Genomic DNA, 60948 nt, shown 5'->3' with positions numbered 1-60948 from the left:
CATAGAGAAAGCCTGTGAGTCCTGCTTTTCCGATCTAATCATAGAGAAAGCCTGTGAGTCCTGCTTTTCCGATCTAATCATAGAGAAAGCCTGTGAGTCCTGCTTTTCCCAGCTAGTCATAGTGTAAGCCTATGAGTCTTGCTTTTCCCTGCTAGTCATAGAGAAAGCCTGTAAGTCTTGTTTTTTTTCCAGCTAGTCATAAAGTCTGTGAGTCCTGCTATTCCGAGCTAGTCATAGAGAAAGTCTGTGAGTCCTGCTTCCCACACTCACTCATAGAGAAAGCATGTGAGTCCTGCTTTTCCCAGCTAGTCATACTGTAAGCCTGTGAGTGTTTTTTTTTTCCAGCTAGTCATAAAGCCTGTGAGCTATTCCCGGCTAATCATAGAGAAAGCATGTGAGTCCTGCTTTTCCCAGCTAGTCATACTGTAAGCCTGTGAGTGTTGTTTTTTCCAGCTAGTCATAAAGCCTGTGAGTCCTGCTATTCCCGGCTAATCATAGAGAAAGCTTGTGAGTCCTTCTTTTTCCACGCACTCATAGAGATTGCTTTAATGTGCCTAGTAGGGTTGAGCGAAGCACGCTTCGGATCATAGATCCGAAGTCGCTTTATTTGAAATTTGTTAAGCTGCTGTTTTAAAATGGTTTTCAAGTTGAATATTTAAAGATCGAAGTTCTTCACCGAAGTCTTGTGAGACTTCAGACTTAACAGCTTTCATTTCCGTACTGCAGTCAAATGAAGTTCTGAACGAAGTGACTTCGGATCTATGAACCGAAGCGCGCTTTGCTTAACCCTAGTGGCTAGTATTTAATCGCAGTCTGGATTATGGTGTATTTGCTCTGAGTTTCTTGAAATACAATTTGCCCTCTAAAGACCATGCGGGAGATTTATCGAAATTGGTGAAAAGGACAACTGGTTTAGTTGTCCATAGCAACCAATCTGATTCAATTTTTCACAGCTCCTTTGGGAAACTAAAGATGGAATCTGATTGACTGCTATGGGCAACAAAGTCAGTTTTTCTTTACACCAGTTACCTACGGTATTACCAGGATCTATCCATCGCCCAACTCTTCTGAACCCTACAATATGTTTGTAAAGTTGTGCCCGTTGAGACGGATGTACGGAACTTAACGCCACTTTTCCCCCACACAGTTTATTAGCTGTGCTGTCTTATGGAATACTGTGAATGATACATTGTAACTACATATGGAATATGTATAGAATACGTCACCATATACAGTGGCGCAGCAAACCGTGCGATTACATACAGCAGAATAAATCGTACTGCAGGGTATGACAGTCCGGTGGAGGCCTGTAGGGCACGCTTTAGATGTCCGTTAGGTTAATCGGATTATATATACATTAGAAGTACAGGATGCGCCAGAAGCTTTCCCAATAGCTGTGGTGAACTGAAGTGTGAATGGCGTATTGGGTCTGATTATAAAGTTTATTACCAGGGTCTTAGGTTGTGGGGTCTCAGAGGTCTATTATTGGGGTACTGGGTGTGTCAAGTACATTTGATTGCATTCTCTATGTGAATTTTCTAGCAATTGCACATATCTCATTGTGTCTAGTGAGGCCACCGCGGACGGATCCTGTAAGAATAATATCTGTGTACGGAGCTCCGAGAGTGTGCGTCTGCTGGGAGAGAGATCCCCTATAGTGCTATATAGCAGGGAGACTGTGATGAGAGGGAAAGAGACATAGCAGCCACAAAGAGAGCGACTGAGGGAGAGGGTGGGAGGAGGAGGAGACAGGAGGGGAGCAGAGGAGAAATAAAAGCAGATGAAAGGTGCAGGGAGAAGTGAGAGAGACAGGAGCAAAGTGCTGAACCAGCTCCAGCTGCAAACTAGTGTCTGACTGCACTCCGGGGGGATACAGGCGGAGGGGCAGCAGGGTGCAGGCGGAGGGGCAGCAGAGTGCAGGCAGGGGGGCAACAGGGTGCAGGCAGGGGGGCAACAGAGTGCAGGCGGAGGGGCAGCAGGGTGCAGGCAGGGGGGCAACAGGGTGCAGGCAGGGGGGCAACAGGGTGCAGGCAGAGGGGCAACAGAGTGCAGGCAGGGGGGCAACAGAGTGCAGGCAGGGGAAGCAAAGTGCAGGCAGAGGGGCAACAGAGTGCAGGCAGGGGAAGCAAAGTGCAGGCAGAGGGGCAAGGGTGCAGGCAGAGGGGCAAGGGTGCAGGCAGAGGGGCAAGGGTGCAGGCAGGGGTAACAGTGCAGAAAGTGCTACAGAGCACAGGTATAGACTGGACAGAAGCTGCAACCATAGACAGGGCAATACAGTGCGAGGGGGACTAGACTGCAGACAGGGGGTAAACTGCAGAATCAGGGAGGTCCAGGGGTAGGGGAAAGACTTCCGAGAAGAGCAGAGGGGTCTAGGCAGAACCCAGTACCAGGCAGGAGGAGGACCAGGTAACTTACCCAAGTGTCAGGGCAACCTCAGACCCAGCTGTGTGCCTGTCTCTCCGGTGACCCCGCTTCAGGATGCATCACCCCGGGCACCTGCTACTGCTGCTGGTTTCTGTGTGCGCCCCATCCGCCGCAGAGGTCCTTTTCCGCTGCCCACAGTGCACCCCGGAGCGCCTGGCCGCCTGCCCCGCAGCCTCCGCCCGCACCCCGTGTGCAGAGCTGGTGCGGGCCCCGGGCTGCGGCTGCTGCTCGGTGTGTGCCCGGCCGGAGGGGGAGTCGTGCGGGGTGTACACCGCCCGCTGCGCCGCCGGACTGCGCTGCTACCCCAGCCCCGGGGCAGAGCTCCCCCTGCAGGCGCTGGTGCAGGGGCAGGGCACGTGCGCCAAGAGGAGGGACGCCGACTACGGGGGCAGCCAGGAGCGACTGACAGGTACCCGGCTCTTGTGGGGGTCTCTGAGGGGAGGGAAGGGGCATTGCTTTTTATTGGGGTATCTGTCAAGGTGCTCTGAATAAATGTGGGGTTCAGGGCTCCAGGCTGCACACAGGACCCTCTGAGGTGGGGTGCGGGGGATATTGCATGGACGCCCCCCACTCCCCAACTGCATTATGTGTAGGATTATTATGGTTCTTATTGATGCGCATTTCCCCGGATATAGGACATTAGGTGCTTTCAGTTTTTGGGGGTCACTTGTTGCTCTGAAACATAATGGGGGCATAGCTTGTGGTGTGGAGCCTCACCTGCATCTATAGGGACATGGGGGCTGGACATTGCAGGGTCTCATTCCACTGGGGGATCTGCCATTAATATTCTCTATAGGCCATAATCAGGGCAAACTGGGCTCCTGCATAGGGCTGCACAGTTCGGGGGGCAGCAATGGATTAGATGTATTATTTGCTCCCGTATTAGAGCTCTGTTATCGGGCTCTTGGAGAGAGTGGGTCCCTAAGGTCGAGGGGTATTTTGATCTCCACCATGGGACCCCCTCTCATCTGTGTATGATTTTTTTTTTATAGCTGTATTATCAGAGACAAGGGAGAAGAAATCTGGGGGTTCTTCCCTAAGTAAACTTCTATATGTCTCCAAATATACCTGTCCATACCCCGCTTACTACACATTGATGATAAGGGGGTGAGGACTCCTCTATAGTCGGGGGTCTCTATGTAAGAGCAGCCTCTGCTCCGGTGACCCCCAGGGTCCATGTTTGGCTAGCGAGCTTCCCCTGCTGGAGGCCTGGGCATGAGGCAAAATGAGGCATCCCTCACCCCTGACTATAGGGGGCAGTGTTCTGGCAGATGCACAATCTTTCTCTGTACTTTCCACTCTTTAATTAGGGAAGGAGAAGAAGCAATGTCAGCTATCACCTAAGGCACCCCTGTGCATACATAACCCTATGCATAGGTGGTGCATTGCTCAGCGATGGTGCCTATAAAAGGACTTGTTGACAGTGCAAAGGTCGGAAACCAGAGCGTGACCCCCTCACCATGTGCAATGACCTGACTACTCTGCAGATCAGTATATGCCTGTAATCTGCCCATTGCAGCAGTGGATGGTCTGCCTGGAAGATGCTGCAGTCCAAGTCCCGACTTCCTTTGTTTTACTCCTTAGACTGTCTGGCTTTCTTTATAGTGTCTGGAGCAGCTTGAGGTGACTTATAAGGTGTCTGCTGTACAGAACGGTGCCAGGTGCGCGCTCTGAACGCACCTGCATGCGGCCGATGCAGGCGGGGGTTGTGCATTTATTACATTTGCACTGAGTTTCTTTGTTCTGGATTATACAGTGTTATTCTTTTTATTTATAAATGTAACAAAACGATGAAACATCAAAATGATGGACAATCCCATAGAAATAAGAGACACGTGACATACAAGGAAAGTTATGGTGGATTTCGTATCATAGAAGTCTCATGGGGGAAGGGAACAGGAGTGGGGATGTTAGATGCTCTCAGCTCAAAAAGGGTGCAAGTCCCTTATGGAAAGGAATAAAGAAATTGGAGATGACTTTTCTCCTTTGCTGTACCCTAGAATGTTACCCCAGCCCCAGAATCCTGTGGTTTAGAGCTCAAGTTGCTGGTGTCCAGTTGTTTTATACCCTAGTACCTGGTTTCCAGTGATTTAGCACCATAGTCCTGGTATCCAGTGGGTTAATGACCCAATTCCTTGTGACCTGTGGTTTAAAAGGGTTCTCCAACTCTTTGCAACTGATGGGTCTTGAGCTTTAAATGGGTTTTCCAAAACTTTTTAACTGATGACCTATCCTCTGGATAGGTCATCATCAGTATCTGATCGGTGGGGGTCCGACACCCAGGACCCCAATGATCACCCTTTTGAGAAGGCACCAGCAGTCACAGGAGCGCCACGGCCTTCTCTGTACATAGTATAGTGGCTGTGCTTGGTATCACGCTCAGTCCTATTCACTTCAATGTTGTCACCGGCCTAGGGAAAGCAGAGAGAAGGCCGTGGCGCTCACAGAAGTGCTGATCAGTGGAGGTCTCGGTCTATCCTCTGGATAGGTCATCACTTAAAAAGTTTTGCAAAACCCCCTTAAAGCTCAAGACCTTTGTGTCCATTGAATAAAGTTCATGTTTTCAGTATTCATTGGTTTAGGACCTCATTCATTAGTCAGTATTATGATGACTCAGATTATGGTATCCAGTGGTTTAGTGCCCCAGTACCTCGTAGCCAGTGGTTTAGTGCCCCAGTCCCTGGTTGCCAGTGGTTTATTACCCTAGTCTCATTGCTGCCAGTGGTACCATCGTTTCTGGTGTCCAGTAGTATGGTGCATCAGTCCCAGCTATCCAGTGGTTTAGTGCCACAGTCCCTGGTATCCATTGTGGTTTTGTACCACTGTATTTGGTATCCATTGGTTTAGTACACTGTTTAGTTTACTATCTATATATCAATAAACTGCAGTCATTGAGCATGGACTCCCATATTGTTGAGTGGATTAGGCAGTGGCTGAGTGACAGACAACAGAGGGTTGTAGTCAATGGAGAACATTCAAAACAAGGTCATGTTTCCAGTGGGGTTCCACAGGGATCTGTACTGGGACCGATTTTGTTTAATATCTTCATAAGTGATATTGCAAAAGGCCTCGAAGGTTTGTCTTTTTGCTGATGACACAAAGATATGTAACAGGGTTGATGTTCCTGGAGGGAAACGCCAAATGGAAAAGGATTTAGGAAAACTAGAAGAATGGTCAGAACTCTGGAAACTGAAATTTAATGTGGATAAGTGCAAGATAATGCACCTGGGGCGTAAAAACCCAAGGGCAGAATATAGAATATTTGACACAGTCCTGAGCTCAGTATCTGAGGAAAGGGATTTAGGAGTAATTATTTCAGAAGACTTAAAGGTGGGAAGACAATGTAATAGAGCAGCACGAAATGCCAGCAGAATGCTTGGATGTATAGGGAGAGGTATAAGCAGTAGAAAGAGTGAAGTGCTTATGCCGGTGTACAGAACACTGGTGAGACCTCACTTGGAGTAATGTGCGCAGTACTGGAGGCCATATCTCCAGAAGGATATAGATACTCTAGAGCAGGGATCAGCAACCTTCGGCACTCCAGCTGTTGTAAAACTACAATTCCCAGCATGCTCCATCCATTTTTATAAGAGTTTTTAGAAGAGCAGAGCAAGTATGCATGCTGGGAGTTGTAGTTTCACAACAGCTGGAGTGCCGGAGGTTGCCTACCCCTGCTCTAGAGAGAGTTCAGAGAAGAGCTACTAAACTAGTACATGGATTGCAGGATAAAACTTACCAGGAAAGGTTAAAGGACCTTAACATGTACAGCTTGGAAGAAAGACGAGACAGAGGGGATATGATAGAAACTTTTAAATACATAAAGGGAATCAACTCGGTAAAGAAGGAGAGCATATTTAAAAGAAGAAAAACTGCTACAAGAGGACACAGTTTTAAATTAGAGGGGCAAAGGTTTAAAAGTAATATAAGGAAGTATTACTTTACTGAGAGAGTAGTGGATGCATGGAATAGCCTTCCTGCAGAAGTGGTAGCTGCAAATACAGTGAAGGGGTTTAAGCATGCATGGGATAGGCATAAGGCCATCCTTTATATAAGATAAAGCCAGGGGCTATCCATAGTATTCAGTATATTGGGCAGACTAGATGGGCCAAATGGTTCTTATCTGCCGACACATTCTATGTTTCTATGTTTCTATGTTTCTATATTGTTCAGTGTTATTAATTTCTTTGTCCCTGGTCTCTAGTGGTCAATCCTTTTGATCACATGGTAAGAACCTTTTTATGTGTCCTAGCCAGCTGCCTCCCCTTGTTCACCTTTCCCTTACATCTGTATAGGCTGTATATTACCATAGTTTTAGTTAAAATTACTATTCATGGAACAACAATGTTGTGTGATGATGCTAAAGGAGGATAGCCTTTAAAGGCAAATAAATGAACTGGATGCAGAAAAGACCACTGAGAAACTAACCACAGTTCAAAACTCAGTGGGTGTTCCCTGCATGTAGAGCTGCAGGTTCAGTGCTCAGTAGGTGTTCCCTACTTGTGCTATTGCAGGTTCAGAGCTCAGTGGGTGTTTTCTGCTTGTAGAGCTGCAGGTTTCGGGGCTCAGTGGGTGCTCCCTGATCTGAGAGCTGCAGATTCAGAGTTCAATAGGTGTTCCCTACTTGTAGAGCTACAGGTTCAGAGGTCAGTGGGTGTTCCTTACTTGTGAAGATGCAGGTTCAGGGCTAAGTGGGTGTTCCCTGCTTGTAGAGCTACAGGTTCAGAGTTCAATAGGTGTTCCCTGCTTGTAGAGCCAGACCTCCCAAGTGTCCCTCTTTTTGATGTAAGTCCCTCTGTCCCTCTTTGCTCCATAAATGTCTTTCTTTTTGATCTGAGGTATAGATTTTCATTATTGCATTTATAATATTGATCCAGAAAGTGTTTGTCTGGCTCCTATAGGTATATTAGAGCCCACCTTGTATATTATTTCATTGCTTGATGCAATTTGAAGTTTAATCATTTCTATAGTCAGATAAATTGTGCACTACTTCGTAAGTGAAAACGATTGAAGTGTATAAATATGCAAGAAAAATTGATCTTTCACGCATTGAACCATAAGTGTCCCTCTTTGAACATCCAGAAAGTTGGGAGGTATGGTAGAGCTGCAGGTTCAGAGGTCAGTGGTAGTTCCCTACTTGTGGAGATGCAGGTTCAGAGTTCGATAGGTGTTCCTTGCTTGTAGAGCTGCAGATTTAGAGGTCAGTGGGTGTTCCTTACTTGTTAAGATGCCGGTTCAGGGCTCAGTGGGTATTCCTTGCTTATAGAGCTTCAGGTTCAGAGGTCAGTGGGTGATCCCTACTTGTGGAGATGCAGGTTCAGAGGTCAGTGGGTGTTCCTTATATATGTACAGCTGCAGGTTCAGGGCTCAGTGGGTGTTGTCTGCTTGTGGAGATGCAGGTTCAGGGCTCAGTAGGTGTTGTCTGCTTGTGGAGATGCAGGTTCAGAGGTCAGTGAGTGTTCCTTACTTGTAGAGCTTCAGGTTCAGATGTCAGTGGGTGTTCCCTACTTGTGTAGATGCAGATTCAGAGGTCAGTGGGTGTGTCTGCTTGTGGAGATGCAGGTTCAGAGGTCAGTGGGTGTTTCTTATATGTACAGCTGCAGGTTCAGGGCTCAGTGGGTGTTGTCTGCTTGTGGAGATGCAGGTTCAGGGCTCAGTAGGTGTTGTCTGCTTGTGGAGATGCAGGTTCAGAGCTCAGTAGGTGTTGTCTGCTTGTGGAGAGGCAGAGTTAATAACATGGAGCTACTCTGCCACAGATGCCTCTACAGGAAGAGATTTTAAAAAAGAGATGTTCTACTACATGACTGCAGGATCAGAATATAGAGAATTTGTTTGTAGTATGTAACCATGGAGACGAAAGTCTGCATAGGAGGAACTGTATACACAAAACGGTAGGAGATTTGTAATAAGGACTATTAGAAAAGTTGACTTACTTGCAATCGCATTCAGTCATGCAGGGACTTCGATCTCCCCTCATTAAACGCATGTACATTATGAATGATATATTATACACAAGGATGTCATCAGTCATCCTCGCAGGGTCTCTGCACATATAACGACATAGGCCTAGAGGCCAAATGCATTTTCTACAGCTCATAAAGTGAGAGGTGAATTTTATTAACTTTAATACCCTCAGGCCCTGGATTGCGTAATCGCTTATAATAGACTGCGATGCCTGAGCGCACAGGTCAGAAACAGAACGCTCTGCAGATACAGCGGATATCAGGAGTGTATTATATACAATTATATACATTGTTATAATGTTATTAGATATTGTATACATTATAATGATATATCTGCCATATGTGTTCCTGACTGCCGCCGCTGCTATCTCCCCCTGCCCCAGCCTTGTTGAAGAGGGGCTTCATGTCAGTGAGATACAGTTAAGTCCTGATTCTTCTTTCACAAGATGCTTGAGGTTCTGCAGAAGCTGAGGAGTATATTATGCACACAACTTACCTGCTGGAACTCATAAATCCCACCTCAGCTGCTGCAGAACCCCATAGCTCGCACCTTGGCTGCCGCAGAGCTTAATATCACACTCCTCGGCCATAGCTGAAAATCGTAATACACACCTCAGCTGCTGCAGAACCTCATAATACACACATCATCTGCAGCTGTGCCTTATAATACACACCTCAGCTGCTGCAGAACCTCATAATACACACATCATCTGCAGCTGTGCCTTATAATACACACCTCAGCTGCTGCAGAACCTCATAATACACACATCATGTGCATCTGTGCCTTATAATACACACCTCAGCTGCTGCAGAACCTCTTAATACATGTTAATACATGTCTCATAGTACACACACCTGAAATACTGCAGAGCATCATAACACACCTCAGCTGCTGCAGAACAACATTATACACACTTCAGCTACTGCAGAACAGCTTTGAAATGGATAAGCATTATATATGAGTGAAGGACCCCCGTCCTCTCCTGCTGCAGCTGGTATCTGTATTATAACGGGTAATGTGCTCCTTACTGTGCATTATAAGAATATTAGAAGTGACCTTGGGATCTACATTTGGTCCTTGTACTTTATTTACAGGGGGGGGGGGGGGGGGGGGGGGTCATGCTCCTGCATATTTGCCCTATTACCTCCTGAGCAGCTTGTATATATTGTGATTGGATGTTGCAGGACAGGTGATCATCTCACAGTCGCACCTGTAATTAAAGGCGCACATAATCTGGGAATCGTATGGGAAGGTCTGCGTTCTGTTAGCAGTTTTTATAATTGCTCGTCTGGTGCCAGACAGAAATACCATGTGGAGTTCCTGATGAAATGATGTTGGAGTGACACATTGTAATATACTTTGTAGCTCAACTCCTCATCATTCCCCAGATCTCTGCTTCCTTTCCGCTAATAAGAATATTCCCCTTTAGCTCCAGAGAATGAAAACCCATCCTGACCTGATACTTCTCATTGCTACAGTTGTATCCGGTCAACAAAACTACCACCAGCTAAACGGCCTGCTGATATCTTTTACTTGCACTGATACATTGTAGCAAACTACCAGACCAACATGATATGCTGAGTTTATAGTGCATGAATTAAACTGGATACCAAAGTATCAAGTCTGTACAGGTTTTCAGTTTTTAGCTGTAAGCAAGACTAATTTCATTACCGGACAGCAAGCAGAGTTCTTAAAAGTGGTAATTAGCATCTAAAGTATATAGGAAAGTTGTGGAACTTTTTATTATAGAAGAATTAAGGTTAATTTATAAAAAATAAATAAACACCAACAATTTGATAAATTAAAGACTGCTGCGCTCTGTCTGTCCACCAGGTGGTGATGTAGAGTGACCTGCAACTGTCACATGCTCTTCTGGGCTGTCCAGTTTTTTTGTTTTATTTTATGCATATTATGATTATAGGAATATTGGAGGTCACCTGATGATGTAAATGTGTGTTTAAGCTTTGGGCACTAGAGGCCGAAGCAAAATAATGGCGTCGGTGTGTGTCCACGAACATACAGCAACCTATATGGATGGGATAAGCAGACTTTATGACAGTTCATACAATATTTTTTTGATCACTGATTCTTACATTGTCACTGGAAAGTGTAATTTACAGGACAGAGTAAAGCCAGACAAAGACTCCTCTAAAAACATTTTATAGTTTTTAGAATGGATCTACATGAAAAGTTATGTTACTTATCTTAAGTTCATGTATTATACTTGTATTATACTCCAGAGCTGCACTCAATATTCTGCTGGTGCAGTAACTGTGTACATACATTACATTACTTATCCTGTACTGATCCTGAGTTACATCCTGTATTATACTGCAGAGCTGCACTCACTATTCTGCTGGTGGAGTCACTGTGTACATACATTACTTATCCTGTACTGATCCTGAGTTACATCCTGTATTATACTACAGAGCTGCACTCACTATTCTGCTGGTGCAGTCACTGTGTACATACATTACTTATCCTGTGCTTATCCTGAGTTACATCCTGTATTATACTCCAGAGCTGCACTCACTATTCTGCTGGTGCAATCACTGTATACATACATTACTTATCGTGAACTGGTCCTGAGTTACATTCTGTATTATTCTCCAGAGCTGCTCTCACTATTCTGCTGGTGCAGTCACTGTGTACATACATTACTTATCCAGAGTTACATCCTGTATTATAGTCCAGAGCTGCCCTCACTATTCTGCTGGTGAAGTCACTGTGTACATACATTATATTACTTATCCTGTACTGATCCTGAGTTACATTCTGTATTATTCTCCAGAGCTGCACTCACTATTCTGCTGGTGGAGTCACTGTGTACATACATTACATTACTTATCCTGTACTGATCCGGAGTTACATCCTGTATTATAGTCCAGAGCTGCACTCACTATTCTGCTGGTGCAGTCACTGTGTACATACATTACTTATCCTGTACTGATCCTGAGTTACATCCTGTATTATACTCCAGAGCTGCACTCACTATTCTTCTGGTGCAGTCACTGTGTACATACATTACATTACTTATCCTGTACTGATCCGGAGTTACATCCTGTATTATACTCCAGAGCTGCACTCACTATTCTGCTGGTGCAGTCACTGTGTACATACATTACATTACTTATCCTGTACTGATCCGGAGTTACATCCTGTATTATACTCCAGAGCTGCACTCACTATTCTGCTGGTGCAGTCACTGTGTACATACATTACATTACTTATCCTGTACTGATCCTGAGTTACATCCTGTATTATACACCAGAGCTGCACTCACTATTCTGCTGGTGCAGTCACTGTGTACATACATTACTTATCCTGTACTGATCCTGAGTTACATCCTGTATTATACTCCAGAGCTGCACTCACTATTCTGCTGGTGCAGTCACTGTGTACATACATTACTTATCCTGTACTGATCCTGAGTTATATCCTGTATTATACTCCAGAGCTGCACTCACTATTCTGCTGGTGCAGTCACTGTGTACATACATTACTTATCCTGTACTGATCCTGAGTTACATCCTGTATTATACTCCAGAGCTGCACTCACTATTCTGCTGGTGCAGTCACTGTGTACATACATTACTTATCCTGTACTGATCCTGAGTTACATCCTGTATTATACTCCAGAGCTGCACTCACTATTCTGCTGGTGCAGTCACTGTGTACATACATTACTTATCCTGTACTGATCCTGAATTACATCCTGTATTATACCCCAGAGCTGCACTCACTATTCTGCTGGGGCAGTCACTGTGTACATGCATTACTGAAGGGTTTCTGTCACCAGAATTAACCCTACTAAACTAGCTGACATTAGCGATGTGCTAATGTCAGCTGAACCTAACTAGTCTACTCCTACTTGTATCTATGCCCCCGTTACTCCAGAAACATAACTTTTAAAATATGCTAATTAGCCTCTAGGTGCAGGGGGGGCGTTGCCCATGCTCCTAGAGGCTCCCTTCTCCCGCCTCTGGCCACGCCCTGCTACACTAGATTGACAGGGCCAGGCAGCCTTCACCTCCAACTGGGCCCTGCGCGCGTCCAGCCATAAATATTGATGACATCCTCAGAATAGGTCATCAATATCTGATGGGCGGGCGTCCGACACTCGGCATCTCCGCCGATCCGCTGTTTGACGAGGAGGTGATGATCCATGTGATCATCGCTTCCTCCTTTTTTACACTACGTAATCTTCGTTTCCGCTAATCTACCCGAGTAAATCCACCTTTCGTTTTCCGAGAATGCAAATGCAGCCTATTGTTTGCCGCTGGTGCAATCCCACTAAGGGTATTTTTTCTCATGGAATCCAGTAAATAGTAAATAAATATAATTTTATCTAATAAATTTGGGGAGAAAATATATCCCGATAGATTGTAACAGCGGCATCCAATCTACATCACTGAATCTGGAAGATACTGATGGAGGAGGCCGACCGCCTACGAAACGCGTTATACATCCCAGCAGTAGGACCCCTACTTGTAGATAGCGGATAACTTGTTATAACGAGAATACCCCTTTAAGTGACATGAGCAGAAGTGAAGGTACGCAGCTCCAGTGCAGAGTTTATTGCTGGTCTCTAGGGAGAGGCGATTATTTATGGACAATTAAGTCCCAAACACAAAATATTCTGTAAAAGGTTTCAGCGCGGCCCCTTGTGTGGCTGCAGTAATCGCAGAGGACGCAGTGATGTCAGCGAGTGCTCCGCTCATCATTGCTCTCACACCGTCACCACAGCCATCAGCACTCTCATCATCCCGCACCAGACACATCTCTCTACTAGCTGCTCTGGGTAACGTTGCAAAACTACAACTTCCAGCATCCCCTGACTGTATTTGTATGGCCACACACACTGAGAGTAGTTGTTTTCAATCAGATTAGCAGGATTTTACACACTGTCTATGATATAGGTATTGTCTCTGCTGTGCCCTATAGGCTTGTGTTCAAAAGAAGCGCAAGGTATCCATATAACAGTAATATAGTAGCTCATGTCATATATATATAGAAGCATATTATTGTAGTTATATCCTTGTACATAGGAGGCAGTATTATAGTAGTTATAATCTTGTACATAGGAGCAGTATTATAGGAGTTATATTCCTGTACATAGGAGGCAGTATTATAGTAGTTATATTCTTGTACATGGGAGCAGTATTATAGTAGTTATATTCTTGTACATAGCAGCAGTATTATAGTAGTTATATTCTTGTACATAGGAGCAGTATTATAGTAGTTATATTCTTGTACATAGGAGGCAGTATTATAGTAGTTATATTCTTGTACATAGGAGCAGTATTATAGTAGTTATATTCTTGTACATAGGTGCAGTATTATAGTAGTTATAATCTTGTATATAGGAGCAGTATTATAGTAGTTATATTCCTGTACATAGGAGCAGTATTAAAGTAGTTATATTCTTGTACATAGCAGCAGTATTATAGTAGTTATATTCTTGTACATAGGAGGCAGTATTATAGTAGTTATATTCTTGTACATAGGAGCAGTATTATAGTAGTTATATTCTTGTACATAGGTGCAGTATTATAGTAGTTATAATCTTGTATATAGGAGCAGTATTATAGTAGTTATATTCTTGTACATATGAGGCAGTATTATAGTAGTTATATTCTTGTACATAGGAGCAGTATTATAGTAGTTATATTCTTGTACATAGGAGACAGTATTATAGTAGTTATATTCTTGTACATAGGAGCAGTATTATAGTAGTTATATTCTTGTACATAGGAGCAGTATTATAGTAGTTATATTCTTGTACATAGGAGCAGTATTATAGTAGTTATATTCTTGTACATAGAAGCAGTATTATAGTAGTTATATTCTTGTACATAGGAGCAGTATTATAGTAGTTATGTTCTTGTACATAGGAAGCAGTATTATAGCAGTTATATTCTTGTACCTAGGAGCAGTATTATAGTAGTTATATTCCTGTACATAGGAGACAGTATTATAGTAGGTATATTCTTGTACATAGGAGCAGTATTATAGTAGTTATGTTCTTGTACATAGGAGCAGTATTATAGTAGTTATATTCTTGTACATAGGAGCAGTATTATAGTAGTTATATTCTTGTACATAGGAGACAGTATTATAGTAGTTATATTCTTGTACATAGAAGCAGTATTATAGTAGTTATATTCTTGTACATAGGAGGCAGTATTATAGTAGTTATATTCTAGTACATAGGAGCAATATTATAGTAGGTATATTCTCGTACATAGGAGCAGTATTATAGTAGTTATATTCTTGTACATAGGAGCAGTATTATAGTAGTTATATTCTAGTACATAGGAGCAGTATTATAGTAGGTATATTCTCGTACATAGGAGCAGTATTATAGTAGTTATATTCTTGTACATAGGAGCAGTATTATAGTAGTTATATTCTTGTACATAGGAGCAGTATTATAGTAGTTATATCCTTGTACATAGGAGCAGTATTACAGTAGTTATATTCTTGTACATAGGAGCAGTATTATAGTAGTTATATTCTTGTACATAGGAGGCAGTATTATAGTAGTTATATTCTTGTACATAGGAGGCAGTATTATAGTAGTTATATTCTTGTACATAGGAGCAGTATTATAGTAGTTATATTCTTGTACATAGGAGCAGTGTTATAGTAGTTATATTCTTGTACATAGGAGCAGTATTATAGTAGTTATATTCTTGTACATAGGAGCAGTATTATAGTAGTTATATTCTTGTACATAGGAGCAGTATTATAGTAGTTATATTCTTGTACATAGGAGCAGTATTACAGTAGTTATATACTTGTACATAGGAGGCAGTATTATAGTAGTTATATTCTTGTACATAGGAGCAGTATTATAGTAGTTATATTCTTGTACATAGGAGCAGTATTATAGTAGTTATATTCTTGTACATAGGAGCAGTATTATAGTAGTTATATTCTCGTACATAGTAGCAGTATTATAGTAGTTATATTCTTGTACATAGGAGCAGTATTATAGTAGTTATATTCTTGTACATAGGAGCAGTATTATAGTAGTTATATTCTTGTACATAGGAGCAGTATTACAGTAGTTATATACTTGTACATAGGAGGCAGTATTATAGTAGTTATATTCTTGTACATAGGAGCAGTATTATAGTAGTTATATTCTTGTACATAGGAGCAGTATTATAGTAGTTATATTCTTGCACATAGGAGCAGTATTATAGTAGTTATATTCTTGTACATATGAGGCAGTATTATAGTAGTTATATTCTTGTACATAGGAGACAGTATTATAGTAGTTATATTCTTGTACATAGGAGACAGTATTATAGTAGTTATATTCTTGTACATAGGAGCAGTATTATAGTAGTTATATTCCTGTACATACAAGCAGTATTATAGTAATTCTATTCTTGTACATAGGAGCAGTATTATAGTAGTTATATTCTTGTACATAGGAGCAGTATTATAGTAGTTATATTCTTGTACATAGGAGCAGTATTATAGTAGTTATATTCTTGTACATAGGAGCAGTATTATAGTAGTTATATTCTTGTACATAGGGGCAGTATTATAGTAGTTATATTCTTGTACATAGGAGACAGTATTATAGTAGTTATATTCTTGTACATAGGAGACAGTATTATAGTAGTTATATTCTTGGACATAGGAGGCAGTATTATAGTAGTTATATTCTTGTACATAGGAGGCAGTAGCATTTGTAATAATGCAATATTTGCAAATTACCATAAACCTATTTACATAGTTAATACGGTTAAAAAAAGACATAAGTCCATCAAGTTCAACCAAGGGATATGTGGGGATGCAAAGTATTTAGCAATAGAAGGTTACAATATTCCCAGAAGTAATTAGATATTAACATCTTGTATTGAAACTTAAGTTTGTCCTCCAGTTCTCCTTTTTTGGGTAACAATTGTCTGCCGTTATCATAGTCCTCTCTCCCGAGTAGCATTCATTTCTGCTGCAGCCAAGAATCCATCATATCTAATGGAAGCTCAGCCAGTGACCGGCTGTTTTGTTGAAGGCCATTTATATAATTTTGTTTCCTATCAGTTCCCATTTGGTGCCGTTTAGAGCTGTGATTTTCTGACCTCTTGGTGAGTTCTTTGTGTTTTCCTCTTTCAGTCCCAACCATGAGAAAACAGCATGAAGCAAACAATCACTAAGTTATTACGACAGGACAGATACTGTAAGCTTTGGCCTCACCTTTTTTGACCTCGTGTTTTTAGCTGCCGAGGACTTGCCTGGCTGAGCAGTGGACATTGGACATCGCCTGTAGTCAGGGTTCCTGCTCCGAAAAGCGCTGCACTTGCAGGCAAATATACTGTAGCTAGAAATCATATTGTAAAACGACACCTTCCATTGTGGTCTTAAACTAGCCACAGTGACTTAATTTTAACAAATGTTGTACCTCAATCAAACCTGTGCCTACAGCTGCAGCACGGCACATTGCATGGTATTGCCATATGATTAGAAGGTATTGGAACATATCTGAATCCTTTGTCCCTCCACTATCAGTCAACTGCATAACAATAACCACCACTAGAGGGTGCTTCGGAGCTTAATATATACAATTCATTATATTCAGGTCTGTGTGTAAATCAGTATGCAATGAGCTCCCCCTAGTGGTGGCTGGAAGCCGTATTATTATTATTATTATTATTTTGTTTGACCTTGAATATTTGGTAATACTTTTTTAGATTTCCTTTTCCTTTCCTTTCCGTCTTTTAGTGTTATTTTCTGATAAACCCATTACTAGTAAGTTCTTAACCAGCAGAGTCACATTTTCCTTACTGAGCTGTACCAAAAACATCTCATGCTGCTCACTGCTATGGACAATGCCTATAGACCCTTTTCTATATAAACTTCCTAGTTAATAATTATAATTCTAGAAGTAGATTAAGGTGAGGGCTACACTGCGACATGTGCCGCGCGATAAGAAAGTCGTGACATTTCATATAATGTATATCAATGGCATTCCTGTGAGACACGCGACATGCTGCACCTGAGATGCGAACAGTCACATAAAATCCAACTCTGCTGTCACAGGTCACATGTCGCGTGACTTTTACTCCATTGACTTTAATGTAAGTCGCTCTACACATGACTCACCCGCCACATGGCTGCGACTCTGCGTGTTTTCACAGCCAAATCCCAGCTCTAAAATAGTCGCGCGACAGCAAGTTGTAGGCAGGTTGTGTCCTTTCAGCGACTTGTAGCCCTAGCCTAAAGATTTACATTAAAGCCTGACCCTCCAGCAGAGAAAAAGGAGAGAGGGATTGGATCTAATAGTGAAGTACTGTAGGTACCGAGGCGGCCAAACAGGGTGTGCAGAAACATGGCTGACCACTTTGATGAGCATTGAAATATTTGATCGTTATTAAAAGAAAACTCTTGCCTGGCATTGCTGGTATAAATACAGAAAAGACTGGCGCGTTTCGAGCTACACTAGCCTTTTCTCAAAGCTTTCGACATAGACATTTGCAACATTAAATAATAAAATCAAGGGGAATGAGATCAGAGAATCAATAAAAATTGACACAAATAATTTGAGAAAGTTTCTGTAATTATTTTTATCCATTTTTATTAATTCTCTGATTTGATTGGTTGCTCATCCCCTTGATTTTATTATTTAATGTTGTAACTGTCAATGTCAAGAAGCTTTGAGATAAGGGTACTTTCACACTAGCGTGTTTCTTTTCCGGCGCTGAGTTCCGTCCTAGGGGCTCAATACCGGAAAAGAACTGATCGGTTTTATCCCCATGCATTCTGAATGGAGAGCGATCCGTTCAGGATGCATCAGGACGTCTTCAGTTCAGTCTTTTTGACTTTTCAGGACGGAGATAAAACAGCAGCATGCTCCGGTTTTATCTCCGGCCAAAAAAAACGGAACACTTACCTGAATGCCGGATCCGGCATTCTTTTCCATAGGAATGTATTAGTTCCGGATCCGTCCTTCCGGTCTGCGCATGCGCAGACCTTTAAAATTGTGGGGGAAAAAATTGAAACTAATCCGTTTGTCCGTATGACAGACGGATCTGTCCTTGCAATGCATTTGTGAGACGGATCCACATCCGGATCCGTCTGCAAAGGCTGTCCGTTTGCATGCAGATTCCGGCGACGGAACTGCTTGCCGGATCACTCTTCCGCAAGTGTGAAAGTAGCCTTAGGGCTAGTGTAGCCCAAAATGCGTCAGTGATTTCTGTATTCATTCCATACAGTAACGATACAGCAGTGCCGGACTTGGTTTTTCGGTTGGCCCTTTCTCCAGGTGGATTGTGATCCCTGGTCACCCTGGTGCTTGTGTTTGCCATGTGATCATTAGTGGTTGTCAGACCAAGGTATCTCAGAGGCAGGGGTTTCTGTTTCCAGGTCGTCGCCCCCCCCCCCTCACCTTCCTTGGACTGATTGATGCAGGAAGAATTGTAGAACCTTTTGCATTTGGGATTTGACAGGGATGCAGTTTCGGTTCACTTGCTTTGTATCTTTGAGCCTGGGAACCTCCCCTGTAATAGTCATCACTCTGTCAGCCCCCTGGGTGCCCGCCGGGCGTACTTACCTGGGTGACACACACACAAAAAATATTTTGCTTAACTTGCCAAAGGGATTCCAGCCCTAGAGACGACCAACATGTCCTAACAGCGTGAGGCGGGAAAACGGTTACGCCTCAAATTAGTGTGCTACTTTCAACTTTCTCCACATTGATAGACGCGTCCTGAATGAACTTGTACAGCGGGATTGGGGATCCTAGAAGAGGGGCCGAATCACCTGTCTGTAATAACCGTCACAGATACCAACCTGGAGTCATAGACGTCTCTGACCTTTAAAGCATTTCTTCAAGATCTCACTAAAAATGATTTCACTTCTACATTTGTACTCCAGTCACATCCAGAGCTGCATTCAAAATTCTGCTGGCTGGATGACATCTTAGCTCCACCCAGACACGGGACCTGATAGTTAAAGGAGCATTCTACCCTGAAGTATTTCTCACCTATGTATGGCTTATCCATTGAATGCTAGAGTTGTAAAGCTTTAGACATGAGTGGAGAAGAAAATATAATTAAAAGGTCACTGAACAAAGACTGTTCAGAGTGAACCTCCCCTTTAAGTCAAGCTATTCTAATAATTCACTGATAACCCCTGGAGGAGACCAGTTAAGGGGCCTATACATTTTAGGATGGGAATGCACATGTAGCAGGGAGGAGTCTGACAACTGTTGGCTTGAATGGGAAAAAAGGTGTCATGGAAATACTCCCCACAGGCTGATGGAATATAGAGCCCACGCTGTAATGTACACAGACTATACATTGTATCAGGCCGGAGCTCACTGTTTACTAACATGCACATGTTCAATTCTGAATGGATCTTTAAATGGATACATTGTGTCAGGGAGCATTGCCATAGCAACCAGTAAGATTCTGATTGGCATTTTCCGAGTGCAGGTAAGGCTCTATTCACACTGACATCAGTCTCTGCAGTTTTGAATGGAAGTCAGTGGAGTTTTGGTACGATAAACAGAAGCTGCAATGTTGGTGTGAACAGAGGCTGAATCTGCAGTACGTGGCTGAAGTCTGTGTGTGGGGAAAGGGAAGTGACAACCATCTAAGCACATATCAGATTTAGAATTGTGGTTGTCACCTTCCTAGAGCTTCTATCCCTTATCCCACTCAGTGAAGGGGATGCCATCTTTTCTGTAGCAGTACAAAGCACAAGCCTCTTCTCGGACGGCGGCTCCTGTCCGTTTTGTGCGGAGTTGTGCTGATTACACGACTCTCTTCCATCCGGCTCCTATCATGAAATTCTTCTATTGTTATTGTTTAACCAGAACGTCTCTGCGCCAACTCACATAGAGACCATGACATCCCTGACACTGTCCCCTGCCTGATACTTCTGACCACCCCACCTCTGGAGCCTGTCGAAGGGAGGAGAGATATCTGAGGAATGGTGAATCAGCAAGTTATTATACACACACCGAACAACCAGACCGCGGACTGGAGTATAAGAGACATTGTTATTAATATGATCAATGAGATAAAGCCTCATTACACTAATTATATAATTACACAAAAGATGGAGTCACTGTGTACATACATTACATTACTGATCCTGAGTTACATCCTGTATTATACTCCAGAGCTGTACTCACTATTCTGCTGGTGCAGTCATTGTGTACATACATTACTTATCCTGTACTGATCCGGAGTTACATCCTGTATTATACTCCAGAGCTGCACTCACTATTCTGCTGGTGGAGTCACTGTGCACATACATTACTTATCCTGTACTGATCCTGAGTTACATCCTGTATTATACTCCAGAGCTGCACTCACTATTCTGCTGGTGCAGTCACTGTGTACATACATTACATTACTTATCCTGTACTGATCCTGAGTTACATCTTGTATTATACTCCAGAGCTGCACTCACTATTCTGCTGGCGCAGTCACTGTGTACATACATTACTTATCCTGTACTGATGCTGAGTTACATCCTGTATTATACTCCAGAGCTGCACTCACTATTCTGCTGGTGCAGTCACTGTGTACATACATTACTTATCCTGTACTGATCCTGAGTTACATCCTGTATTATACTCCAGAGCTGCACTCACTATTCTGCTGGTGCAGTCTCTGTGTACATACATTACTTATCCTGTACTGATCCTGAGTTACATTCTGTATTATACTCCAGAGCTGCACTCACTATTCTGCTGGTGCAGTCACTGTGTACATACATTACTTATCCTGTACTGATCCTGAGTTACATCCTGTATTATACTCTAGAGCTGCACTCACTATTCTGTTGGTGCAGTCACTGTGTACATACATTACATTACTTATCCTGTACTGATCCTGAGTTACATCTTGTATTATACTCCAGAGCTGCACTCACTATTCTGCTGGTGCAGTCACTGTGTACATACATTACTTATCCTGTACTGATCCTGAGTTACATCCTGTATTATACTCCAGAGCTGCACTCACTATTCTGCTGGTGCAGTCTCTGTGTACATACATTACTTATCCTGTACTGATCCTGAGTTACATCCTGTATTATACTCCAGAGCTGCACTCACTATTCTGCTGGTGCAGTCACTGTGTACATACATTACTTATCCTGTACTGATCCTGAGTTACATCCTGTGTTATACTCCAGAGCTGCACTCACTATTCTGCTGATGCAGTCACTGTGTACATACATTACTTATCCTGTACTGATCCTGAGTTACATCCTGTATTATACTCCAGAGCTGCACTCACTATTCTGCTGGTGCAGTCTCTGTGTACATACATTACTTATCCTGTACTGATCCTGAGTTACATCCTGTATTATACTCCAGAGCTGCACTCACTATTCTGCTGGTGCAGTCACTGTGTACATACATTACATTACTTATTCTGTACTGATCCTGAGTTACATCCTGTATTATACTCCAGAGCTGCACTCACTATTCTGCTGGTGCTGTCACTGTGTACATACATTACTTATCCTGTACTGATCCTGAGTTACATCCTGTGTTATACTCCAGAGCTGCACTCACTATTCTGCTGATGCAGTCACTGTGTACATACATTACTTATCCTGTACTGATCCTGAGTTACATCCTGTATTATACTCCAGAGCTGCACTCACTATTCTGCTGGTGCAGTCTCTGTGTACATACATTACTTATCCTGTACTGATCCTGAGTTACATCCTGTATTATACTCCAGAGCTGCACTCACTATTCTGCTGGTGCAGTCACTGTGTACATACATTACATTACTTATTCTGTACTGATCCTGAGTTACATCCTGTATTATACTCCAGAGCTGCACTCACTATTCTGCTGGTGCTGTCACTGTGTACATACATAACTTATTCTGTACTGATCCTGAGTTACATCCTGTATTATACTCCAGAGCTGCACTCACTATTCAGCTGTCATGATGGTAAGTACAGGGACACATGTGACAGCTGTACTATTCTGACTGGAGGAGAATGATGGAGACAAGTGGGAGGTCGCAGACATAATGTCAGGTGCACAGTCCCCAGCAGCACAGAGTATTTCAGGAGAGGATTGTCTTGATGTTGTGGGTAGTCACAGATTGAGAATTACGTAGAGAAAGTAGCAGGGCTCCCCCAACAGCACAGAGTATTTCAGGATACCTGTACATTGTGTCTTTGAGGTCAGCACTTTGCGGGGTCATTTCTTGGGAACATCATTTCGTAAACCACTAGGGATGCCAGGACCTCGAGTTCTAGAGGGGGCGCATACTTTTAATACCGCCATTGTAAACAAGAAGTCACATGTCTGGTGTCTTAGTGGGACACTGGGGGACGGTTAGTGTGTCAGCGCTGCGCAGGAATGTTCTCAATGTGCCGCTGGCGATGGAGCGCTGCCATATTCTGTAATGGCTGTGTACACACGGGATAATCCGAGGATTGTGCTGGTGCTGAGCGCTGATTAGCTGTTCTTTCAGATACTGACGAGATGCCGTGCGGGCTCCACTCCTAAAGAATGCCCGCGGCGCAGGCCCTGCGTCCCCAACACCAGGGAACTGGCCATTTACTGGTGTCCGCTCCTATGGGAAACAGGGGCAGCGTTGTGAGATGAGCCTGAGTGGATATTATATATTGAATTTGTACCCCAGCAGCACAGAGTATTTCAGGAGATATGAGTGATTTTATGAGCATTCACATGTCAGTGATTTACGGACAGTACGCGTACCCATTCACTTTAATCATCCATGTTTTTGCACGGAAGCATGACCTATATTGTCCGTGTTTATAGATCCTTCACGCCCATTATAGTCAATGTGTCCATGAAAAACATGGAGGCAACATGTATGCCATCCGTGTTTCACCCATGTTTCACTGACCATTAAGAGGAGGTGCTCTTAAAATACATTTTCAGCTGTGCAATGTCCGTGGAGCACGGATGACACACAGCGAGCAAAAACGGACACACGGGCCAAACACGGATTCTTCACAGAAATCGTCATGGATTTCATCACGGACCTGTGAATGAGGACTGAGCGTTACAGACTGTAAGTTGAAGACTGACCTCCCACACGAGGGAGGGACTTCCAGCAGCACAGAGTATTTCAGAAGAGGAGCAGGCAGATTTTTTTTTATTATGTTTTTTTTTTTTTGTCTTTGAGAGACTTTGACTTAAATAATAATTTTTCTGCAGCACAGAGTATTTCAGGACATAAGTAATAATTTAATTTTATAAGAGGTCAAACATGGAGTGTTACTTAATGGAAGAAGCAGGATCCCGTATCCCCAGCGGCACAGAGTACTTCTGAAGAGAGCATGCTGACCTTGTGCGAGGTGAGCGTGTAAAATGGAGAGCAGGATCCACAGCAGCACAGAGGATTTCAGGAGAGGAGTTTGCTGATCTTGTGAGAGGTCGCATAACAGTAGAATCAGGGTTTTCTAACAGCGCAGCGTATTTTTAGAAGAGCAGCATGCTGATCTTGGGGGAGGTGTGTTATTTAGGGGCTTTCAGCAGCACAGAGTATTTTAGGAGACAATTATGCTGGATAAGACCTGTGTGCTCCAACTCCACAAGCACCTGAGATATTGGCCTTGTAGATGCAGGTACAACGGTTTTTATTAGGGTGCAAACCTGACCTAGGAAGAGTAGGGGGGGCATCAGCTATAGAGAGGGGGGTTTGCATATTTTGTCCTTGAGTGCATTGACGATATTTATGACATAGGGGGTTAATATTCTTACCTGTACTCTCTGAGATGCAGTGGGGCTCCTTATCTCCAGCCATGCTCCCTTACAGCCTCCTATTGGAGTGTTTTGTCCCTTATTATAGTCTATGGAGATCTTCATGGCAAATATTCCCCCCAGGGGCTGCACACAGGGTGGGTCTCGTCCTCATATGCCAGTCTATATGGGCAGCTTCTCACTCAGTTTTCATTGGCTATATTGGAAATACAAAACACTGCATATCCATACACTATGAAAAATGTATTTCTTTACTCCATTTCTATTCTATTCAATGAAAAATTAAAATTGATGCTGGAAACCATCAGCAAGCAGGTATACAAATATAAATATTTTTATTGGTATTAATGAACCAGGTGTGACCATTATGATCAGCAGAATGAGCGTGCACTCAGAGCCATGCAAACAGCTGAGCGCGCTCACTAGTCCTGGCTATTGGAGGGAACCAATCAGACCCGCAGCAGGGCTCAAAGTACTAAAGAGAGGCAGATATCAGCAATCACATATCCATCGACAGCAGCATGCTGACAGTTTCCATGTATCTATCTTTTTCAGTATGCTGCGTTTTGCCGATACTGACTATATTATGCATGTTTACTATTGGACCTTTACTGGTGCCCCTCAGTTATACCACACAGCACCCCCCGAATGCTATGGACCCTCAAGTCACCAGCTGTGTACCCTATGGGAAGGCAAAGCATATTATAGGGTTACTTATGTGATATGACCCGATAGAACCCCCTGTACCATGTCATTTATTTATAATCCTGACTATTCGGCATGGTTTAGCGGAATCTGGTCGGAAGGTTATAACGGAAATGCCGCGTCTTGGGGAAATTGTAGCCGCTCAGACATTGTGAAAGAGTTTATTTAACCTAATGTGACTGGGACAATAGTGCCCTCCAGATATACGATCCCCCCTGCGAGTCGTGGACACAGGGGGACATGTCCGAATCTGCTCTTCTGTTGCTAAATGCTTATTACATGGACACGTTATTACATAGACAATGATACCTTGGTTATTAATATAGTCGTTGACACATTGTTATCTGAGTCAGCATGTTCTTCCTCCCAGTATGGCAGAGGGAGAATAAAAGCCGTGCTCTAGATCAGTTATATTCCAGTGACATGCAAAAGTTTGGGCACCCCCTGGTCACAATTAACTGCTAAGGCTCATGTGTGGCCTGTGGCCATATTGCGCACCACAAACAGTGGATCTGCAATATACGGGCACCAGCCCGCGTAGCTCTCCGTATCATAGAATGCGGACCCATTCTTGAAGTCCAGAGAAGCATAAGGAGAGCTTAAGCACATCCATGAACAGCGGGCACACGGGCTGGTGCCCGGGCATTGCGGACCCTCTATTTGCGGTCCACAGCATGGGCACATGTGCATGAGCCCTTATTGTGAATAGTAACATAGTTTATAAGGCCGAAAAAAGCCCTCCGTCTATCCAGTTCGGCCTGTCATCCTGCAAGTTGATTCAGAGGAAGGCAAAAAAAAACAAACCCTGTGAGGTAGAAGCCAATTTTCTCCACTTTAGGGGAAAGAATTCCTTCCCGACTCCAATCAGGCATCATAATAACTCCCTGGATCAGCGACCCCTCTGTAGTAGCTATAACCTGTAATATTATTACACTCCAGAAATACATCCAGGCCCCTCTTGAATTCCTTTATTGTACTCACCATCACCACCTCCTCAGGCAGAGAGCTCCATAGTCTCACTGCTCTTACCGTAAAGAGTCCTCTTCTATGTTTGTGTACAAACCTTCTTTCCTCCAGACGCAGAGGATGTCCCCTCGTCACAGTCACAGTCCTGGGGATAAATAGATGATGGGAGAGATCTCTGTACTGACCCCTGATATATTTATACATAGTAATTAGATCTCCCCTCAGTCGTCTTTTTTCTAACGTGAATAACCCTAATGTTGATAATCTTTCAGGGTACTGTAGTTGCCCCATTCCAGTTATTACAGTAGTTGCCCTCCTCTGACCCTCTCCAGCTCTGCTATGTCTTCCGTGTTCACAGGAGCCCAGAACTGTACACAGTCCTCCATGTGTGGTCTGACTAGTGATATGTAAAGTGGTAGGACTATGTTCTCACAAGGGCATCTATGCCCCTTCTGATGCAAACCATTATCTTATTGGCCTTGGCAGCAGCTGCCTGACACTGGTTTCTGCAGCTTAGTTTGCTGTTCACTAAAATTCCTAGATCCTTTTCCATGTCAGTGTTACCGAGTGTGTTACCATTTAGTATGTACGGGTGACTTGCATTATTCCTTCCCATGTGCATAACCTTACATTTGTCAGTGTTAAACCTCATCTGCACTTCTCTGCCCAAGCCTCTAATCTATCCAGAACCCTCTGTAGTGTATCAATAGTTAAAGGGGTTGTCAGCTTTTTTACTATTTATGAACCTATCCTCAGGATAGGTCATCATATTCAGATCGGCGGGGGTCTGACACCCGCACCTCCTAAGATCAGTGGTTGAAGAGAGGGCCGCACTCCGTGCCAGCGCTGCCTTCTCTTCATTGTTTATCTGCTCTCCATTGTAACCACAGCAGCGATCAGCGTCATTACAAGAAGCCGCTCCATTCACTTCCATGGGACTGCTGGTTCCTATTCAAATGTATACTACAGAGCCGTCCATGGAAGTGAATGGAGCGGCTTCTTGTAATGACGCTGATCGCTGCTGCTGTTACAATGGAGAGCAGATAAACAATGAAGAGAAGGCAGCGCTGGCACGGAGCGCTGCCCTCTCTTCAACCAGCTGATCGGCGGCGGTGCCAGGTGTCGGACCCCCGCCGATCTAATATTGATGACCTATCCTGAGAATAGGTCATCATCAATAAAAATAACTTGGACAGCCGCTATTACGCAAATTGAAGATGAAATGATTAGTGTTGAGGTGAACTTCTGTTGTCAAGGTTTGGTGTACAAGGTTTGGGATATCTAAGAATTCCGTTATGGATTCGTCTACCATAAGTTATGGTCCGTGGTGGCGGAATCCATAGCGGAATTCTTAAATAACACGAACACGAACCTTGTACGCTGAAACAGAAGTTCGCGCATCCCTAGAAATGATCTTTAAAAGGCATAAAGTTAAAGAGTGACACATGACCATTGTATTTTAAGAAAAAAACATTTTATTTTTTTATTTTCATCTTTTACATTTTCAAAATAACAAAAAATGATTTTGCGGGATTTTCCTCCATTCTTCCTTGCAGACGTCTTCCAGTTCTGTGAGATTCCTGGGCCGTCTTGCACGCACTGCTCTTTTGAGGTCTCTCCACAGATGGGGGGTCTATAAAGACCATGGTAAAACCTTCAGGTGATAATATGAGGAACTAAAGAAGATTACCGGGACACTGCTGTATACATAGACGGAGGGGACGAGCCTGAATGAGGGGGAGCAGCCAATAGCAGGCCGCGAAGGTGACCTGCCTCCCTTGCATCGCAGGTGACGCCAGGGAGGCTTGTCCCTATCGCGGCCTGCTATTGGCTGCTCTTCCCCCCCCCATCGCCAGATGTTTTGATCCACACGATGGGGAGAGGCAGCAGTGGCCGTGCAGGGATCCAGAGGGACGTGGGTGCCGGGGACAGGGCAAGTATCATCTTTAGGAGGGGCCCAGGCATTGTGGGGGGTATTTTGTACTTTTGGATAACCCCTTTAAAACATCTCCTATATTTTACATTGACTTAGCTTGAAAGCTCACCTACATGGAGCTGTCACGGCTGAGGATGGGGGAAATCCTCAGCCGTGTGCAGCCCGGTGATGTATCGGCTGCTTGGCCATGTAGACAGGATTAGGGAGCAGGTCACCTCCTAAGGCATCCCTAACCTGACCCTAGCTCCTAGTTACATGGGCCAACCTTGATGGTAGGAGGGCCCATGCTCCGGAACCTAAAAGTCCCTGCTGGCCCTCAAGAGACCCTCACCTAGGAGCTGCGTAAGACAAGCCCACTCCTCCTAGACACGGAGGAGCAGGAGTCTCAACGGCCAAGCTGCAGGAAAAGGGGAGACATAACAGCTCTATGGATGATGGCAGGTGAACAAAGAGTTCCACCTACCTGCCACAGCCTTGCTGACTGGATCCCTGTGTTAGCAGGGTGCAGATCACAAACGCATCCCCACACAGGGACCCAGATCCATAGCGCTGTTTATGTCTCCCCTTTTCTTGCAGCTTGGCCGTTGAGACTCCTGCTCCTCCGTGTCTAGAGGAGTGGGCTTGTCTTACTCAGCTCCTAGGTGAGGGTCATCTTGAGGGCCAGCAGGGACTTTAGGTTCCGGAGCATGGGCCCTCCTACCATCAAGGTTGGCCCATGTAACTAGGAGCTAGGGTCAGGTTAGGGATGCCTTAGGAGGTGACCTGCTCCCTAATCCTGGTCTACATGGCCAAGCAGCCGATACATCACCGGGCTGCACACGGCTGAGGATTTCCCCCATCCTCAGCCGTGACAGTATGACCACAGTCGCTCTTTACGTGGCGCTCCCTCGAAAGAGGGTAAAGCATGCACCGCTATCTGTGGATGGGGTGCATGCGCGTTCTCCGGAGGGAGAGCGTTTTGGGGCTCACCATCTACGCGCGGTGTGAGTGCATTCCCCGCCATTCCTCGGTCACCGTGTTCCGTGTTGGTGTCCCCTTTTTGTTTGTCTTCCCCTCCCCCCCTCCACTGTTTTTTATGCCTCACCAACTTTCCCCTTTTGTTGTTGGGAGGGGCTTTGAGGGGTGGGAGTATGCATTCCCTCGAAAGAGGGTGTAGCATGTACCGCCGTCTGCGGAAGGGGTACATGCGCGCTCTTCGGAGGGAGAGCGTTCTGGGGGTTTCGCCTCTGACGGCGCGGTGAGTGGCGTTTCCCCGCCATCCCTTCACCGTTGCCTTGTGTGGCGTCCCCCTGATTTTACTACACGTGGTGTGTGTCTGGTATGCGGTATGCATACCTTCGAAAGAGGGTGCAGCATGCAGTGCCATACCATTGTGGCCTGCATGCGCGTTCTCCGGAGGGAGAGCGTTCCTGGGGGTTCTCCGTTAACGGCACGGTTGGTGGCTTATTCCCCGCCACCTTACTTTCCGTGCCGTGTTGGGGATCCCTCGTCCCTCTCCATGTTCCCATCTCTGGTCGTCTGCTGGCAGCACTCCGTAAGTGGTCCGGCTGCGTGCTGGTTAGGAGTGTCTGCTGGCAGCGACTGGAGTGGGGACGTGAGTGGAGAGTCCCCTCGTCCATCTCTCAGTGGTTCTTTTCTCTTTGTTGCTGGTGCGGGCTGCAGTCCTCGTCGGACTGGCTAGTGTGAGCCGGGAGAGGATGCAGCTGACAGCGACCCCTTTTTAGAACCGGCAACTGAGAGTGGACGTTCTCCTTCTCCTATCCCCTTGTCTGAGTCCCTCACGTGTCTTTTTTTGGTGGGGGGGGGCTTTGAGGGTGGGAGTGTCACGGCATGGCTATGACCGTGACTCCTGAAACGCATGCGGTTGTCAGCGGTTGTCATTGGTCTTCATCACAGGGAGGGCTGTGGTATTGGCCTCACCTGTGGTTGGCCGCTGGCAACAGTATGTATGTGGCAGCGTAGCAGGCTGAGCTGTGCCATGCAGCTCGCTACGCTGCGCATGCGGTTTGGTGTGTGATGTGTGGATGTGTGCACTGTGTTTTATGTTATTGTGTGCACGTTCCCTTTAAGTGGTGTTTTCCGTCCCTGGTGTTGGAAGGGTTAATCCCTTCCTAGTGTGTGTGATCACTGGGTGTGTCCGACTGTGGGGTGTGGCTTCTTGGCCTATAAAGCCTCACTGCTTTTGCAGGCCTTCAGGTTGCTTCAGCCATGCTTAGCTGAGAGCAGCTCATGTATTTATTACCTGCCAGTAAGAGCCACCCCTGTGGTCATAAAACCTTTATGTCAAACTTTATTGTGGCTTAAGTTATTTCTAGTTATGTGTGATGTCCGTGTGATGTTTTATATGTGATTTTGTGCAGCTATGGATCTGGGTCCCTGTGTAGGGATGCGCTTGTGAACTGCACCCTGCTAACACAGGGATCCAGTCAGCAAGGCTGTGGCAGGTAGGTGGAACTCTTTGTTCACCTGCCATATCCATAGAGCTGTTTATGTCTCCCCTTTTCCTGCAGCTTGGCCGTTGAGACTCCTGCTCCTCCGTGTCTAGGGAGGAGTGGCCTGTCTTACTCAGCTCCTAGGTGAGGGTCATCTTGAGGGCTAGCAGGGACTTTTAGGTTCCGGAGCATGGGCCCTCCTACCATCAAGGTTGGCCCATGTAACTAGGAGCTAGGGTCAGGTTAGGGATGCCTTAGGAGGTGACCTGCTCCCTAATCCTGTCTACATGGCCAAGCAGCCGATACATCACCGGGCTGCACACGGCTGAGGATTTCCCCCATCCTCAGCCGTGACAGGAGCTTATGGGATATGGTGACTAGAATGGAATGAAAGTATACAACTGATCCCCATGTGGGAGTCCAGTCTATACCCCCGATCCTGGCCTTTGGTTCACCAGGTGGTGGGTTCTAGAAAAGTTACCAATTAGGGTGGGTTCGCATTGGCGCTATTGAATTCCGATATAGGTTCTGTTATAATAGAGTTATAACAGAATATAATGGACTTCTAGGTAGGATTGTTGAGGGTATCGAAATTTCGATACCCAATCGATACTTTTGTCCCGGTATCGATAGGAATAATGGTAAGTGCTGGGACATCTCTGGGCGCCGCTCTGTGTAGCCTAATACTTAAAGTCTGGACCCATATAAGGTAGTCTTTAATACATAATACAGGAGGCGGTGCCGGCAGCAGAATCGCATAGTCGGCAGTGGCACCCTGACTCTGACAGGGAGCTGCGATCAGCGGCAGTTAACCCCTCAGGTGCGGCACCTGAGGGGTTAACTGCCGCTGATCTGCTGCCAGTACCCGCCTCCTGTATTAAGGGGTAATTATCATTGGTGGCACAGTGCGCCCCCCCCCCCCAACACCCCCAGTATTAAAATCATTGGTGGCAGTTTCCCTCCCCTCGTCCTCATTGGTGGCAGTTTCAGTTCCCATTGGAGCCCCAGCAGTGTAAGCCTGGGGCTCCGATCGGTTCCCATGGCAGCCAGGACGCTACTGAAGCCCTGGCTGCCATGGTAACCTCCCTGCTGCTGTGTGTACTATGCACAGGGCAGCAGGGAGAGTGTGAAGTCCTATTCACCCTAATAGAGATCTATCAGGGTGAAGAGGACAAGGGATGAAAGATCCCAGGCTCTAGCCCCTAAGGGGGGAAATGGTCATTAAATAAAAAATGTAAAAAAATAAATAAAGTTAAATGTATGTAGTATGAATCACCCCCTTTCCCAATTTCACATATAAAATATATAAACAATAAATAAACATATCGCCACGACAGAAAAGTCCAAACTAATAAAATATAAAAAAAATCTATGCGGTGAACTCCGGAACATAAAAAAGAAATAAAAACTGCGCGATTCGCCATTTTTAAAAATGCGGAATGCACGTGGCTTTTTTTGGTTTATTTTTTCGTGTGGTATCGAGTATCGCAATACTTTTTTATGGTATCGAAATCGAATCAAAAATTTGGTATCGCAACAACTCTACTTCTAGGACAGAAGGCAAAATCGATACCTTTAAGAGACATTCCGCTTTGCTCTGTCCTAATACATGTCGACAGGAATACTTTTTCCATCATGTATAACGGAAACAAACGGAACCGTTATTTGGCCCCATAGACATGTATTAAGATTGAGCAAAGCGGAATGTCTCTTAAAGGTTTCCGTTTTGCCTTCCGTCCTATAATTCCGTTATATTCTGTTATAATGGAACCTATAACAGAATCCAATAACGCCAATGCGAATATCCAGAGGCGGTCGGAATCGGCAGGAAGTCGGGCTATACTATCGCCCGATGGGAGGTGTTAAGAGTCGGGGATACTTTTATTTCCTGGGTTCAACTACTATATTGCGGTCCCACAGCTAGGGTTAGAGCTAACGGTGGTACATCGGAAGCCTTTGAGTTGGGGAGGGGTACCCGTCAGGGATGCCCGCTATCCCCTCTTTTATTCGCCATTGCAATTGAGCCACTTGCATACCTGCTTCGATCATCTAATAGAATTGCGGGGTTCCCAATGGAAGTCAGAGAGGAACGCGTCTCCCTGTATGCGGATGACATGCTCATATATGTGGGGGATATGGAGGGGTCGTTAGGCCCATTTATGTCTCTTAGGCCTCCTGCACACGACCGTTGTGTGCACCCGTGGCCGTTGTGCCGTTTTCCGTTTTTTTTCTCGGACCCATTGACTTTCAATGGGTCCGTGGAAAAATCGGAAAATGCACCGTTTTGCAGCCGCATCCGTGCTCCGTGTTTCCTGGCCGTGAAAAAAATATGACCTGTCCTATTTTTTTCACGGCCAACGGTTCACGGACCCATTCAAGTCAATGGGTCCGTGAAAGAACACGGATGCACACAAGATTGGCATCCGTGTCCGTGATCCGTGGCCATAGGTTAGTTTTTATACAGACGGATCCGAAGATCCGTCTGTATAAAAGCTTTTTCAAAGCTGAGTATTCACTTTGTGAAAACTCAGAACCGACAGTATATTCTAACACAGAAGCGTTCCCATGGTGATGGGGACGCTTCTAGTTAGAATACACTACAAACTGTGTACAAGACTGCCCCCTGCTGCCTGGCAGCACCCGATCTCTTACAGGGGGCCATGATCAGCACAATTAACCCCTTCAGGTGCGGCACCTGAAGGGGTTAATTGTGCTGATCACGGCCCCCTGTAAGAGATCAGGGCTGCCAGGCAGCAGGGGGCAGACCCTCCCCCCCCTCCCCAGTTTGAATATCATTGGTGGCCAGTGCGGCCCCTCCCTCTATTGTAATAATAGGTTGGTGGCCAGTGCGGCCCCCCCCCTCCCTCTATTGTAATAATTCGTTGGTGGCACAGTGTGCGCCCCCATCGGCCCCCCCTCCCTCTATAGCATTAACAACATTGGTGGCCAGTGTGCGGCCTCCCATCTCTCCCCCCCCATCATTGGTGGCAGCGGAGTTCCGATCGGAGTCCCAGTTTAATCGCTGGGGCTCCGATCGGTAACCATGGCAACCAGGACGCTACTACAGTCCTGGTTGCCATGGTTACTTAACAATAGTACAATAGTAGAAGATTCATACTTACCGGCTGCTGCGATGTTCGTGTCCGGCCGGGAGCTCCACCTACTGGTAAGTGTCATTGCTAAATGAACTGTCACTTACCAGTAGGAGGAGCTCCCGGCCGGAAGCAGACATCGCAGCTCCCAGGTAAGTATGAATCTTTTACTATTGTACTATTGCTAGTAACCCGCTGCCACCAATGATCGGGGGGGGGGGGGGGTAGATGGGAGGCCGCACACTGGCCACCAATGTTGCTAATGCTATAGAGGGAGGGGGACCAATGGGGGGCGCACACTGTGCCACCAACGATTACAATAGAGGGAGGAAGGGGGGGGGGCGCACACTGTGCCACCAACGAATTATTACAATAGAGGGAGGAAGGGGGGGGGGGGGGGGCGCACACTGTGCACCAACGATTTATTACAATAGAGGGAGGAAGGGGGGGGGGGGAGCGGGGGGGCGCACACTGTGCCACCAACGAATTATTACAATAGGAGGGAGGAAGGGGGGGGGGGGGGCCGCACTGGCCACCAATGATATTCAAACTGGGGAGGGGGGAGGGGGGGGGGGGGGGGTCTGCCCCCTGCTGCCTGGCAGCCCTGATCTCTTACAGGGGGGATATGATAGCACAATTAACCCCTTCAGGTGCGGCACCTGAAGGGTTAATTGTGCTGATCACAGCCCCCTGTAAGAGATCGGATGCTGCTAGGCAGCAGGGGGCAGTCATGTACACAGTTTGTAGTATATTCTAACTAGAAGCGTCCCCATCACCATGGGAACGCCTCTGTGTTAGAATATACTGTCGGAAATGAGGTTTCACGATCTAACTCATATCCGACAGTATATTCTAACATAGAGGCGTTCCCATGGTGATGGGGACGCTTCAAGTTAAAATATACCATCGGATTGGAGAAAACTACGATCCGATGGTATAAAAGGGACTCCAGACTTTACATTCAAAATCAATGGGGACGGATCCGTTTGAAATGGCACCATATTGTGTCAACGTCAAACGGATCCGTCCCCATTGACTTGCATTGTAATTCAGGACGGATCCGTTTGGCTCCGCACGGCCAGGCGGACACCAAAACGACTTTTTTTTCATGTCCGTGGATCCTCCAAAAATCAAGGAAGACCCACGGACGAAAAAACGGTCACGGATCACGGAAAAAACGGGACCCGTTTTTGCGGACCGCAAAAAAATACGTTCGTGTGCAGGAGGCCTTATACAAGACTTTGGAGACCGGTCTGGTCTTCATATAAATTGGGACAAGTCCATTCTGTTTCCACTGGACCCGGCCCCGCTGAAACGTGAAACATAATGTGGAGCGTGTCTGAAAAGATCAGAGCGTGGTGTAACCTCCCAATGTCTGAAATAGGTCGAAGTAACCTCCTTAAGATGATACTTATGTATGTCTGACATAACTCTCCTGTTTGGATCCCACAACGGAGCTTTTTTAGAATACAAGTGTTATTCAGAAGTTTAATTTGGCGCAAAAAAGGACCAGGATTCGGTTGGATACTTTACAAAGAGGGAAGGATTCAGGGGGTCTCTCTATTCCTAATCCATCCTTATATTTTATTTCCTCCCAACTGCAGCAATTGAGGGATTGGGGGAGAACCCCTGGGGACAATGCATCTGCAAGGCTGATAGCCCCACATTATAGAAAATGAATCCCCTATAGCAGTGATGGCGAACCTATGGCACGGGTGCCAGAGGCGGCACTCAGAGCCCTCTATGTGGGCACCCACACCCTGGAAAAAGTCTATGGCATAGCAATATGCTTTAGACTTTTCCTGCCATTCATCCTCCCCAGGACACACTATAAACAGCACAGGCAGCGCATTAAATGTAGGCTATTAATCTATTATAGATAAATGATAAAGGACATGAAAGATATATTATATTGGTATTTAGGTTAAATTGCCGTGTCGGCACTTTGTGATAAATAAGTGGGTATTTGTTGCAGTTTTGGGCACTCGGTCTCTAAAAGGTTCACCATCACTGCCCTATAGCCTTACTAGAACATAGTGGTCTCTCTGACAAGTTGGCGGGACTTGCTATCTATACGGGGCTTCACCCAGGTCACTCCTCTATGGAGAAATCCCCAATTGCCTGAAATGTTTCTCCTAGAGGGGTTCTCCCCATGGGAACGGAAGGGCGTGATGTTCTTGTATCAACTGCAAAGAGATGGTGTGTTTAAATCTTTTGAACAATTCAGGAATGAGTTTGTGCTTCCTTATACGGCCTTTTTTCAATTTTTGCAATTAAGACATGCATTCCAGGTACAGGAAAAATGTATGTCACTTACATGTACAACAGTCCCACTCCTGCGACGGATTCTCACCTGTGGCTCCTCGAGTGGACTAGAGTTGTTGCGATACCAAATTTTTGATTTGGTTTCGATACCATAAAAAAGTATTGCGATACTCGATACCATTCGATACCACACGAAAAAATTAACCAAAAAAGCCACGTGCATTCCGCATTTTGCATTTTTAAAAATGGCAAATCGCGCAGTTTTTATTTATTTTTTCTGTTCCGGCGTTCACTGCAAAGATTTTTTTTATATTTTAATAGTTTGGACTTTTCTGACGTGGCGATATGTGATGTTTATTTATTGTTTATACATTTTATATCTGAAATTGGGAAAGGGGGTGATTCATACTTAATATTTTGGTGGGGTTTTTTGAAACTTTTTTTTATTTTATTTTTTACACTTTTTATTTAAGAACTATTTCCCCCCTTAGGGGCCAGAACCTGGTATTTTTTTCATCCCTTGTCCTATTCACCCTGATAGAGCTCTATCAGGGTGAATAGGACTTCACACTGTCCCTGCTGCCCTGTGCACACAGCATCAGGGATGTTACCATGGCAGCCAGAGCTTCAGTAGCGTCCTGGCTGCCATGGTAACCGATCGCAGCCCCAGGCTTACACTGCTGGGGCTCCGATTAGAAGGAGGGGAGAGGACCCTGTGGCCACTGCCACCAATGATTTTAATGGGGTGGAGGGTTGAGGGGGGAGGGCGCACTGCACCACCAATGATAATTACCCCTTAATACAGGAGGCGGGTACTGGCAGCAGATCAGCGGCAGTTAACCCCTCAGGTGCCGCACCTGAGGGGTTAACTGCCGCTGATCGCAGCTCCCTGTCAGGGGTAGGGTGCCGGCAATGCGATTCTGCTGCCTCTTGTATTATTATGTGTTAAAGACGTGGGTCCAGACTTTAAGTATTAGGCTACACAGAGAGGCGCCCAGCGATGTCCCAGCACTTACCATTATTCCTGGGCGCCGCTCCGTTTCACCGCAGTGCCCCATTACTGTCTCATCTCCAGCTCCATATGCTAATTACTATTGGAGCGATGGGGAGAAGACATCAGCTTCTCTAGTGGGCGTTCCTTCTCCATGGCTGTAGCACTGTCCAATCGCAGCGCAGGGAGAAGGAACGCCTACTAGAGAAGCTGCTGTCTCCTCCCCATTGCTCCAATAGTAATTAGCATACGGAGCAGGAGAGGAGACAGTAATGGGGCACAGCGGGCGAACGGAGCGGCGCCCAGGAATAATGGTAAGTGCTGGGACATCTCTGGGCGCCGCTCTGTGTAGGAAAAGTCCTATCATTGGTGGCGCAGTGCGCCCGCCCCTCTCTTCGTTCATTGGTGGCAGCGGCACAGGGGGGAGAGACTGCTTCCTTCTTCCCAGCGCTCTCACGTTCAGAGATACTAGACTGCGCAGCCCAGTATAAAAAAAATGCAAATCCCGGTATCGTATCGATACCGGGACAAAAGTATCGATTGGGTATCGAAATTTCGATCCCCGCAACAACCCTAGAGTGGACTAATATCGTCCATTTACAGCAGAGATGCTCAACCTGCGGCCCTCCAGCTGTTGTAAAACTACAACTCCCACCATGCCCTTCTGTAGGCTGATAGCTGTAGGCTGTCCAGGAATGATGGGAGTTGTAGTTTTGCAACAGCTGGAGGGCCGCATGTTGAGCATGCCTGCTTTACAGGAATCTGGTCGTGAAATCTGTGAGGCGTGACTCCTTGGTGGTCAAACAAAAATAGGAGAGGGAGGTTGGGTATATATCAGAGGATCAATGGGAAGCCATACTGGCGCTAACACCTCAGTTATCAGTCTGCGAGGGCCGGCGTATGTCCCAATTACTTCTTGTTCACCGAGTATACCGGACTCCATCCTTTCTGTTCAAGATCGGGGTTAGGAATGATGGTTCCTGCCCCAGATGTGGGGAGAGTCCTGCACCCCTGATACACATGTTCTGGGAGTGTACGGAACTTCTGAATGTCTGGACAGGCGTGCTAACCTGTATTAAAGATGCTTATCATATTGTGGTCCCGCCTGGTCCGAGGACGTGTGTGTTGGGACTGTTGGACATTACAAATCGCAGTTCGCGCCTTCCAGGCCAGGAAATGAATTGCTAAATACTGGCTTAGACCCCAGCCCCCTTCTTGGGCTGAATTTTTGAACAGAATGGCTGAGATTCTTCATCTGGAAAAAGGAGTATATATTAAAAGGCAGTGCTTGGCCAAGTTCACAAAAATCTGGGACAAGTGGGTGTCTCAGAGGATCAATGCGGCATAGTTTGGCTTATGATTGCCTTGGCTGTGATGAGGGGAGTGACTTTGAAGTTGCGCATGGGTTCTCAGTTTGCACATACAGGACCGGGATTGGGAATGATAATTATGGTGGGTGATCTGGGGCGGAGGAGATGAGAGACCTTATTCAGGGTGACAGTTATATTCTCTTCAACGTTCTGACACACGCTACTTATTATTATAGTACCCGTCTTATCACTGGGGCGGTTTATGTTATTTTGTGCTATATATGAACAGGTATATTTATGTATCTTTCGATTTCATTATTGAAATATGGATGTCAATTATGGAAAAAGCCTTGACAATTTTCTGAATGCCATCTTTGATTGTATATACCCATCCCTTTATTTCTTTTTTGTTTCTCTGTTTTTTGAATACTTGTTTATTAAAAAATATCAAATTTAAAAAAATTAAAAATAACGTCCAGGCGAACCCGACCTCAGTGGTCATTTTATATAGGGCTGGGCCCCAAGGGGATAGAGAATATATGAATCAATAGATCACTGTGGTCTAAGCCTACATTCACACTATGTTAGTTAAAAACTGCAAAACTGGATTTTTTTAACAGACGTTTTTAACTACGGTCTTTATAAGAAACGGGCGTTAAAAAACGGCGCCATTCAATTTTATGAGGTCTGTTGGTCAGTGATAATGGACAGGATAGAACATGTTCTATTTTTTGTGTAAATAGCCCCATACACTACCATTGTTTTTAAACATGTGGCGACTGTTAAACATTTTCATTTGTGAATGTAGCCTGTCATGGGACAACAACCTCCAGCACAAGCTGTTGAGAAACTACAACTCCTAGCATGCTCCATTCAGTTCTATGAGAGGTCCAAGAATTGCTAAGCAAGTGTGCATGCTGGAAGATGATTTGTATGTATATATATTCCAAGTTACTATAAATTTGGAGCTTGTGACTGACCTGGTGCTCATGTGCAAAGAACTTATTCTCCTGACACGGCTACCAATAGGGGGAGCTCAAGGCATGCAGATCTACACTGTTAAAGACTAGCTCTATAAATATATATGTAGTGAGCTCCCTCTAGTGGTGGATGTATAATCTGTATGTAGTGAGCTCTCCCTAGTGGTGGCTGTATAATCTGTATGTAGTGAGCTCCCTCTAGTGGTGGATGTATAATCTGTATGTAGTGAGCTCCCTCTAGTGGTGGATGTAGAATCTGTATGTAGTGAGCTTCCTCTAGTGGTGGATGTATAATCTATATGTAGTGAGCTCCCTCTAGTGGTGGCTGCATAATCTGTATGCGGTGAGCTCTCCCTAGTGGTGGCTGTATAATCTGTATGTAGTGAGCTCCCCCTAGTGGTGGCTGTATAATCTGTATGTAGTGAGCTCCCTCTAGTGGTGACTGTATAACCTGTATGTAGTGAGCTCCCTCTAGCGATGGCTGTATAATCTGTATGTAGTGAGCTCCCTCTAGTGTTGGCTGTATAATCTGAATGTAGTGAGCTCCCTCTAGTGGTGGCTGTATAATCTGTATGTAGTGAGCTCCCTCTAGTGGTGGCTGTATAATCTGTATGTAGTGAGCTCCCTCTAGTGGGGGCTGTATAATCTGTATGTAGTGAGCTCCCTCTAGTAGTGGCTGTATAATCTGTATGTAGTGAGCTCCCTCTAGTGGTGACTGTATGATCTGTATGTAGTGAGCTCCTTCTAGTGGTGGCTGTATAAATCCATATGTAGTGAGCTCCCTCTAGTAGTGGCAGTATAATCTGTATGTAGTGAGCTCCCTCTAGTGGTGACTGTATGATCTGTATGTAGTGAGCTCCCTTAGTGGTGGCTTAATAAATACATATGTAGTGAGCTCCCTCTAGTGGTGGCTGTATAATCTGTCTGTAGTGAGCTCCCTCTAGTGGTGGCTGTATAATCTGTATGTAGTGAGCTCCCTCTAGTGGTGGCTGTATAATCTGTCTGTAGTGAGCTCCCCCTAGTGGTGACTGTATAATCTGTATGTAGTGAGCTCCCTCTAGTGGTGGCTGTATAATCTGTATGTAGTGAGCTCCCCCTAGTGGTGGCTGTATGATCTGTATGTAGTGAGCTCCCCTTAGTGGTGGCTTAATAAATACATATGTAGTGAGCTCCCTCTAGTGGTGGCTGTATAATCTGTCTGTAGTGAGCTCCCTCTAGTGGTGGCTGTATAATCTGTATGTAGTGAGCTCCCTCTAGTGGTGGCTGTATAATCTGTCTGTAGTGAGCTCCCCCTAGTGGTGACTGTATAATCTGTATGTAGTGGTCTCCCTCTAGTGGTGACTGTATAAATCCATATGTAGTGAGCTCCCGTTAGCATTATATAACTTATTGAGTCAGAACACAGCGCTCCTCTATACAGATATATTATGAAATAAATCAGCACACAAGGGGGGGGGGTATCTGGCCTTGAAGGGAGAGGAAAAGGTCACCATCTAATGAATCCTAACCCTAGCCCTGACTGCTAACCGAATGAACGGACCTCAGTGGTAGGACCGTTCATTCACTGGAACCTAAAGCCTGACTTACCCTGTAATGCCCTGAGGTAGTGATAGGGCCCAAAGACGTCCCGTTCCTTAAGCAGAAGGAACAGGAGTCTTGACTCAGACCAGATACCAGAAGGCAGGGAAAACAACACAAATACAAAGGAATGAGACACTTAACTCCTAAAGTAGAAGAAAGAGCAGGAACACCAGAGGAGACAAAGGAGACAACACACACCAGCTCTTCCACTTGCAAATGAAGCTATACACCGCAAGGAGTGAAGGGAGTAGCCGGACTTAAATAGTAATGACCACTATGCTGCACCTGACTAGAGGTGTGGTCATTACCATCAACAACAAAGGGAAATTAAAAGAGGCTGTCAGATGACATCACGTGCAGACAGCCTCTCCGACCTTCTAACACCTAGCCTTGGTGTGACCGTGACACCCAGTGATCTCTCCATATGCTCCAGGCTAAGATTGTTGCTGTCTATGTTGAGGACATTCTACATTTTTGGATACTTTTTCCTGCACCTGAGCTTTGTCCCCCTAAGGTTGTGAACCATTGCAGTGTGGATATTTCTTTGTTTTATATGCCCCTCATCATGTACCAGCAGTGGGTACTGTAAATACTAACAGGTCACCAGCTGCTTTTTATGTATGTAGAATACGTATATGTGATTTACTGAATCAGATCTGCACAGTAGTAGGGACTATGGTAGGGACAATGTATGATCTTTACTGAGATGTCTTCTTCTGCCAGACATGCTGGAGGAGCGCTCAGACAACATGCTCGTGGACAATAACTTGGATGCTGGACCGATGGTGACAGATATTTTACCAAGAAGACCATTGAGACCTCCAGTAAAGGAAGACGCTGTAAACCGCGGAAGAGCCAATGAACATCACCGATCAAAAACCAACAAACCTCATGACGAGAAGAAGAACCCAAGACAGTCAGCTCAGAGGGTGAGACACTAGGGTTATACTACAGCAAGGAGAAGCAGCTCCTAGGGGCCCATCTCCACCCTGAGTGATGAGTAAGGATGTCACAGAATGGAAGTGGCAGTGGAAACCTAGGGGAGGAGTGACAAATGGTACCAGCTTAATGAAATGTGGTCAGGGTGGTTGTCAGGAGATAGGTGGAGAGCCACCCAATATCTCTGCCAGGGTTCCTGTAGAGTCAGCTATCAATGTGTGGCTCATCGTTATGGTATAAAAAAGGGTCTCTCTCTGATGAACCCCCATCACTAAGGGAAGATGGTGAAGTGAGGACACAACGTGGGTCAGGTGGTCAGAAGGGGACACAGCTGATGGCTTGTTACAATGTATCATGGTAGGTAAAGCCAATAAGTAATGGTTTAGTGATGTCATCAGTATACGACCAGGTAGCGATCTCTGAAGTGCACATGATACCAGTGGCTGATGTGCTGCAGATCTTACGCCCTCCCCCCATTTTTCAGAGTCTCTGTCAGCAGCAGTTGGATCAGGTCTTGGAGAGGATTTCATCCATGAACCTCCCCGATGAGAGAGGGCCGCTGGAGCATCTGTACGCCCTTCATATCCCCAACTGCGACAAGAGTGGCCTGTTCAACCTTAAACAGGTGAGCGTCGGATGGAATCACCTGACGTATTTGAGTAAAGCTTAATGATTGCATACGTTCTGTAATTGCTAATAGACTTTGATTCAATGTATTTGCTTTTGCAAGATCTCTGCTTGCTGCTGGTGAACGGGAGCATTCTTGTTAATGCCTAAAAAATCAGCACAGACTAAAAACCTCTCACAGTACAGTGTATGGTAAAATTCATCAGCCTGGGGTCCACAAAACAGAATGGTGTCCACCTCTCACTGTTAGATCTGTGTGGGCTTTCAGCTTCTGGATGTAAACACGAAGGTTCCTGTTTACTGACAGCAAACATAGATCTTGAAATTGAACCATAACGTATGTTAGAAACTTGCAACTCTTTTCATTACTCAATGAAACTTGTCAGCAGGATCAATCTTATCACACCGTGCATACTACCTGGTAGGGTTGGTCCTGTTGATTAAAATGGTACCCTTCTTTCAAAAACCGGTTGTGGTGTTCCTGAGGGAAAAAAAGACTTTTATTATTTAGGCAAATGAGAGCTTCAGTGCACCAAGGGGTGGGGCAGGCATGGAAAGTTGTGGATCTAAGGTGCAACGAGGGGCTAGGCCTGCACTAATACCGTCATTTGCATGAATAAAGTATTTTTTTCTTGGGAATACCACAACCAATTTGTGTGTAAATGATTTACATGCAGTAGGATAAATCAGTTACTAATATACTGTCTGAGACAGACCCAGATGTAGTTACACGACCATACTCCTACTAAATTAGGCACATCTTACCTCAGTGGGCTTCACATTAAGAACTGCATATAAAATGCCAGTCTTAAAAAATTCCCCCAATGTCAGTAAGAGCCGTCTTCTAGATGGTAATTCCAACCAGAGCAAGCCCTGGCAGCATAAAAACAACTGTGCTGCACAGAATTGGGCAGTAAAATGTAAAAATATTTACTTCTGAACTTTGATGGCATCAACTGCTTATCATTCAGACAAATATTGTATAGTTAGTATTTTCTATAAGCTCTTTAAGTATATAGTATAAACTGCATAAACCCTAGTAAAGTCTCTGTAACATCTGTTCTCTCTGGCAGTGATTGTCTTTTAAATCGATCATGGATTTTCCTTTACTTTACTTCTCCCATCTCCTTCCACAGTGTAAGATGTCCCTGAATGGTCAGCGAGGAGAATGCTGGTGTGTCAACCCCAATACTGGGAAGATGATTGCTGGAGCCCCCACGATTCGAGGTGACCCAGAGTGCCACCTATATTATCCAAACACCGAGGAGGAACGCAAGCAGCGCGGCCAGTAGTTTACTGTCCAGGCGATCCGCTCACGCTGCTGTCTACTCTCACAATGTCTGTATTTCTACACGTAGGGTCACTGACAGTTTTGAAAGTGGGCTGGTTGATGGTGGGCTGCCAGTTGTGCCAGCAGGTGCCATAGACAAGGTGCCAAAGTCTTTCTCAGAACCATCCCAGTTCCAAAACTCATGAACCTAAATGATCAGAGAGCTACAGCAAAGGTTCACACCTAAACCGGCACCTCTCTCTACGTGCACTCGGAGACCGACACATTAGGTTTCCTGACGTTGAATTTACATTTCCAAGGAACGTTTAATAAAAATCAACTTCTCTGGGATCACGGGTGCCCCGAGTTAACCTGTCAATCATATGAAACAATGTATCCTTCCTTGCTTGTTGTATTCTATATTGTTGCAAATGTTGGACCTTGGTTTCTAACCGATTTTGTGAGACTAATTACCGATTGTACATGCTGCTTACTTCATTAATTTCCAGTCAATGGCAATTTGATGGATCTGGCATGTTCTTGCCCAGGGGGGTTCTTTTTTTCTGACACAACAATAAACTGCAACCCCAAAGACATAATTTCCAGCAGAACCATCAGCAAGTGTGGGCATGGGCGTCACCTGTAGGCATGGGGCGAATAACAAAGTCTTAAGTTGGGTTCTACTCGGCAATGTTCAGTGATGTCACTGTAGTGGGATAAGGTGCACAGTGACATCACAATGCATGGATTATATGCAGAGTGATGTCATAATAGCAGAATAATATGCAGTGATGTCAAAGACAGGGATCATGCACAGTGATATGACAGCATTGAAATAATACACACAGTGATGTCACAGTACAGGGATCATGCACGTAGTGATATGACAGCATTGAAATAATGCACACAGTGATGTCACAGTACAGGGATCATGCACACTGTGATGTTATAGCATAAGCATACTTCACATAATGATGTCAAGGATAATCACACAGTGACATCACAGCCAAAGAAATCACAATGATCTCACAGAACTGGAATAATGCACATGGCAAGGATCTTGGAATGGGGTCCCATTTAGTTTTTCACCCCCCCCCCCCCTTCCATAAGCATTACCAGCCTTACTTTCTGAGAGTTGGGCCCCATGGTAGCTGCCTTGTCTGTCTGCCACCCTGATGGGAGAAGGTCTTACACCAACAGGGGCATGACCATTTCCTGTGTGGGTGTAGGGGTGCACTTCTCAGTTTGAAGGTCAGTTACTGTAGACACTTTCACATTGGGGTTGCCAAAAACACATTGCACCATTGAGGATTAAGGATCTGACTAATAAGGTGGATTTTACTGGAATTTCTGAGGTGTGGCCACACGATTTAATGATTTATCATCGCATCACGATGGATACTGCCGCGTCTTGTCCGCTCAATTATCATCAAATGCAGGAACAGTCACATTTACTTGTTCATTATTTGCATTCTGAGTGATCTCCTCAGGTTACAGAAGAATCTCTGACTATAAAATTGTAACGTTCAATGAATCAGCCTTTTAATATTGCAAAGTATCAAGCTCAATCCCCTGTAATGTTACAAAATATCAACTTCAACCCCTGTAAGGGTACTTTCACACTAGCGTTAACGTTTTCCGGTATTGAGTTCCGTCCTAGGGGCTCGATACCGGAAAAAAAACTGATCAGTTTTATCCTAATGCATTCTGAATGGAGAGCGATCCGTTCAGGATGCATCAGGATGTCTTCAGTTCAGTCACTCTTACGGTATTTGGCCTGAGAAAATACCGCAGCATGCGGAGGAGTACCCTCGTTATAGATGGGAAAGGGTTAACATGATCTCGGGTCTCAGCCTTTCACCAGATCCCAAAGCAGCCTTGTCTGTCTATATGGTAGACATTACAGAAACATTATTCAGGGATGATACAGTGAAACTTGTTCTTTCAGCAGGTCCTGATGAAACGTGACAACCAGTCCACTAAGTGACCTCATAATATTTACGGTCATACTAAGATCATATGTAACACTATATGTTATATTCTTCATGCTAGGACATATTTAATACATACACATATCTTAGGACATACAAACATATATACCTCTTTTTCTCCAAATGGATTATACTGAATGGTTTTCATGGCAGGTCAGTACTTTAAAGTGAATGTCCACTATTAATCATCATTTAGAATTTCTTCCTCAATATATGTTTATAGTAGTCAGAACTTGTGATACAGAGCTCCAAATCCCCTGCAGAAACATAGTTATATGATAAAATTCTGTCTGCAGGCACCACTAGGGGGAGCCACAAAGCTTATTGCATACACAGTATACAGTGAGCTCCACCTAGTGGTGGCTGCAGGCAGACAGAATTCTATCATGTAACTAGGAGCTTTGGAGCTGGGATCTGACAGATGAACATTTAGATTAAGCGATTAACACTGTGTCCAAAAGATCTAAAAAAAAATCTATCAGAATAATTTATTGATATTATAATTAAATTGGGGAAATTAAAATTATATAATTGGTATAATATGACACCCATGACCCTCTGCTTTATTCTTCCTGCTGAGCTCCCCCTAGTGGTGACTGTATGTATCTGTATGAAATAATCTCCTGAGCTTCCTCTGTTTGTGGCTGCATGTAACTGTATGCAGTCATTTCCTGAGTTCCCTGTAGTAGCGACTGTATATATCTGTATGCAGTAATCTCCTGAGCTCCCTCTAGTGATGGCTGTATATATCTGTATGCAGTAATCTCCTGAGCTCCCTCTAGTGGTGTCTGCATATATCTCTATATAGTAAGCTCCTGTGCTCCCTCTAGTGGTAGCTGCATATATCTGTATGCAATAATCTCCTGAGCTCTCTCTAGTGGTGTCTGCATATATCTCTATATAGTAAGCTCCTGTGCTCCCTCTAGTGGTAGCTGCATATATCTGTATGCAATAATCTCCTGAGCTCTCTCTAGTGGTGTCTGCATATATCTCTATATAGTAAGCTCCTGTGCTCCCTCTAGTGGTAGCTGCATATATCTGTATGCAATAATCTCCTGAGCTCACTCTAGTGGTGACTGTATATATATGTATGCAGTAATCTCCTGAGTTCCCTGTAGTAGCGACTGTATATATCTGTATGCAGTAATCTCCTGAGCTCCCTCTAGTGGTGACTGTATATATATATGTATGCAGTAATCTCCTGATCTCCCTCTAGTGGTGGCTGTTTATATCTGTATGCAGTAATTTCCAGAGCTCCCTCTAGTGGTGGCTGTATATACCTGTATGCAGTAATCTCCTGATCTCCCTCTAGTGGTGGCTGTATATATCTGTATGCAGTAATCTCCTGAGCTCCCTCTACTGGTGGATGTATATATCTGTATGCAGTAATCTCCTGCGCTCCCTCTAGTGGTGGCTGCTGGCATACAGAATTTCATCATTTATACCATCAAGGTTTTCCATAAAATTACAGACTAGAATAATTAAATATAAGAAAACTCTGATATTGACTTTTGCATAGTTAGTAGAGAGGAGCGAAATTCAGGTTATGAAATTAGTTCACGCTTCGTTTACGAATGGTGAATTGCGTTATGGAGTCCGTTACCACGAACCATAACGCAATTCTATGACGGAATGCCTTTAGAGACATTCCGTTATTCATTCCGTCATAATTAAAGTCTATGGGCTGCAAAACGGATCCGTCCCGTTTCCGTTATGCAGTAGAGGACTCCCCTGCATAAAGGTAACGGAACGGATCCGTTTTGCAGCCCATAGACTTCTATTATGACGGAATGAATAACGGAATGCCTCTAAAGGCATTCAGTCATAGAATTGCGTTATGGTCCGTGGTAACGGAATCCATAACGCGATTCACCTTTTACCAGTAAATGAAGCGTGAACGAATTTCAAAATATGAAATTCGCCCATCTCCCTAAGAAATACTGAAACTTGGTGCAATTTGTAACACTGTGTGGAATAAACAAATGCTGCTTCTTAATGAATGTTCCAAAGATCTTCTCCTTACCTGTTGAAATGTATTTTGTGTCTACCTGTTCTGTGTGCATCTTTTTAATAAAATGTATTTGTACAGTCCCCTAGGGGGGAGATTATGTGATATGGACCCAGCCCATTCTAATTAGTTCCAGACAATCACTGTATTCGAAGGGACAAGTCTTGTCTGTGCAGATCTGTTCTCGCTTCTGCTTCAGTTAATTGTTTGTCTTCTATATTTTGCTTTATCTGTATTCTTGTCTCTATTTTGGACCTTACAGTGCAATGTCACCCACATACTGTAAAATTAAAAGCAGCATTGTTATCCATAGGGGGCAGTATAACAGCTGGTGGTTAAAGAGTAAAGATGTTCAGCTTCATCTGACCGGTCAATGGCTGAATGGTGTCGGACGACCACTTTGGTGAGGCAGGAATGTGCTCAGAGCAGTTTTCCCTTCCCTTCCCCCGCTGCTGTGAACTAAATTACTCAGCAGGAGGCAACACTGAGTGCAAGAAAAGACTCTCCCTGACTCTGTGCTTCATTCTGAGACATGATGGAAGGGACATTCAGAACCAATCCCAATTATGATTGGAATTGCCCTTTAATTTAATCAGAGGTGCACTGTAGCCATTGGCCACTAGGTGGCAGCTCTCAGTTTTCCATGTAAAGATTTCCAAGGTGCATCCGTATTCCTTACCCATGATGAAAGGTTTTTCATTTTCAGTACTGCTTGTGGGCGGCTGGAGAGATTTCTGTATTGATTCTGTAATTGTAATTTGGTGAAATATTTGCATGTTAATAAAGCTTACTCAATTTGATTATCGTTACCGGAGAACGTGTGACTCCCTGCACTTATAAGCACATGGAATAAAACTTTTCACAAGTTGGTTTCTGATCTTTTTATTTTTAGATAAAAAATTCAGTGAAATATCCAAATAATTTCTTAAAGGGTCCATATAATACCTCCACACGGTTCCCACATTATACTGCCTGCCACTACATTTCCAAAGGGATGGTCCAAATTGGAAAACTTCTTTCTGTTGCTAATAAGGGGGTGGTGGTTCGATTGTTGCAGGAGCCCTCACAAGCAGGGGCATTGCCCAATGTAAACTCCCTCTTTACGACCGTGTTCCCACTGTGCAGCTTTTAGGATCATACACATTATTCCTGCTATTTTTGCATTTTCTATCCGTTCTTCCTCCATAAAGTGGTATAAGGAGCACAGACCAGCTCTTCAGGCTCCTCCCCATTATTTCAGGCTCCTCCCCTCAGTCTTTTTGCAACAATTTCCAGATACTTTCAATTGCTTGGAGATTATAGTCAGTCTATCCTTTCTGTAATAGTAATCATCTCTCCCTGTGCTGGTTTTCTGCTAAGTTTGTGGTTATACACAGCAGACAAGCAGAGCTGCAGTGTAAAGCATGGGGGATGTAACAGCAGTTTGAGCCCCTGACGAGACAGGAGGATGATTTCAGACTATCTCAGAGCCCCCAACAGACAGTGGAGCTAAGCTGGAGTCACTGACTATTTTGGTGGTTAAATAAAAGCCAAGACTGAGCTCGCCGTCCACCAGGGACACTGTATATTTAAGCAGAATCACTCAGCAGGGATCATGGAGGCAGCACACGGCGCCTCACTTCTCAGCGTCTCTGGCTATATGATGTTCCCCTGAGCTGACAAGCTGCGCCCTGATTCCTCCAGCAAGTCTGAATCTGCATAATCCTCCATATAATCATACTGAGCGCACACCAGGAGCAAACTGGGCACAAACCAGCAGCTGGACTGGGAATACGCTGATTCATATCATAACCCACTGGTAATTGTGCGTAGACTGGTGAACTGCACACAGGTAGATGAGAGCATAGATCTGCTGGATGAAAAAATGCAATGAAACACCAAAATCTATTATTCTCCAGTCACATCCAAAGCTGCAGCAGAATGCATCTCATTATAGGACGTCATGGAGGCTGCCACCTGCCACGTCCTGCCACACCTGTGCACATTTCACACTATTATGGACCTGCATAAACTCTACCAATCCATTGCTGTCATCACATCAGCGCTGCGCAGCAGAACAACTGCCCCTCTGATTGTCACCTGCCCCTCCTGGAAGATAGCGTCCGTGAACGATACTGCCGCGATTCGCCAGCCCTCACCTGCTGCACAAACTCCAATACAACAATGTAACATAACGTATCAAAGGTAACAGGAAAAGTAACAAATAAACATTAGACATACACACATTGCGTTCTGAGGAGGCTCTATATACAGTATCTCACAAAAGTCAGTGCACCCCTCACATTTTTGTAAATATTTTATTCTCTCTTTTCCTGGGACAGCACTGAAGATCTGACACTTTGATACAATGTAACGTAGTCAGTGGACGGCTTGTAGAACGGTGTAAATTTGGTGAGCCCTCAAAATAACTCATCACACAGCCATTAATGTCTAAACCGCTGGCAACAAAAGTAAGAACACCCCTAAGTGAGAATGGCCAAATTGTTCCCAAAGTGTCAATACTTTGTGTGGCCACCATTATTTTCCAGCACGGCCTTCACTCTCTTGGGCATGGAGTTCACTGGAGCTTCACAGGTTCCACCGGAATCCTCTTCCCTCCTCCATGAGGACATCACGGAGCTGGTGGATGTTAGAGACCTTGGGCTCCACCACCTTCTGTTTGAGGAGGCCCCACACACAGATGCTCCATAGGGTTTAGGTCTGGAGACATGCTCGGCCAGTCCAGCACCTTTACCCTCAGTCTCTTTGGCAAGGCAGTGGCCGTCTTGGGGGTGTTTGGGGTCGTTATCATGTTGGAATACTGCCCTGCCGCCCAGTTTCTGAAGGGAGGGGATCATGCGCTGCCTCAGTATGTCACAGGACATGTTGGCAATCATGGTTCCCTTAGTGGACTGTAGCTCCCCACAGCCGGCAGCACTCATGCATGCACCGTGACTCTCCCACCACCGTTCTTGAATGTAGGCAGGACACGCTGGTCTCCAGTCCTCACCTGTATACCGCCGCACACGCTGGACACCATCTGAACCAAAAAAGGTTATCGTAATGGTCTCATTAGACTACAGAACATGGTTCCAGTAATCCATGTCCTTAGTGCTTGTCTTCAGTAAACTGTTTGTGGGCTTTCTTGTGCATCATCTTCTTTCTGGGACGACCAATTTGATGCAGTTTGCTGCGTATGGTCTGAGCGCTGACAGGCAAACCCCCCACCCCTGTAACCTCTGCATCAATGCTGGCAGCACTCGTACATCCTCGGGATATGACGTTGACCACGTGCACTCATCTTATTTAGTCGACCATGGCAAGGTCTGGAACCCGTCTTGTTAAACCGCTGGATGGTCGTGGCCCCCGCGCTGCAGCTCAGTTTCGATCTTCTTATAGCCTCGGCCATCTTTATGTAAAGCAACAATTCTTTTTTTCCGATCCTCAGAGAGTTCTTTGCCATGAGGAGCCATGTTGGACTTCCAGTGACCAGTATGAGAGAGTGCGAGAGCGATAACACCGAATGTAACCCACCTGATCCCCATTCACACCTGAGACCTTGTAACACTAACGAGTCACATGACACCGGGGAGGGAACATGGCTAATTGGGCGCAATTTGACCATTCTCACTTAGGGGTGTCCTCACTTTTGTTGCCAGCGGTTTAGACATTAATGGCTGTGTGATGAGTTATTTTGAGGGCACACCAAATTTACACTGTTAGGGTCCATTCACACGTCCGTAAGTTTTTTGCGGACCGCACATCACAAACACTATAATAGAAAATGCCTTTTCTGGTCCGCAATTGCAGACAAGAATAGGACATGTTCTATTTTTTTAAGGAACGGAATTGCGGATCCCGAAAAAACGGATGCGGATCCCGAAAATGCGGATGCAGATTCCGGAAATGCGGATTCACATCCGTTCCAGCCCCATTGAAAGTGAATGGGTCCGCAAATTGCAGAATGAATGCGGACGTGTAAATGGACCCTTACACAAGCCGTGCACTGACTACTGTACATTGTATCAAAGTGTGAGATCTTCAGTGTTGTCCCAGGAAAAGATAGAATAAAATATTTACAACTCCATCAATCTGCCTCTGTGCCATTAGTTTCTATTGAATGTAGCTTTGGCTGTGAAGGGAGCACAACATCAATATAATATATATAAAACATCTTATATAAAATATAAACTGTCACTGCTGTGCAGTACAATGCAGTCTCCTGCTCCAGACTGTACAGGCAGGTGACGGAAATCTATTACCCCTTAATATATCAGCCATTTCAGGGAAGAGGATGACTGTAGGACAGGAGAATACAGTCTATTACCCCCTGATATCAGCCATTTCAGTGGAGAGGATGACTGTAGGACAGGAGAATACAGTCTATTGCCCCCTGTTATCAGCCATTTCATGGGGGAGAGGATGACTGTAGGACAGGAGAATACAGTCTATTGCCCCCTGTTATCAGCCATTTCAGGTTGGGGAGAGAGGATGACTGTAGGACAGGAGAATACGGTCTATTGCCCCTTGTTATCAGCCATTTCAGGGGAGAGGATGACTGTAGGACAGGAGAATACAGTCTATTGCACCCTGTTATCAGCCATTTCAGGAGAGAGGATGACTGTAGGACAGGAGAATACAGTCTATTGCTCAATGTTATCAGCCATTTTAGGGGAGAGGATGACTGTAGGACAGGAGAATACAGTATATTGCTCCCTGTTATCAGCCATTTCAGGGGAGAGGATGACTGTAGGACAGGAGAATACAGTCTATTGCTCCCTGTTATCAGCCATTTCAGGGGAGAGGATGACTGTAGGACAGGAGAATGCAATCTATTGCCCCCTGTTATCAGCCATTTCAGGGGAGAGGATGACTGTAGGACAGGAGAATACAATGCATTGCCCCCTGTTATCAGCCATTTCAGGGAAGAGGATGACTGTAGGACAGGAGAATACAGTCTATTGCCCCCTGTTATCAGACATTTCAGGGGAGAGGATGACTGTAGGACAGGAGAATACAGTCTATTGCCCCCTGTAATCAGACATTTCAGGGGAGAGGATGACTGTAGGACAGGAGTATACAGTCTATTGCTCCCTGTTATCAGCCATTTCAGGGGAGAGGATGACTGTAGGACAGGAGAATACAGTCTATTGCCCCCTGTTATCAGCCATTTCAGGGGAGAGGATGACTGTAGGACAGGAGAATACAGTCTATTGCTCCTGTTATCAGACATTTCAGGGGAGAGGATGACTGTAGGACAGGAGAATACAATCTATTGCTCCCTGTTATCAGCCATTTCAGGGGAGAGGATGACTGTAGGACAGGAGAATACAGTCTATTGCTCCCTGTTATCAGCCATTTCAGGGGAGAGGATGACTGTAGGACAGGAGAATACAGTCTATTGCCCCCTGTTATCAGCCATTTCAGGGGAGAGGATGACTGTAGGACAGGAGAATACAGTCTATTGCTCCCTGTTATCAGCCATTTCAGGGGAGAAGATGACTGTAGGACAGGAGAATACAGTCTATTGCTCCCTGTTATCAGCCATTTCAGGGGAGAGGATGACTGTAGGACAGGAGAATACAATCTATTGCCCCCTGTTATCAGCCATTTCAGGGAAGAGGATGACTGTAGGACAGGAGAATACAGTCTATTGCCCCCCTGTTATCAGCCATTTCAGGGGAGAGGATGACTGTAGAACAGGAGAATACAGTCTATTGTTCCCTGTTATCAGCCATTTCAGGGGAGAGGATGACTGTAGGACAGGAGAATACAGTCTATTGCTCTCTGTTATCAGCCATTTCAGGGGGGAGGATGACTGTAGGACAGGAGAATACAGTCTATTGCCCCCGGTTATCAGCCATTTCAGGGGAGAGGATGACTGTAGGACAGGAGAATACAGTCTATTACCCCCTGTTATCAGCCATTTCAGGGGAGAGGATGACTGTAGAACAGGAGAATACAGTCTATTGCTCCCTGTTATCAGCCATTTCAGGGGAGAGGATGACTGTAGGACAGGAGAATACAATCTATTGCCCCCTGTTATCAGCCATTTCAGGGGAGAGGATGACTGTAGGACAGGAGAATACAGTCTATTGCCCCCTGTTATCAGCCATTTCAGGGGAGAGGATGACTGTAGGACAGGAGAATACAGTCTATTGCTCCCTGTTATCAGCCATTTCAGGGGAGAGGATGACTGTAGGACAGGAGAATACAGTCTATTGCCCCCTGTTATCAGCCATTTCAGAGGAGAGGATGACTGTAGAACAGGAGAATACAGTCTATTGCCCCCTGTTATCAGCCATTTCAGGGGAGAGGATGACTGTAGGACAGGAGAATACAATCTATTGCTCCCTGTTATCAGCCATTTCAGGGGAGAGGATGACTGTAGTACAGGAGAATACAGTCTATTGCTCCCTGTTATCAGCCATTTCAGGGGAGAGGATGACTGTAGGACAGGAGAATACAATCTATTGCTCCCTGTTATCAGCCATTTCAGAGGAGAGGATGACTGTAGGACAGGAGAATACAGTCTATTGCCCCCTGTTATCAGCCATTTCAGGGGAGAGGATGACTGTAGGACAGGAGAATACAGTCTATTGCTCCCTGTTATCAGCCATTTCAGGGGGGAGGATGACTGTAAGACAGGAGAATACAGTCTATTGCCCTCTGTTATCAGCCATTTCAGGGGGGAGGATGACTGTAGGACAGGAGAATACAGTCTATTGCCCTCTGTTATCAGCCATTTCAGGGGAGAGGATGACTGTAGGACAGGAGAATACAGTCTATTGCCCCCTGTAATCAGACATTTCAGGGGAGAGGATGACTGTAGGACAGGAGAATACAGTCTATTGCCCCTGTTATCAGCCATTTCATGGAGGAGGATGACTGTAGGACAGAAGAATACAGTCTATTGCTCCCTGTTATCAGCCATTTCAGGGGAGAGGATGACTGTAGGACAGGAGAATACAGTCTATTGCCCCCTGTTATCAGCCATTTCAGGGGAGAGGATGACTGTAGGACAGGAGAATACAGTCTATTGCCCCCTGTTATCAGCCATTTCAGAGAGAGGATGACTGTAGGACAGTAGAATACAGTCTATTGCTCCCTGTTATCAGCCATTTCAGGGGAGAGGATGACTGTAGGACAGGAGAATACAGTCTATTGCCCTCTGTTATCAGCCATTTCAGGGGAGAGGATTACTGTAGGACAGGAGAATACAATCTATTGCCCCCTGTTATCAGCCATTTCAGAGGAGAGGATGACTGTAGGACAGGAGAATACAGTCTATTGCCCTCTGTTATCAGCCATTTCAGAGGAGAGGATGACTGTAGGACAGGAGAATACAATCTATTGCTCCCTGTTATCAGCCATTTCAGGGGAGAGGATGACTGTAGGACAGGAGAATACAGTCTATTGCCTCCTGTTATCAGCCATTTCAGGGGGGAGTATGACTGTAGGACAGGAGAATACAGACTATTGCCCCCTGTTATCAGCCATTTCAGAGGAGAGGATGACTGTAGGACAGGAGAATACAGTCTATTGCCCCCTGTTATCAGCCATTTCAGGGGAGAGGATGACTGTAGGACAGGAGAATACAGTCTATTGCCCCCTGTTATCAGCCATTTCAGGGGGGAGTATGACTGTAGGACAGGAGAATACAGACTATTGCCCCCTGTTATCAGCCATTTCAGAGGAGAGGATGACTGTAGGACAGGAGAATACAGTCTATTGCCCCCTGTTATCAGCCATTTCAGGGGAGAGGATGACTGTAGGACAGGAGAATACCGACTATTGCCCCTGTTATCAGCCATTTCAGGGGTGAGGATGACTTTATTACAGGAGAATACAATCTATTTTCCCCTGTTATCAGCCATTTCAGGGGAGAGGATGACTGTAGGACAGGAGAATACAGTCTATTGCTCCCTGTTATCAGCCATTTCAGGGGAGAGAATGACTGTAGGATAGGAGAATACAGTCTATTGCCCTCTGTTATCAGCCATTTCAGGGGAGAGGATTACTGTAGGACAGGAGAATACAATCTATTGCTCCCTGTTATCAGCCATTTTAGAGGAGAGGATGACTGTAGGACAGGAGAATACAATCTATTGCCCTCTGTTATCAGCCATTTCAGGGGAGAGGATGACTGTAGGACAGGAGAATACAGTCTATTGCCCTCTGTTATCAGCCATTTCAGAGGAGAGGATGACTGTAGGACAGTAGAATACAGTCTATTGCTCCCTGTTATCAGCCATTTCAGGGGAGAGGATGACTGTAGGACAGGAGAATACAGTCTATTGCCCCCTGTTATCAGACATTTCAGGGGAGAGGATGACTGTAGGACAGGAGAATACAATCTATTGCCCCCTGTTATCAGCCATTTCAGGGGAGAGGATGACTGTAGGACAGGAGAATACAGTTTATTGCCCCCTGTTATCAGCCATTTCAGGGGAGGGGATGACTGTAGGACAGGAGAATACAGTCTATTGATCCCTGTTATCGGCCATTTCAGGGGAGAGGATGACTGTAGGACAGGAGGATACAGTCTATTGCCCCCTGTTATCAACCATTTCAGGGGAGAGGATGACTGTAGGACAGGAGAATACAGTCTATTGCCCCTGTTATCGGCCATTTCAGGGGGGGAGAGGATGACTGTAGGACAGGAGAATACAATCTATTGCCCCCTGTTATCAGCCATTTCAGGGGAGAGGATGACTGTAAGACAGGAGAATACAGTCTATTGCCCCCTGTTATCAGCCATTTCAGGGGAGAGGATGACTGTAGGACAGGAGAATACAGTCTATTGATCCCTGTTATCGGCCATTTCAGGGGGGGAGAGGATGACTGTAGGACAGGAGAATACAATCTATTGCCCCCTGTTATCAGCCATTTCAGGGGAGAGGATGACTGTAAGACAGGAGAATACAGTCTATTGCTCCCTGTTATCAGCCATTTCTGGGGAGAGGATGAATGTAGGACAGGAGAATACAGTCTATTGCCCCCTGTTATCAGCCATTTCAGGGGGGGGGGAGAGGATGACTGTAGGACAGGAGAATACAATCTATTGCCACCGTTATCAGCCATTTCAGAGGAGAGGATGACTGTAGGACAGGAGAATACAGTCTATTGCTCTCTGTTATCAGCCATTTCAGGGGAGAGGATGACTGTAGGACAGGAGAATACAGTCTATTGTCCCCTGTTATCAGCCATTTCAGGGATGAGGATGACTGTAGGACAGGAGAATACAGTCTATTACCCCCTGTTATCGGCCATTTCAGGGGAAAGGATGACTGTAGGACAGGAGAATACAGTCTATTGCCCCCTGTTATTAGCCATTTCAGTGGAGAGGATGACTGTAGGACAGGAGAATACAGTCTATTGCCCCCTGTTATCAGCCATTTCAGGGATGAGGATGACTGTAGGACAGGAGAATACAGTCTATTGCCCCCTGTTATCAGCCATTTCAGGGGAGAGGATGACTGTAGGACAGGAGAATACAGTCTATTGCCCCCTGTTATCAGCCATTTCAGGAGAGAGGATGACTGTAGGACAGGAGAATACAGTCTATTGCTCCCTGTTATCAGCCATTTCAGGGGAGAGGATGACTGTAGTACAGGGGAATACAGTCTATTGCTCCCTGTTATCAGCCATTTCAGGGGAGAGGATGACTGTAGGACATCAGAATACAATCTATTGTCCCCTGTTATCAGCCATTTCAGGGGGGAGGATGACTGTAGGACAGGAGAATACAATCTATTCTCCCCTGTTATCAGCCATTTCAGGGGAGAGGATGACTGTAGAACAGGAGAATACAGTCTATTGCTCCCTGTTATCAGCCATTTCAGGGAGGAGGATGACTGTAGGACAGGAGAATACAGTCTATTGCCCCCTGTTATCAGCCATTTCAGGGGAGAGGATGACTGTAGGACAGGAGAATACAGTCTATTGCCCCCTGTTATCAGCCATTTCAGGAGAGAGGATGACTGTAGGACAGGAGAATACAGTCTATTGCTCCCTGTTATCAGCCATTTCAGTGGAGAGAATGACTGTAGGACAGGAGAATACAGTCTATTGATCCCTGTTATCAGCCATTTCAGGGGGGAGGATGACTGTAGGACAGGAGAATGCAATCTATTGCTCCCTGTTATCAGCCATTTCAGGGGAGAGAATGACTGTAGGACAGGAGAATACAATCTATTGTCCCCTGTTATCAGCCATTTCAGGGGAGAGGATGACTGTAGGACAGGAGAATACAATCTATAGTCCCCTGTTATCAGCCATTTCAGGGGAGAGGATGACTGTAGAACAGGAGAATACAGTCTATTGACCCCTGTTATCAGCCATTTCAGGGGAGAGGATGACTGTAGGACAGGAGAATACAGTCTATTGCTCCCTGTTATCAGCCATTTCAGGGAAGAGAATGACTGTAGGACAGGAGAATACAGTCTATTGCTCCCTGTTATCAGCCATTTCAGGGGAGAGGATGACTGTAGGACAGGAGAATACAGTCTATTGCCCCCTGTTATCAGCAATTTCAGGGGGGAGGATGACCGTAGGACAGGAGAATACAGTCTATTGCCCCCTGTTATTAGACATTTCAGGGGAGAGGATGACTGTAGGACAGGAGAATACAGTCTATTGCCCCCTGTTATCAACCATTTAAGGGGAGAGGATGACTGTAGGACAGGAGAATACAGTCTACTGCCCCCTGTTATCAACCATTTCAGGGGAGAGGATGACTGTAGGACAGGAGAATACAATCTATTGCCCCCTGTTATCAGCCATTTCAGAGGAGAGGATGACTGTAGGACAGGAGAATACAGTCTATTGCCTCCTGTTATCAGACATTTCAGGTGAGAGGATGACTGTAGAACAGGAGAATACAATCTATTGCCCCCTGTTATCAGCCATTTCAGGGGAGAGGATGACTGGAGGACAGGAGAATACAGTCTTTTGCTCCATGTTATCAGCCATTTCAGGGGAGAGGATGACTGTAGGACAGGAGAATACAGTCTATTGCCCTCTGTTATCAGCCATTTCAGGGGAGAGGATTACTGTAGGACAGGAGAATACAATCTATTGCTCCCTGTTATCAGCCATTTCAGAGGAGAGGATGACTGTAGGACAAGAGAATACAATCTATTGCCCTCTGTTATCAGCCATTTCAGGGGAGAGGATGACTGTAGGACAGGAGAATACAGTCTATTGCCCCCTGTAATCAGACATTTCAGGGGAGAGGATGACTGTAGGACAGGAGAATACAGTCTATTGCCCCTGTTATCAGCCATTTCATGGAGGAGGATGACTGTAGGACAGAAGAATACAGTCTATTGCTCCCTGTTATCAGCCATTTCAGGGGAGAGGATGACTGTAGGACAGGAGAATACAGTCTATTGCCCCCTGTTATCAGCCATTTCAGGGGAGAGGATGACTGTAGGACAGGAGAATACAGTCTATTGCCCCCTGTTATCAGCCATTTCAGAGAGAGGATGACTGTAGGACAGTAGAATACAGTCTATTGCTCCCTGTTATCAGCCATTTCAGGGGAGAGGATGACTGTAGGACAGGAGAAAACAGTCTATTGCCCTCTGTTATCAGCCATTTCAGGGGAGAGGATTACTGTAGGACAGGAGAATACAATCTATTGCCCCCTGTTATCAGCCATTTCAGAGGAGAGGATGACTGTAGGACAGGAGAATACAGTCTATTGCCCTCTGTTATCAGCCATTTCAGAGGAGAGGATGACTGTAGGACAGGAGAATACAATCTATTGCTCCCTGTTATCAGCCATTTCAGGGGAGAGGATGACTGTAGGACAGGAGAATACAGTCTATTGCCTCCTGTTATCAGCCATTTCAGGGGGGAGTATGACTGTAGGACAGGAGAATACAGACTATTGCCCCCTGTTATCAGCCATTTCAGAGGAGAGGATGACTGTAGGACAGGAGAATACAGTCTATTGCCCCCTGTTATCAGCCATTTCAGGGGAGAGGATGACTGTAGGACAGGAGAATACAGTCTATTGTCCCCTGTTATCAGCCATTTCAGGGGGGAGTATGACTGTAGGACAGGAGAATACAGACTATTGCCCCCTGTTATCAGCCATTTCAGAGGAGAGGATGACTGTAGGACAGGAGAATACAGTCTATTGCCCCCTGTTATCAGCCATTTCAGGGGAGAGGATGACTGTAGGACAGGAGAATACCGACTATTGCCCCTGTTATCAGCCATTTCAGGGGTGAGGATGACTTTAATACAGGAGAATACAATCTATTTTCCCCTGTTATCAGCCATTTCAGGGGAGAGGATGACTGTAGGACAGGAGAATACAGTCTATTGCTCCCTGTTATCAGCCATTTCAGGGGAGAGAATGACTGTAGGATAGGAGAATACAGTCTATTGCCCCCTGTTATCAGCCATTTCAGGGGGGGAGAGGATGACTGTAGGACAGGAGAATACAATCTATTGCCACCGTTATCAGCCATTTCAGAGGAGAGGATGACTGTAGGACAGGAGAATACAGTCTATTGCTCTCTGTTATCAGCCATTTCAGGGGAGAGGATGACTGTAGGACAGGAGAATACAGTCTATTGTCCCCTGTTATCAGCCATATCAGGGGAGAGGATGACTGTAGGACAGGAAAATACAGTCTATTACCCCCTGTTATCGGCCATTTCAGGGGAAAGGATGACTGTAGGACAGGAGAATACAGTCTATTGCCCCCTGTTATTAGCCATTTCAGGGGAGAGGATGACTGTAGGACAGGAGAATACAGTCTATTGCCCCCTGTTATCAGCCATTTCAGGGATGAGGATGACTGTAGGACAGGAGAATACAGTCTATTGCCCCCTGTTATCAGCCATTTCAGGGGAGAGGATGACTGTAAGAGAGGAGAATACAGTCTATTGCCCCCTGTTATCAGCCATTTCAGGGGAGAGGATGACTGTAAGAGAGGAGAATACAGTCTATTGCCCCCTGTTATCAGCCATTTCAGGGGAGAGGATGACTGTAGGACAGGAGAATACAGTCTATTGATCCCTGTTATCGGCCATTTCAGGGGGGGAGAGGATGACTGTAGGACAGGAGAATACAATCTATTGCCCCCTGTTATCAGCCATTTCAGGGGAGAGGATGACTGTAAGACAGGAGAATACAGTCTATTGCTCCCTGTTATCAGCCATTTCTGGGGAGAGGATGACTGTAGGACAGGAGAATACAGTCTATTGCCCCCTGTTATCAGCCATTTCAGGGGGGGGAGAGGATGACTGTAGGACAGGAGAATACAATCTATTGCCACCGTTATCAGCCATTTCAGAGGAGAGGATGACTGTAGGACAGGAGAATACAGTCTATTGCTCTCTGTTATCAGCCATTTCAGGGGAGAGGATGACTGTAGGACAGGAGAATACAGTCTATTGTCCCCTGTTATCAGCCATATCAGGGGAGAGGATGACTGTAGGACAGGAAAATACAGTCTATTACCCCCTGTTATCGGCCATTTCAGGGGAAAGGATGACTGTAGGACAGGAGAATACAGTCTATTGCCCCCTGTTATTAGCCATTTCAGGGGAGAGGATGACTGTAGGACAGGAGAATACAGTCTATTGCCCCCTGTTATCAGCCATTTCAGGGATGAGGATGACTGTAGGACAGGAGAATACAGTCTATTGCCCCCTGTTATCAGCCATTTCAGGGGAGAGGATGACTGTAGGACAGGAGAATACAGTCTATTGCCCCCTGTTATCAGCCATTTCAGGAGAG

The 60948-nt window shown here is 45.3% G+C and overlaps 1 protein-coding gene across 1 annotated transcript; it reads left to right on the top strand.

The window, feature by feature from the left end:
* The first annotated feature begins 2011 nt into the window (after positions 1-2011).
* On the top strand, positions 2012-44750 carry IGFBP2 (insulin like growth factor binding protein 2). Its single transcript, XM_040441843.1, has 4 exons — positions 2012-2833; positions 41097-41302; positions 41797-41937; positions 43076-44750. The coding sequence occupies exons 1-4, from the start codon at positions 2479-2481 to the stop codon at positions 43229-43231; spliced, it is 858 nt and encodes a 285-aa protein (XP_040297777.1). The 5' UTR covers positions 2012-2478; the 3' UTR covers positions 43232-44750.
* The last annotated feature ends 16198 nt before the right edge of the window (positions 44751-60948 follow it).

The sequence above is a fragment of the Bufo bufo genome, chromosome 7, assembly GCF_905171765.1.
Source record: "Bufo bufo chromosome 7, aBufBuf1.1, whole genome shotgun sequence".
NCBI classification, from domain to species: Eukaryota; Metazoa; Chordata; class Amphibia; order Anura; family Bufonidae; genus Bufo; species Bufo bufo.
Note: the sequence above shows the minus strand (reverse complement) of the source record. Positions and strands in the feature narration are given on the sequence as shown.

What these genes read in the sequence shown, in the direction of transcription:
- IGFBP2 (XM_040441843.1), top strand. Translation starts at nt 2,479, where the DNA reads ATGCATCACCCCGGGCACCTGCTACTGCTGCTGGTTTCTGTGTGCGCC. An exon ending in CAGCCAGGAGCGACTGACAG is followed by an intron (nt 2,834 to 41,096) that starts GTACCCGGCTCT and finishes TTCTTCTGCCAG; the next exon opens with ACATGCTGGAGGAGCGCTCA. An exon ending in CAAGACAGTCAGCTCAGAGG is followed by an intron (nt 41,303 to 41,796) that starts GTGAGACACTAG and finishes CCCATTTTTCAG; the next exon opens with AGTCTCTGTCAGCAGCAGTT.